Below are 72,089 nucleotides of genomic sequence, written 5' to 3' on the forward strand. Positions count from 1 at the left end.
GCCTACGTCTTTCTGTAACAGAAATGAACTGCTGATAGATTTCTTTAAGGTCAATGTTGTCCAGTGTCTCCTGATGGACATGGCACACTGCAAGATTGTTCAATCTGACTTGAGTCATGGTGGTTCTCAGCCATGTTTTAAGCCTCCTGAGAGCACTGAAACTTCTTTCAGCCTCAGCTGATGCAACTGGTATGACTAAAAGCAGCCTGATAAGGGACTCAACCTGATCAAACAGACCTCTCACTTCAACTGTCAATCCTCTCATTATTTCTGCCACTTCAACACTAGATTTGACAGTGTATTTGGACCTAAACATGGCTAGTTGGACCTTTAGTATGTCCCTGTTCAGCTCTGGGTACTGATCTACAATGTCATTCACTTCTCCAGTAAGGAGAGTTTCCTCCAGCTTTTGCAAGACATTTAGATCTGGTTGGTTGAACCTCTCCTCAAACTGAATGTGCACACTATCAAGCATTTTATAGAACTCTGTTCTATAATGCTCCTCTGCTGACTTGGGGATGTGCTGGCTTGCTTCACTCGTGAATCGTTTTGGTGGCTTTCTTTGGTGAGGAATCTGAATGGGCTCAATCCCAAGGGAGTCAACCATAGCCACTGCTTTCTCAAAAACCTCATGAAAGCTCTCCTTATTTCTTTTGGCATGTACAGTAGATTTCACACACTGTATGGCACTTCTCATACCTGCAACAGTTTCAGTCCTTTTTTGAAGGGATGTGTTCAGACACTCCAGCTCCTCTATCACTTCTAATGCCAGACAAAGACCAAGTACCGTTTTCCCTTTCTCAAACCTCTCACGCACACCATTTGCTCTCATGCCTGTGTTTGACCCACTTGATGCCATCTCCTCCAAGCTAGACAAAACACGTTCATACTGAGACAGCACCGCTCTGATAGCTTTGCCCCGCACTGTCCACCTGGTTGGACAAAGTGGTCTGAGTGATTTTAATGGTACCTCTGAACTTATGGCTTTGGAAAATATGTTCTTGAATTTTCTTGATTGCTTGTTTAATGTGCCAAGCTCATGCACCCACTGTAAGGATTAATATTATTATAACAATTATTATGTTTTATTCCCCCAAAATATATATGTATAAAATCACATGAGCATCTGCAATGTGCTTGTTGTTACTGTAAATGAGAGGGAAACCTTGAAGGAAAATAAAGGTTATTCAATTTAATTAATGTTTATTTATCCCAAAATTTTTTTTTAAACCATTGCTCCCTTTCCACACAAATAAAACATGAAAATAATGGTAGGCCTATACCTTAAAATGCGGATCTCTTTGGCATTATAGCCTATGCTGACTAATAATCAATATCAGTATTGTTATGGCTCTAAAATATATAACCTTTTAATTAACTTACACCTTGACTTCTAAAGAAGTCTCTTATGTCCAGTTTTCGTTTCTTCGACATCCTACACACACACACACACGCACACATGCACGCACAGCGCGCGCACGCACAAGCATAAAACACACACAAATTTAAGTGTTACTGCAAATGACATCACTGATATTAAAATCCGTATCGCTGACGTGACCGAAGGCAGAACTTACACTCGCAGATGCAGATATTAGCTATGCACTGAGGCGTCCTGTTGCTCCTCCTGTCTGGGACTAGCAAGTTGCCGGTAGCTTTTTTTTTTTTTAACAAGCAGATGAAGTGACAGCGGGGACGGCCAATCAGGTTGAATATAGGTTTGCGGGAAACCGCTACAGCCAATCAAAGCGCGATAGTTGTTTAGAGGCGGGACTTCTATCAGAGACTGATTTTTAACCCTTTGTGTACTATAATTATTGCCTAAACAATACGGACAGCGGGTGTATTATTGGTAGGGACTACACAGTAGAGGCTGGATTTTGGTAGGGTCGGGACCCTACCGTCCCTATATAATCCTACGCCCTTGACTGCACCCATGCGAAGATATTGTTAGCTTGCTTGTTAGCGAGCTAGTTAGCCTCCGGCGCTAGCGAAAAACAAGCCGACACACAGTCTCCTGTCTCAGATTCATCCTTATAAACGAACGCTTATCTCTGCTCGGTGGACCTGGGTTCATGGCGGTTGTTTCGGTAACAGCTGGCATTCGCATCGAACCCGTTGATATACACTGAGCTGGTATGTAGCTCCCGGATTAGCGTCCCTTAGCTATCACGGCTGATTCAAAGGCACCCTGCGAATCACATCGAAATAAAATACTTAACGTGACTTACCACAGAAACGGAGGCGCAGACATCGTTACCGTGACCGTCAGGAGAAGGAGCAGAACATCAAAGTGTGTAATTTACCGGGTATGTGGGTGTAAGCCATTTCATGAGGCGTTCACTTGTAGCTGGTTAAAGCCGAACTCACAACACACAGCACAGCTTACACTGTGACGTCACGTGAATTTCAAACATCTATATCGCTTAAACGAGGGAGTTAAAATAAAATACACCCCCCTCAGAGTTGTCATGAAGGAAGAACTTAGCGATTGAGACTAAAACCAAAGTTTGAGCAATGCTGTAAAAGGTTTAATTCTCCTCTAAAGTTGGCCACCCTGTAAACACAGTCTGTTAATGCATAGATAACACAATCCATGGTCTGACACTGCCATCTAGTGACTAAATATTGCAGCACATCTGCCAGATTTAGATGTTTTCATTCCTCAAACTGGAAGCCACACCACGGTCACACAGTTTTATGAAAAGTTGCAATTTCGTTAACTTTAGATCTTCATCTTGTTTTGAACACATGCATCAAATTTTTACGATGATTTAATGAAGGCCCTACGAGTAGTGAATCAAACTGTAACACATAGAAAAACAAGACATTTGCTGTTGCCACCAGGGGACGCTGTGATTTTAAGTCACGTTTTCTGTACCGATGTCTTCAGGTCGCGACTCTTGTCTTATGTGTATAGTTTGGACTCGATTGGACAAAATATGTCCAAGATACAGGAGCCCGTGTTTTGATGGCGTTTAATCAAACTTTGAGGTCACACCACGGTCAGACGGTTTTGCTAAAACTTAATCCTTCAATAACTTTAGATCTCCATTTTGTTGTGATGACGATCGTCTAAATTGTAAGTTGATTTGATGAAAGCTGTAGGAGGAGTATTTAAAACAAAAAATATCGAATATGTCCAAAATGGCCACTAAAGTCAAACTGGCAGGCTTCCTGTTGCGTTATTCATAATGCACTGATGGACTTTTTTGTGCATCTAGTCATGATACACAATAGTCTTTGTTTTTTTTGAGGATCGGTGAATGCTAAATGAGGGGCTTTTCCGTAGGTGGCGCTCTTGAGCCATTTTGCCACGCCCTTTTCAAAATACTCCAGAATACGTAAATTTTCGCCGCCTTCGAATTTACTGCAAACTCCTACAACTTTTTGAGCACATTAAAGCCCTCAAAAAGCCTATTCATTTAAGCTAAGAAAAATAATAATAATAATAATAATAATAATCATTTCAATTTCAATAGGGCCTCCCACCGATTTCGGTGCTCGGGCCCTAATAATAATAAAAATCCTTACAGATTCAATAGGGCCTCTCACCATTCGGTGCTCGGGCCCTAACTAGGGCTACGTTGTAGCACTTGCGGGCCCGAGCACCCGCACGTTGAAGCCTGTTGCGGTCGGTGGAGAGAGCGATCGATGATCAAGCGCACATCATCGATCGAGCATGCACTTCTCCACGTTGCATGCGTTTTGCGCTCTGCGGCAGTAGGTTTGCCAGTAGGTGGCGCCATCACTATTATTACGCACAGACATATATATCTGTTCATGTAGGCGCTCTGATGTAGCGTGAGCAATTTTGTGTCAATTGGACAATGTTAACACAACTTAATTTTCACACTGATCAGTAGGTGGCGCTATGACCCTGAACTAATATTTATATGTGGAGCTGTTCAGATCAGTATTGTGATCATAGGTCAGTAGTTTGGAGCCGGTTGGATAATGCAGAGTGGATTAACAAAGTACTTCCTGTTTCCTGGTGAATCAGTAGGTGGCGCTATGACACTGAGGAAATATTGACACATAGAGCTGTTCAGGCTTGTACTCTTATCATGTGACAGAAGTTTGGTAGTGATAGGACAATGCACAGTGGAATTATGAAAACATCGTGTCCTTTGGCGAAGGATGATCCTTCGCCAAACATCAATGTTTACATGGTTTGAGGAAATGTCACAATTCTGACCTTGATTCAATGACTTGACTGAGCTCATTTGAGCTGTATATCTTAAAGCAGCCAGGAGCAGTTCATCAAAGTATAAAACATGTCACTTCATGTTGCCACCAGGGGGCGCTGTGATTTCAAGTCATAATTTCTGTGTAGATGTCATCAAGCCGGAACTCTTGTCTTGCATGTCTACTTTAGACTTGATTGGACCATATATGTTCGAGATACAGATGCTCGTGTTTTGATGGCGTGTAACCAAACTTTAACGCCACGCCACGGTCACACGGTGTGAAGGGGAAAAAATCCCTTAATCAGTTTTTATCTCAATCTTGTTGGGATGACACTCATCTGAATTTGAAGTTGATCTGATGAAAGCTCTACGACAAGTAAATCAAAGTATAAATGTTGAATAGGGCCAAAATGGCCACTAAATCCAAAGTGGCGGGCTTCCTGTTTAGTCTAGCATATCTATCCAAGAGACTTATTTGTTTGTTATGAAAAGACACATGCCCAAATCGATTTTTGTACATGTCGGCCAAGCGTAGTGCCGGGCTGCCCGTTAGGGGGCGCTAGTCAGTTATTTTGCCACGCCCATTCCTTAAAACCATATGAAAATCTTCAGGGGGGGGATGTTGTTGCACACATGTAGTTTGAGTGAGATAGAACCATGAACACTGAAGTTAAAGCAATTTCGTGTTTCACGGCGAGGTGATGAACTTTGATGCCACGCTATTAATATGGCGTTTGACGAAAAGTCACAGTTATCTTATGCCTTCATTATCAATGTCTTGAGACCCATTTGGTACAGTTTGACATGGTTGAGGTCAGTGGATGAGGAGGAATACATCCAAGTGTAAGACAAGCAAAAAACAAGACATTTCCTGGTGCCACCAGGGGGCGCTGTGATTTTGAGTCATTATTTCTGTGTAGATGTCCTCAGGCCGGGACTCTTGTCCTACATGTCTAGTTTGGACTTGATTGGACCATGTATGTTCGAGATACAGATGCACGTGTTTTGATGGCGTGGAACCAAATTTTGACTTCACGCCACGGTCACACGAAGTGACGGAAAAAAATTCCGTTGATCATTTTTTTTCTCAATCTTGTTGTGATGACACCCGTCTAATTTTTAAGTTGATCTGATGAAAGCTCTACGACAAGTACATTAAAGTAAAAATGTGGAATTTGGCCAAAATGGCCACTAAATCCAAAATGGCGGGCTTCCTGTTGCATTTTTCATAATGCTCCAATAGACTTTTTTCTATGATTAGTCACGTTACACCAGTGTCTAGATTTTGGGGAAAATCGCTTATGTGGAAACCTAGGGGCTGGTTCCAGGGGGCGCTGTTGAGCCATTTTGCCACGCCCAATTCAAATTACTCCAGAATACTAAATTGTCCGCAGACCTTGAATTTCCTGCAAAGTTTCACAACTTTTTGAGCATGTCTAGACCCTGAAAAAGCCCCCCGAAGGGAAATAATAATAACTAGGGCTACGTTGTAGCACTTGCGGGCCCGAGCACCCGCACGTTGAAGCCTGTTGCGGTCGGTGGAGAGAGCGATCGATGACCAAGCGCACATCATCGATCGAGCATGCACTTCTCCACGTTGCATGCGTTTTGCGCTCTGCGGCAGTAGGTTTGCCAGTAGGTGGCGCCATCACTATTATTACGCACAGACATATATATCTGTTCATGTAGGCGCTCTGATGTAGCGTGAGCAATTTTGTGTCAATTGGACAATGTTAACACAACTTAATTTTCACACTGATCAGTAGGTGGCGCTATGACCCTGATCTAATATTTATATGTGGAGTTGTTCAGATCAGTATTGTGATCATAGGTCAGTAGTTTGGAGCCGGTTGGATAATGCAGAGTGGATTAACAAAGTACTTCCTGTTTCCTGGCGAATCAGTAGGTGGCGCTATGACACTGAGGAAATATTGACACATAGAGCTGTTCAGGCTTGTACTCTTATCATGTGACAGAAGTTTGGTAGTGATAAGACAATGCACAGTGGACTTATGAAAACATTGTGTCCTTTGGCGAAGGATGATCCTTCGCCAAACATCAATGTTTACATGGTTTGAGGAAATGTCACAATTCTGACCTTGATTCAATGACTTGACTGAGCTCATTTGAGCTGTATATCTTAAAGCAGCCAGGAGCAGTTCATCAAAGTATAAAACATGTCACTTCCTGTAGCCACCAGGGGGCGCTGTAATTTCAAGTCATAATTTCTGTGTAGATGTCATCAGGATGGCACCCTTGTCTTACATGTCTAGTTTGGACTCGATTGGACAATGTATGTCCGAGATACAGAACCTCGTGTTTTGATGGCGTTTAATCAAACTCAAGACGCCACGCCACGGTCACACGGTGTGACGAAAGGTCCATCTCTTAATCACTTTTTATCTCCATCTTGTTGTGATGGCACTAATCTTAATTTGAAGTTAATCTGATGAAAGCCCTGGGACAAGTGCATCAAGTAAAAATGTGGAATATGGAAAAAAAATGGCCACTAAATCCAAAATGGCGGCCTCCCTGTTTGGTCAAGCATACCTATCCAAGATATTTTTTTGTTTGTTATGAAACGACACATGTCCCGATAGATTTGTATAAATGTCGGCCATCGTAGTGCCGGGGTTGCCCTATAGGGGGCGCTGGTCAGTTTTTTTGCCACGCCCATTTCTTAAAACCATATGAATATCTTCAGGGGGGGGGCTGTTGTTACACACATGTAGTTTGAGAGAGATAGAATCATGAACACTGAAGTTACAGCAATTTCGTGTTTCACGGCGAGTTGATGAACTTTAATGCCACGCCATTCATATGGCGTTTGACGAAAAGTCACGGTAATCTTATGTCTTCATTGTCAATGTCTTGGGACCCATTTGATACAGTTTGACATGGTTGAGGTCAGTGGATGAGGAGAAATTCATCCAAGTGTAAGACAAGCAAAAAACAAGACATTTCCTGTTGCCACCAGGGGGCGCTGCGGTTTTAAGTCATCATTTATGCATAGATGTCATCAGGCGGGGACTATTGTCTTACATGTCTAGTTTGGACTTGATTGGAACATGTATGTCCGAGATACAGATGCCCGTGTTTTGATGGCGTGTAACCAATTTTTAGCGCCATGCCACGGTCACACGGTGTGATAAAAAAAAAATCCCTCAATCATTTTTTATCTCCATCTTGTTGTGATGACACTCATCTGAATTTGAAGTTGATCTGATGAAAGCCCTGGGACAAGTACGTAAAAGTAAAAATGTGGGATATTGCCAAAATGGCCACTAAAAGCAAAATGGCGGACTTCCTGTTGCGTTTTTCATAATGCTCCATGAGACTTTTTTTCATGACTGGTCACGATACACCTATATCCAGATTTTGATGAAAATCCGTTATGTGGAAACCTAGGGGCTGGTTCCAGGGGGCGCTGTAGAGCCATTTTGCCACGCCCAATTCCAATTACTCCAGAATACTAAAATATCCGCAGACCTTGAATTTCCTGCAAAGTTTCATAACTTTTTGAGCATGTCTAGACCCTGAAAAAGCCCCCCAAAGGGAAATAATAATAATAATAATAATAATAATAATAATAAAAATCCTTACAGATTCAATAGGGCCTCTCACCATTCGGTGCTCGGGCCCTAACTAGGGCTACGTTGTAGCACTAACGGGCCCGAGCACAGGCAATTTTAGTCTGTTGCGGTCGATGAAGAGAGAACGTTCGATGACCAAGCGCTAGTCTCCGCATTGCATGCATTTGCGCTCTGCGGCAAGGATGATTGCTCCACTTCCTGTAGCCAGCCGCTGGTGCTGAACTAGAGGTAAGTAACCTTCAAACTATACAACATAACCTATTGCTTTATCTATCATCATATGCTTACATGCCTCAAGTTTTGTGTAATATGTAATTGTTATAAAAGTTACCGTTTATTTATCACGTCTAATGAACAGATTGAAGCAAGTTAACTCCACAGTCTTGTTTTGGTTGTGACTTTATTTATTTTTTTAATAAGTTACTATCAATACGCTACACGTGTACTTTGCATGTGATAATAACTGTTTCACCATTATTCTGATACAGGCTGATATATCCACCATTACTATTTTCACATTGTTAATTTAGTCTGTCATGGAGTTGTAGAGTCAATTAGACAGTATAGATAAGATTATAATGTCCACACATCAGTGTTGTAAACACTTCTCCAGTTAATTATATAATTATGTTTTCACACTGAGGGAAGTGGAGAGACTTGATGTGGACTGTTATCAACAGCTCTGTGGGAGATCATCACCTTGAATATTACAGATGAGGTAGAAAGACATTTTATCTATGTGTATAATGTTGTATTTCTTTCTCACGTTTTATCAAAAGCGATTTAAAGTATGTGCATTTAACCATTAGGATACAAACCCAGACCCCAGTACATTGGTTCTATCTGAAATATGTGGTGCTTCATACACAACACAAAACATTCATAACAGTGCGCTTCTGCTCCTCATTAATGCAGCTCCTGATGTCCTCAGCAGCAACATGGTGGAGATCTGCAGCGTCATGCTGGTCAACTGGAAGACAACTGATCAAGATTAAAAGATTAAGATTAAGATCCATTTATTCGTCCCAAACAAATGCACAGACATGCAAAGGCACACTCATGCAGGTAGGGAAATTTAATCTCTGCTTTTTACCATCTGGTGCAGGACACACAGAGCAGTCAGCGACCATGTACGGCGCTCGGGGAGCAGATGTTTGGGGAGTGAGGTGCCTTGCTCAGGGGCACTAGAGAGGGTAGGGAGACTTTTGGATTTTTGGACAGATCAATCCAGGTTCGTCTTTTAAGTACAGATGGCCTGCGAATGTCATGGAGTTTTACAGTGAATTAGACAGTTTAGATATGATTTTAATCTCCAAACATCAGTGTTGTAAACAGTTCTCAAATTAATGATATAATTATGTTTTCACACTGAGAGAAGTCGAGAGACTTGATGTGGACTTCTATCAATAGCTCTGTGGGAGATTATCACCTTGAATATTACTGATGAGGTAGAAAGACATTTTATCTATTTATACAATGTTGTATTTCTTTCAGTACTTTTATCAGAAGGGACGTAAAATATGTACATTTAACCATGAGGATACAAACCAAGACCACAGTACAACGGTTCTATCTGAAATCTGTTGTGCTTCATACACAACACAAAACATTCTTTAACAGTGAGTTTTTTCATCTTCATAGATGAAGAACTGCAGCACCTGATGTCCTCAGCAGCAACATGGTGGAGATCTGATTTGATACACTTTAGATAAGAACCCAGTGTTTTATATTTCTGCTTTGTCATAAGAGACAGAACATGGTCATCACAGCTGTGTCCTTCAGGCTCGTCTGTCCCTAATAAAATGATAGGAAACATGAAAGTATGTCATAATTATAGAGAAAGAGTTACATATGAACAAAGTGTGTATTCTTATTTTCGGTGGATATTCAACTATGTATTTGAATATGCTTTTGGATTAAAACGTGCACTACCATGACAATGAATGTTTAGTATGGAGCTATTTCACATTAAAAGTATTGCATTATAATTTAACACATTATGTATTATGTGCAATACTTTGTAAGTAATGAAAACAGGTCTGTACCTGGAGTCAGTGTTCAGTCTGGTTGGATTCAAGTTGTGTCTCACGCTGGACATCCTAGAGGAACATTGAACACAAATACACAGATATGTTAAGTCATACATGTGCCATGTTATCTGCTTAACAGACTTTTACATGGTAATAATAAAATATTAATTCAAAGTTAATCAGATCATAATCATTTCAGCTTAGGAAATAGGTAGTGCATATTAGCCTACAATTCTGTATGACACTGTCTGTTCTAGTAAAGTTACAAGGCTATGATTTACTCATATTTAACAAAAGAATTCAGTGAAGTCTGTCTGAGATTAACGATTTAAATACTGAAGGTGGGAGACACGGTTACTTTTCACTGTAACACGTTACAACACTACTCTGAAGAAAGAGCTTTAGAACACGTAATGCTCCTTTGAACAGCTGCTCTTGCAATGCAGATGTGACTTTAAACACTCAGGTTTCAGTTAGCATCGCTAGCCCGCTAGCGCAGCTAACTTACAAGCCGACACACAGTCTCCTGTCTCAGAGTCATCCGCATAAAGTAACGCTTATATCTGCTGGGTGGACCCGCTCATGTCGTTTCATGTCGGTGTTTGTCGGTAATAACCCCAATCGAATCGAAGGACTGTTACTGCACCCATGCGAAGATATTGTTAGCTTGCTTGTTAGCGAGCTAGTTAGCCTTCGGCGCTAGCGGAAAAACAAGCCGACACACAGTCTCCTGTCTCAGAGTCATCCGCATAAAGTAACGCTTATATCTGCTGGGTGGACCCGCTCATGTCGTTTCATGTCGGTGTTTGTCGGTAATAACCCCAATCGAATCGCAGGACAGATACTGCACCCATGCGAAGATATTGTTTAGCCTCGGGGCTAGCGCAACTATGCTAACAAGTTGCTTTAACACACGCTGCAAATCACTTCTAACAGATCGAAATAAAATAGTTAACTTCACTTACCACAGAAACGAGAGAGCAGTCGCCTTTTACGTGTCCGTCAGATGAACAAGCAGAACAGCAAACTGTGCTACTGATTCGATGTGTGAGTGGACCGTCACCACAGACTCAGCTCTTACTGAAGGAGATTGTCATGATGCGTTCACTTGCAGCTGTGTTAAATTGCGTTTCGTTTTTCATGTCGAGATGATGACCTCAGCTGCCAAGCAGTTAATCATCATGATGAAAAGTCACAGCAATCTTATGCCTACACTATCAATATCTTGAGACCCATTTCACACAGTTTGAAATGGTTTCGCAAAGTGGCTGAATAGAAATAACTCCAGGTGTGAGTTGACCAAAACAATGCGGTCTAATGATGCGTTCATGGTAACTCCGTTAAAATGAATTTCGTTTGTCATGGTGAGCTGATGAACTTTGATGCCCCGCCATTAACAATCCGCATGATGAAAAGTCACAGTAATATTATGCCTACATTATCAATATCTTGAGACCCATGTGACAAAGTTTGACATGGTTTAGCACAGTGGCTGGGGAGAAATAGATCAAAGAGTAACACCTACCAAAACAAGACATTTCCTAATGCCCCCAGGGGGCGCTGTCCTTTTAAGTCATGATTTCTAGGTAGATGTCTTCCGATCGCGACTCTTGTCTTATGTGTATAGTTTGGACTCGATTGGACAAAATATGTCCAAGATACAGAAGGCCGTGTTTTAATGTTATTCATCAAATTTTAAGGGCACGCCACGGTCAGACGGTGTGGTGAAAAGTGTTTTTTTTTGATAACTTTACATCTTCATGTTGTCTTGAGGAGACTCATGTAATTTTTAAGTTGACCTGATGAAGGCCCTACGACAAGTAAATCAAAGTGTAAGACGTATAAAAAAAAAACATTTCCTGTTGCCACCAGGGGACGCTGTGATTTTAAGTCACGATTTCTGTACCGATGTCTTCAGGTCGCGACTCTTGTCTTATGTGTATAGTTTGGACTCGATTGGACAAAATATGTCCAAGATACAGGAGCCCGTGTTTTGATGGCGTTTAATCAAACTTTGAGGCCACACCACGGTCAGACGGTTTTGCGAAAACTTAATCCTTCAATAACTTTAGATCTCCATTTTGTTGTGATGACGATCGTCTAAATTGTAAGTTGATTTGATGAAAGCTGTAGGAGGAGTACTTAAAAGAAAAAATATCGAATATGACCAAAATGGCCACTAAAGTCAAACTGGCGGGCTTCCTGTTGCGTTATTCATAATGCACTGATGGACTTTTTTGTGCATCTAGTCAAGATACACAATAGTCTTTGTTTTTTTTGAGGATCGGTGAATGCGAAATGAGGGGCTTTTCCGTAGGTGGCGCTATTGAGCGGTTTTGACACACCCGTTCCCAAATACTTCAGAATACGTAAACTTGCGCACATTTCTAATTTACTGTACACTTTAGAAACTTTTTGAGCATGTTAAAGCCCTCAAAAAGCCAATTCACTGAGCGAAGAAAAATAGTAATAATAATAATCTTTTCAATTTCAATAGGTCCTCTCACCGATTTCGGTGCTCGGGCCCTAATAATGAAAATCCTTACAATTTCAATAGGGCCTCTCACCATTCGGTGCTCGCGCCCTAATTAAATGCGTTTTGCGCTCTGCGGCAGTAGGTTTGCCAGTAGGTGGCGCCATCACTATTATTACGCACAGACATATATATCTGTTCAAGTAGCCGCTCTGATGTAGCGTGAGCAATTTTGTGTCAATTGGACAATTTTACCACAATGTAATTTTCACACTGATCAGTAGGTGGCGCTATGACCCTAAACTAATGTTTATATATGGAGCTGTTCAGATCAGGATTGTGATCATAGGTCAGAAGTTTGGAGCCGGTTGGATAAGGCAGTTTGGATTAACAAAGTACTTCCTGTTTCATGGATAATCAGTAGGTGGCGCTATGACACTGAGGAAATATTGACACATAGAGCTGTTCAGGCTTGTACTCTTATCATGTGACAGAAGTTTGGTAGTGATAGGACAATGCACAGTGGAATTATGAAAACATCGTGTCCTTTGGCGAAGGATGATCCTTCGCCGCACCTCAATGTTTAAATGGTTTGAGGAAATGTCACAATTCTGACCTTGATTCAATGACTTGACTGAGCTCATTTGAGCTGTATATCTTAAAGCAGCCAGGAGCAGTTCATCAAAGAATAAAACATGTCAATTCATGTTGCCACCAGGGGGCGCTGTGATTTCAAGTCATAATTTCTGTGTAGATGTCATCAGGCCGAAACTCTTGTCTTACATGTCTAGTTTGGACTTGATTGGACCATGTATGTTCGAGATACAGATGCTCGTGTTTTGATGGCGTGTAACCAAACTGTAATGCCACGCCACGGTCACACGGTGTGAAGGGAAAAAAATCCCTTAATCAGTCTTTATCTCAATCTTGTTGTGATGACACTCATCTGAATTTGAAGTTGATCTGATGAAAGCTCTACGACAAGTAAATCAAAGTAAAAATGTGGAATAGGGCTAAAATGGCCACTAAATCCAAAATGGTGGGCTTCCTGTTTAGTCTAGTATATCTATCCAAGAGACTAATTTGTTTGTTATGAAAAGACACATGCTCAAATCGATTTTTGTACATGTCGGCCAATCTTAGTGCCGGGGCTGCCCGTTAGGGGGCGCTAGTCAGTTATTTTGACACGCCCATTCCTTAAAACCATATGAAAATCTTCAGGGGGGGATGTTGTTGCACACATGTAGTTTGAGTGAGATAGAGCCATGAACACTGAAGTTAGAGCAATTTCGTGTTTCGCGGCAAGTTGATGAACTTTGATGCCACGCCATTAATATGGCGTTTGACGAAAAGGCACAGTTATCTTATGCCTTCATTATCAATGTCTTGAGACCCATTTGGTACAGTTTGACATGGTTGAGGTCAGTGGATGAGGAGGAATACATCCAAGTGTAAGACAAGCAAAAAACAAGACATTTCCTGGTGCCACCAGGGGGCGCTGTGATTTTAAGTCATTATTTCTGTGTAGATGTCATCAGGCCAAGACTCTTCTCTTACATGTCTAGTTTGGACTTGATTGGACCATGTATGTTCGAGATACAGATGCCCGTGTTTTGATGGCGTGGAACCAAACTTTGACGACACGCCACGGTCACACGAAGTGACGGAAAAAAATTCCGTTAATCATTTTTTTTCTCAATCTTGTTGTGATGACACGCGTCTAATTTTTAAGTTGATCTGATGAAAGCTCTACGACAAGTACATTAAACTAAAAATGTGGAATTTGGCCAAAATGGCGGGCTTCCTGTTGCGTTTTTCATAATGCTCCAAGAGACTTTTTTCTATGATTATTCACGTTACACCAGTGTCTAGATTTTGGTGAAAATCGCTTATGTGGAAACCTAAGGGCTGGTTCCAGGGGGCGCTGTTGAGCCGTTTTGCCACGCCCATTTCCAAATACTCCAGATTACGTAAATTTTCACCACTCTCTAATTTACTGGAAAGTTTAAAAACTTTTTGAGCACGTTGAAGCCCTCAAAAAGCCAATTCATTGTTCGGAGAATAATAAGAATAACTAGGGCTACGTTGTAGCACTAACGGGCCCGAGCACAGGCAATTTCAAGTCTGTTGCGGTCGGGGAAGAGAGAGCGATCGATGACCAAGCGCACGTCTCTGCCTTGCGTGCGTTTTAAGCTCTGCAGCAAGAATAAACGCTTCACTTCCTATAGCCAGCAGGTGGCGCTATGATTTTAAGTCATGGTGTCTTTGTAGATGTCATCAGGTCGCGACTCTTGTCTTACATGTCTAGTTTGGAGTCGATGGGACCAAATATGTCTAAGATATAGAAGCTTGTGTTTTCATGGCGTTCATCACACTTTGCCGCCACGCCACGGTCAGACGGTGTGTCAGAAAGTTGTTTCTTTGATAACTTTTTATCTCCATATTGTTGTGATGACACTCATCTACATTTTTTGTTGATCTGATGAAAGCTCTCCGAGAAGTACATAAAAATAGAACATGTACCAAAAACAAGACATTTCCTGCTGCCACCAGGGGGCGCTGTCATTTTAAGTCAAGATTTTTGTGTTGTTGTCTTCAGGTCGCGACTCTTGTCTTACATGTGTAGTTTGGAGTCCATGGGACCAAATATATCTGAGATATAGAAGCTCGTGTTTTGATGGCGTTTCGTGACACTTTGATGCCATGCCACAGTCAGACGGTGTGTCAAAAAGTTGTTTCTTTGATAACTTTAGATCTTCATTTTGTTGTGATGACAGTCGTCTAAATTTTAAGTTGATCTGATGAAAGCTCTGCTACAAGTGTATCATAGAAAAAAACATGGAATATTCCCAAAATGGCCACTAAATCCTAAATTGCTGGCTTCCTGTTGCGTTTTTCATAATGCACCGAGTGGCTTTTTTGTGCGTCTGGTCATGATACACAACTGTCTTCAAAATCATGAGGATCAGTGAATGCTAAATGAGGTGCTTCTCAGTAAATGAGGGGAAGCTCCGTTGGTGGCGCTGTTGAGCCATTTTGCCACGCCCATTTCCAAATACCCCAGAATACGTACATTTTCACGACTTTCTAACCAACTGCAAACTTTTACAACTTTTTGAGCATGTTAAAGGCCTCAAAAAGCCAATTCATTGCGCTCCGCGAAATAATAATAATAAGAATCATTTCAATTTCAATAGGTCCTCTCACCGATTTCGGTGCTCGGGCCCTAATAATAATCATTTCAATTTCAATAGGTCCTCTCACCGATTTCGGTGCTCGGGCCCTAATAATAATAAGAATTAAAGCTGAATTTGTGTGACAAGATGTATCATGTGATTTTTTTTAATCGTTCAATAAATGCAGTGTTTTAAGCAGTGATGTATTACAGCAGTGTTGTTGCGCTCATATTCATCATATGGCATCGTTCGTGATGGTGAGTCCTAATGTTGTCAATAGATGTAACATAGGCTACGGAGCCGCATGCAGCTCTTCAGCCCCTCTGCAGTGGCTCCCTGTACAGTGCATGTTGCGCATATTGTTCTCGAATGGTGAACTTAACGAATCAGTTCTTTCACATGATGAACGTGAGTGAATGTAGCATTCACGTTCATTTTTTAAATAATCATCGTATCAGGCCATCATGAAATACCAGGAGCGGTTGAATGTGTGTGTGTGGGTGCGCGCTCCCAGATAGTGGACACACACACAGATCCGGGGCTCCGCCCCCCGCCCTGAGCTCACTCGCTCAGAGAGACACAGTGAGATCGGAGCTCGTTCACGTGGAGCAGCCTCTCAGTGACTGACCGGCTGCTTCTCAACAGTGGAAACAGTGAAAACAACGAGTTTCTCTGGTCTCAGCTGATCAGAGATCATCGCCTAAGCTTCTTGATCAGAGCAGAAGCTGCAGGTGGTTTGTACCGATCTGCAGTTTCTGTGTCGGCCTCCAGTCTGACCTGCTCTCACGCTTTGTTTTAATATTTCAGCAACTAAAATATGCGTCACATCCTATTACGTCCCAGCGCTCTTCCCTGCAGGTCGCTAATCTATAGTTCCAACCCCCGGCCTCGGTAAACTAATCATGGATAAATCCCAGAAAAGAAAAGTCTTGGAGGAAAATAGAGTTTAATTCTGCGTGGACAGATTAATTTGCTTTCACTGCCACCGATGCTGTCTTACATGTATGCTTGATATGTGGCGAGGAATTAGCAAACAATAAGAAATGTAACGTTGAAAGATATTTCCAGAGCAAGCTCACAGCATCTGCTGAAAAGTACCAAGCTGGAGATGAGGAAAAAAAGCTGAGTTCTGTGTTTAGTTTAATCCAAACTAGGCCCACACATGTATTTTGTTCTCCAATTCATGAGAGTTTGGTGTTTTCCTATTTTGTAACAGGTAAAAATAGCAGTTAAATGTCAACAGTTTTTTATATTGTCGTTCTATTATTTAATAAATGCAACAAACTATAGTTTTTATATATATTGTATATCTATATATATATATATATGTATATATTTAACTTTATAACCTGTGTTATCAAATATGTTGTGCGGCTCCAGACAGATTTAAATTGGGGGAAGACGGGACAAAATGGGTCTGTCAGGAGTCACAATTTGAGCCTTGATCAAACTATGGTCTTAGGATGCCCTCTGGTGCCTTAATATTGGCGCTGCAGGTGAAATTCAATATTAAGTCACTAGAGAGCAGTGTAGGACCATGAACTACAGACATGGTGTTTTCATTTTGTTTATCAAATTTATAAGCCTCACCACGGTCACACAGATTGATGAAAAGTTTAAATTTTGATAACTTTAGATCTTCATCTTGTTTTGTACACATGCATCAAATTTTTACGTTGATTTGATGAAGGCCCTACGAGAAGTGAGTCAAATTGTAATACTAACAAAAACAAGACATTTCCTGCTGCCCCCAGGGGGCGCTGTCCTTTTAAGTCATGATTTCTAGGTAGATGTCTTCCGTTCGCGACTCTTGTCTTATATGTGTAGTTTGGAGTCGTTTGGACCAAATATGTCTGAGATATAGACGCTCGTGTTTTCATGGCGTTTCATCAAACTGGGAGGCCACGCCACGGTCAGACGGTTTTGCTAAAACTTAATCCTTCAATAACTTTAGATCTCCATTTTGTTGTGATGACGATCGTCTAAATTGTAAGTTGATTTGATGAAAGCTGTAGGAGGAGTACTTAAAAGAAAAAATATCGAATATGACCAAAATGGCCACTAAAGTCAAACTGGCGGGCTTCCTGTTGCGTTATTCATAATGCACTGATGGACTTTTTTGTGCATCTAGTCATGATACACAATAGTCTATGTTTTTTTTGATGATCGGTGAATGCTAAATGAGGGGCTTTTCCGTAGGTGGCGCTATTGAGCGGTTTTGACACACCCGTTCCCAAATACTTCAGAATACGTAAACTTGCGCACATTTCTAATTTACTGTACACTTTAGAAACTTTTTGAGCACGTTAAAGCCCTCAAAAAGCCAATTCACTGAGCGAAGAAAAATAATAATAATAATAATCTTTTCAATTTCAATAGGTCCTCTCACCGATTTCGGTGCTCGGGCCCTAATAATAAGAATAATGCCTACAATTCCAATAGGGCCTCTCACCATTCGGTGCTCGGGCCCTAACTAGGGCTACGTTGTAGCACTAACGGGCCCGAGCACAGGCAATTTCAAGTCTGTTGCGGTCGGGGAAGAGAGAGCGATCGATGACCAAGCGCACGTCTCTGCCTTGCATGCGTTTTAAGCTCTGCAGCAAGAATAAACGCTTCACTTCCTGTAGCCAGCAGGTGGCGCTAGGATTTTAAGTCATGGTGTCCTTGTAGATGTCATCAGATCGCGACTCTTGTCTTACATGTCTAGTTTGGAGTTGATTGGACCAAATATGTCCAAGATACAGACGCTCGTGTTTTGATGGCATGTGATCAGACTTTGACTCCACGCCATGGTCAGAGTATGGTGTTGTCCTATTTTGTAGCAGGTAAAAATACCAGTTAAATGTCAACAGTTGTCTTTATTGTCGTTCTGTTATTTAATAAATGCAACAAACTATAGTTTTTATATATATTGTATAACTATATATATATATATGTATATATATAACTTTATAACCTGTGTTATCAAATATGTTGTGCGGCTCCAGACAGATTTAAATTGGGGGAAGAGGGGACGAAATGGCTTTTTCAATAGTTACATTTTGTGTCTTGATCAAACCATGGTGTTACACTGACCTCTGGTGCCTTAATATTGGCACTACAGGTGTAATTCAATATTAAGTCACTAGAGAGCAGTGTTGGACCATTAACTACAGACATGGTGTTTTCATTTTGTTTATCAAATTTATAAGCCTCACCACGGTCACACAGATTGATGAAAAGTTTAAATTTTGATAACTTTAGATCTTCATCTTGTTTTGTACACATGCATCAAATTTTTACGTTGATTTGATGAAGGCCCTACGAGAAGTGAGTCAAACTGTAAGACATAGAAAAACAAGACATTTGCTGTTGCCACCAGCGGACGCTGTGATTTTAAGTCATGATTTCTGTACCGATGTCTTCAGGTCGCGACTCTTGTCTTATGTGTATAGTTTGGACTCGATTGGACAAAATATGTCCAAGATACAGGAGCCTGTGTTTTGATGGCGTTTAATCAAACTTTGAGGCCACACCACGGTCAGACGGTTTTGCTAAAACTTAATCCTTCAATAACTTTAGATCTCCATTTTGTTGTGATGACGATCGTCTAAATTGTAAGTTGATTTGATGAAAGCTGTAGGAGGAGTACTTAAAAGAAAAAATATCGAATATTACCAAAATGGCCACTAAAGTCAAACTGGCGGGCTTCCTGTTGCGTTATTCATAATGCACTGATGGACTTTTTTGTGCATGTAGTCATGATACACAATAGTCTTTGTTTTTTTTGATGATCGGTGAATGCTAAATGAGGGGCTTTTCCGTAGGTGGCGCTATTGAGCGGTTTTGACACACCCGTTCACAAATACTTCAGAATACGTAAACTTGCGCACATTTCTAATTTACTGTACACTTTAGAAACTTTTTGAGCACGTTAAAGCCCTCAAAAAGCCAATTCACTGAGCGAAGAAAAATAATAATAATAATAATCTTTTCAATTTCAATAGGTCCTCTCACCGATTTCGGTGCTCGGGCCCTAATAATCATTTCAATTTCAATAGGGCCTCCCACCGATTTCGGTGCTCGGGCCCTAATAATCTTTTCAATTTCAATAGGTCCTCTCACCGATTTCGGTGCTCGGGCCCTAATAAAGTAAATATAACCGTCAAACAGCCATGCTGAGAAAAAGTCACACGTCAGATCGGAAAATGTTGCCCGTCAGCGAGTTCAAACTTTTATCCATAAGACACTTTGCTTCAAATATGAATCTATAATACCCTGTAAACGCTGATGTGATGACTTTGATGGTGTAACAACAAAACTGTAAAAGAAAACAGATCAATTAGCGACCTTTCAATAAGGTAATACAAAATGTTGAGCATTGAACAGTTTTGCATGTACAATCAGAGGGGATTTAAATTTTTTTCTGAAAAACATGTGATCGTATTTGTTGAAACCCTTTTACCATCCTGAGAGCCATCAATAAATTACGTCCTTTGAAAAAAAAAAAAAAAGCCAGTGTCTGTAGGACAATCATTCCTTACAGACTGAACGAGAGGGAGTGGGATGCACCGCTGCGTTTTTTGCAGCCTGCTCTTGTCGGCTTTTCCATGATTATCTACCCTAGCTTTAACATGTAGACATTTGACATATGTTTAAAAAACAAGTCAAACTAGGGCTACGTTGTAGCACTAACGGGCCCGAGCACAGGCAATTTCAAGTCTGTTGCGGTCGGGGAAGAGAGAGCGATCGATGACCAAGCGCACGTCTCTGCCTTGCGTGCGTTTTAAGCTCTGCAGCAAGAATAAACGCTTCACTTCCTGTAGCCAGCAGGTGGCGCTAGGATTTTAAGTCATGGTGTCTTTGTAGATGTCATCAGGTCGCGACTCTTGTCTTACATGTCTAGTTTGGAGTTGATTGGACCAAATATGTCCAAGATACAGACGCTCGTGGTTTGATGGCGTGTGATCAGACTTTGACTCCACGCCATGGTAAGAGTTTAGTGTTTTCCTATTTTGTAACAGGTAAAAATAGCAGTTAAATGTCAACAGTTGTCTTTATTGTCGTTCTATTATTTAATAAATGCAACAAACTATAGTTTTTATATATATTGTATGACTATATATATATATATAACTTTATAACCTGTGTTATCAAATATGTTGTGCGGCACCAGACAGCTTTAAATTGGGGGAAGAGTGGTCGAGCACAGGCAATTTCAAGTCTGTTGCGGTCGGGGAAGAGAGAACGATCGATGACCAAGCGCATGTCTCTGCCTTGCGTGCGTTTTAAGCTCTGCAGCAACAATAAACGCTTCACTTCCTGTAGCCAGCAGGTGGCGCTAGGATTTTAAGTCATGATGTCTTTGTAGATGTCATCAGGTCGCGACCCTTGTCTTACATGTCTAGTTTGGAGTTGATTGGACCAAATATGTCCAAGATACAGACACTCGTGTTTTGATGGCGTGTGATCAGACTTTGACTCCACGCCATGGTCAGAGTTTGGTGTTTTCCTATTTTGTAACAGGTAAAAATAGCAGTTAAATGTCAACAGTTGTCTTTATTGTCATTCTATTATTTAATAAATGCAACAAACTATAGTTTTTATATATATTGCATGACTATATATATATATATATATATATATATATAAATAACTTTATAACCTGTGTTATCAAATATGTTGTGCGGCAACAGACAGCTTTAAATTGGGGGAAGAGTGGAGGAAATAGTAAAGGTTGCCTACCCCTGCCTTAGGTGACAAAATTTGTGCCTTGGTCAAACCATGATCCTACACTGCCCTCTAGTGACTTAATATTGCGGTACAAGTAGGTTGTGCCGGCAATATAAAGCCACTAGAGGTCAGTATAACACCATGAAACACATACATGGTTGAAATGAAAACATGTCTTTTCATTTTGCACATCAAGATTTTAAGCCTCACCACGGTCACACGGATTGATGAAAAGTTTAAATTTTGATAACTTTAGATCTTCATCTTGTTTTGTACACATGCATCAAATTTTTACGTTGATTTGATGAAGGCCCTACGAGAAGTGAGTCAAACTGTAAGACATAGAGAAACAAGACATTTGCTGTTGCCACCAGGGGACGCTGTGATTTTAAGTCACGATTTCTGTACCGATGTCTTCAGGTCGCGACTCTTGTCTTATGTGTATAGTTTGGACTCGATTGGACAAAATATGTCCAAGATACAGGAGCCTGTGTTTTGATGGCGTTTAATCAAACTTTGAGGCCACACCACGGTCAGACGGTTTTGCTAAAACTTAATCCTTCAATAACTTTAGATCTCCATTTTGTTGTGATGACGATCGTCTAAATTGTAAGTTGATTTGATGAAAGCTGTAGGAGGAGTACTTAAAACAAAAAATATCGAATATGACCAAAATGGCCACTAAAGTCAAACTGGCGGGCTTCCTGTTGCGTTATTCATAATGCACTGATGGACTTTTTTGTGCATGTAGTCATGATACACAATAGTCTTTGTTTTTTTTGATGATCGGTGAATGCTAAATGAGGGGCTTTTCCGTAGGTGGCGCTATTGAGCGGTTTTGACACACCCGTTCCCAAATACTTCAGAATACGTAAACTTGCGCACATTTCTAATTTACTGTACACTTTAGAAACTTTTTGAGCACGTTAAAGCCCTCAAAAAGCCAATTCACTGAGCGAAGAAAAATAATAATAATCTTTTCAATTTCAATAGGTCCTCTCACCGATTTCGGTGCTCGGGCCCTAATAAAAAAAATCCTTACAGATTCAATAGGGCCTCTCACCATTCGGTGCTCGGGCCCTAATAACTAGGGCTACGTTGTAGCACTAACGGGCCCGAGCACAGGCAATTTCAAGTCTGTTGCGGTCGGGGAAGAGAGAGCGATCGATGACCAAGCGCACGTCTCTGCCTTGCGTGCGTTTTAAGCTCTGCAGCAAGAATAAACGCTTCACTTCCTGTAGCCAGCAGGTGGCGCTAGGATTTTAAGTCATGGTGTCTTTGTAGATGTCATCAGGTCGCGACTCTTGTCTTACATAGCTAGTTTGGAGTCGATGGGACCAAATATGTCTAAGATATAGAAGCTTGTGTTTTCATGGCGTTCATCACACTTTGCCGCCACGCCACGGTCAGACGGTGTGTCAGAAAGTTGTTTCTTTGATAACTTTTTATCTCCATATTGTTGTGATGAATCTCATCTAAATTTTTTGTTGATCTGATGAAAGCTCTCCGAGAAGTACATAAAAATAGAACATGTACCAAAAACAAGACATTTCCTGCTGCCAACAGGAGGCGCTGTCCTTTTAAGTCAAGATTTTTGTGTTGTTGTCTTCAGGTCGCGACTCTTGTCTTACATGTGTAGTTTGGAGTCCATGGGACAAAATATGTCTGAGATATAGAAGCTCGTGTTTTGATGGCGTTTCGTCACACTTTGACGCCCCGCCACAGTCAGACGGTGTGGCGAAAAGTTTTTTCTTTGATAACTTTAGATCTTCATTTTGTTGTGATGACAGTCGTCTAAATTTTAAGTTGATCTGATGAAAGCTCTACGAGAAGTGCATTAAAGTAAAAAATTATGGAATATGACCAAAATAGTCACTAAATCAAAAATGGCGGGCTTCCTGTTGCGTTTTTCATAATGCTCCAAGAGGCTTTTTTGTACATCTGGTGATGATACACAACTGTCTTCAATTTCGTGAGGATCAGTGAATGCTAAATGAGGTGCATCTCCGTAAATGAGGGGCTCTCCGTTGGTGGCGCTGTTGAGCCATTTTGCCACGCCCATTTCCAAATACCCCAGAATACGTAAATTTTCACGACTTTCTAACTTACTGCAAACTTTTACAACTTTTTGAGCATGGTAAAGCCCTCAAAAAGCCAATTCATTAACGACACAGCAAAATAATAATAACTAGGGCTACGTTGTAGCACTAACGGGCCCGAGCACAGGCAATTTCAAGTCTGTTGCGGTCGGTGAAGAGAGAACGTTCGATGACCAAGCGCTCGTCTCAGCGTTGCATGCATTTGCGCACTGCTGCAAGATAAACGCTTCACTTCCTGTAGCCAGCAGGTGGCGCTATGATTTTAAGTCATGGTGTCTTTGTTGATGTCATCAGGTCGCGCTTCTTGTCTTACATGTGTAGTTTGAACTCGATTGGACCAAATATGTCCAAGATACAGAAGCTTGTGTTTTGATGGCGTTTAGTCACATTTTGACGCCTCGCCACGGTCACACGGTGTGGGGAAAAATTGATCTTTCAATAACTTTAGATCTCCATCTTGTTGTGATCACACTCGTCTAAATTTTCAGTTGATCTGATGAAAGCTCTCCAAGAAGTACTTGAAAATAAAAAACATGGAATATGGTCCAAATCGAAAATGGCGGGGTTCCTGTTGCGTTTTTCAAATTGCTCCGAGCGCGTTTTTTGTGCATCTGGTGATGATACACAACTGTCTTCAATTTCGTGAGGATCAGTGAATTCTAAATGAGGTGTTTCTCCATAAATGAGGGGAAGCTCTGTTGGTGGCGCTGTTGAGCCATTTTGCCATGCCCATTCTTTAAAACCATCTGAATATCTTCAAGGGAGGGGGGCTGATGATACACACATGTAGTTTGAAGGAGATGGACCCATGAACACGGAAGTTAAAGCGTTTTCGTGTGTCATGGCGAGCTGATGTGACGCCCCGCCACAGTCAGACAGTGTGACGAAAAGTTGTTTCTTTGATAACTTTAGATCTCCATCTTGTTGTGATGACACTCGTCTAAATTTTCAGTTGATGTGATGAAAGCTGTACGAGAAGTATATCAAAGTAAAAGATTATGGAATATGACCAAAATGGCCACGAAATCGAAAATGGCGTGCTTCCTGTTGCGTTTTTCATATTGCTCCGAGCGCGTTTTTTGTGCATCTGGTGATGATACACAACTGTCTTCAATTTCGTGGGGATCAGTGAATGCTAAATGAGGTGTTTCTCCGTAAATGAGGGAAAGCACCATTGGTGGCGCTGTTGAGCCATTTTGCCACACCCATTTCCAAATACCCCAGAATACGTAAATTTTCACGAGGCCCATAATCTGCTCTATAGATGTTGAATGCATTCTGTAGTGAGAACACATTCAAGCACATGTCCTACACCTCCATGAGAGGGGGGAGGGGTGAGAAGGGGGAGGGATGAGAGGGGTGAAAGGGGGTGGGGTAAGATGGGGGCGGGGTGAGAGGGGGGCGGGGCCTTCAAAACAGGTTGATCTGAGGAGGTCTGTTTTAGACAGAGTATAAAGGTGCTGTTTTAAATTATCCTTGGGGTATTTTTACCAAAATATTTTACAGACATTTCATTAAGAACCCAAGGAACCATATCAACTGTGGTGAAATGGAAATAATATGTCCCCTTTAAAGCGAATATGTCCCCTTTAAAGCGTTTTCGTGTGTCATGGCGAGCTGATTTGACGCCCCGCCACAGTCAGACGGTGTGTCGAAAAGTTGTTTCTTTGATAACTTTAGATCTCCATCTTGTTGTGATGCCACCCGTCTAAATTTTAAATTGATGTGATGAAAGCTCTCCGACAAATAAATCAAAGCGCACGATGTACAAAAACAAGACATTTCCTGATGCCACCAGGGGGCGCTTTCCTTTTAAGTCATGATTTCTAGGTAGATGTCTTCCGGTCGCGACTCTTGTCTTATATGTGTAGTTTGGAGTCGATTGGACAAAATATGTCTAAGTTACAGAAGCTCGCTTATATTGGCGTTTAGTCGAACTTTGAGACCTCACCACGGTCACACGGTATGATGAAAAGTTTAAATATTGATAACTTTAGATCTTCATCTTGTTTTGTAGAGTCTCATCTAATTTTTAAGTTGATCTGATGAAAGCTCTCCGAGTAGTACATAAAAACATAACACGTCTTAAAAACAAGACATTTCCTGTTGCCACCAGGGGGCGCTGTGATTGTAAGTCACAATTTCTGCAGTGATGTCTTCTGGTCGCGACTCTTGTCGTATGTGTCTAGTTTGGACTCAATTGGACAAACTATGTCTGAAATATGGAAGCTTGTGTTTTGATGGCGTTTCATCAAACTTTAACGCCACACCACGGTCAGACGGTTTTGCTAAAACGTAATCCTTCAATAACTTTAGATCTCCAATTTGTTGTGATGACGATCGTCTAAATTTGAAGTTGATCTGATGAAAGCTGTACGACAAGTACATCAAAGAAAAAATATGGAATATGACCAAAATGGCCACTAAAGTCAAACTGGCGGGCTTCCTGTTGCGTTATTCATAATGCACTGATGGACTTTTTTGTGCATCTAGTCATGATACACAATAGTCTTTGTTTTTTTTGAGGATCGGTGAATGCTAAATGAGGGGCTTTTCCGTAGGTGGCGCTCTTGAGCCATTTTGCCACGCCCTTTTCAAAATACTCCAGAATACGTAAATTTAAGCCGCCTTCGAATTTACTGCAAACTCCTACAACTTTTTGAGCACATTAAAGCCCTCAAAAAGCCAATAAGTTTAATCGGAAAAAAATAATAATAATAACTAGGGCTACGTTGTAGCACTAACGGGCCCGAGCACAGACAATTTCAAGTCTGTTGCGGTCGGGGAAGAGAGAGCGATCGATGACCAAGCGCACGTCTCTGCCTTGCGTGCGTTTTAAGCTCTGCAGCAAGAATAAACGCTTCACTTCCTGTAGCCAGCAGGTGGCGCTAGGATTTTAAGTCATGGTGTCCTTGTAGATGTCATCAGATCGCGACTCTTGTCTTACATGTCTAGTTTGGAGTTGATTGGACCAAATATGTCCAAGATACAGACGCTCGTGTTTTGATGGCATGTGATCAGACTTTGACTCCACGCCATGGTCAGAGTATGGTGTTTTCCTATTTTGTAGCAGGTAAAAATACCAGTTAAATGTCAACAGTTGTCTTTATTGTCGTTCTGTTATTTAATAAATGCAACAAACTATAGTTTTTATATATATTGTATAACTATATATATATATATGTATATATATAACTTTATAACCTGTGTTATCAAATATGTTGTGCGGCTCCAGACAGATTTAAATTGGGGGAAGAGGGGACGAAATGGCTTTTTCAATAGTTACATTTTGTGTCTTGATCAAACCATGGTGTTACACTGACCTCTGGTGCCTTAATATTGGCACTACAGGTGTAATTCAATATTAAGTCACTAGAGAGCAGTGTTGGACCATTAACTACAGACATGGTGTTTTCATTTTGTTTATCAAATTTATAAGCCTCACCACGGTCACACAGATTGATGAAAAGTTTAAATTTTGATAACTTTAGATCTTCATCTTGTTTTGTACACATGCATCAAATTTTTACGTTGATTTGATGAAGGCCCTACGAGAAGTGAGTCAAACTGTAAGACATAGAAAAACAAGACATTTGCTGTTGCCACCAGGGGACGCTTTTATTTTAAGTCACGATTTCTGTACCGATGTCTTCAGGTCGCGACTCTTGTCTTATGTGTATAGTTTGGACTCGATTGGACAAAATATGTCCAAGATACAGGAGCCTGTGTTTTGATGGCGTTTAATCAAACTTTGAGGCCACACCACGGTCAGACGGTTTTGCTAAAACTTAATCCTTCAATAACTTTAGATCTCGATTTTGTTGTGATGACGATCGTCTAAATTGTAAGTTGATTTGATGAAAGCTGTAGGAGGAGTACTTAAAACAAAAAATATCGAATATGACCAAAATGGCCACTAAAGTCAAACTGGCGGGCTTCCTGTTGCGTTATTCATAATGCACTGATGGACTTTTTTGTGCATCTAGTCATGATACACAATAGTCTTTGTTTTTTTTGATGATCGGTGAATGCTAAATGAGGGGCTTTTCCGTAGGTGGCGCTATTGAGCGGTTTTGACACACCCGTTCCCAAATACTTCAGAATACGTAAACTTGCGCACATTTCTAATTTACTGTACACTTTAGAAACTTTTTGAGCACGTTAAAGCCCTCAAAAAGCCAATTCCCTGAGCGAAGAAAAATAATAATAACTAGGGCTACGTTGTAGCACTAACGGGCCCGAGCACAGGCAATTTCTATTCTGTTGCGGTCGGTGAAGAGAGAACGTTCAATGACCAAGCGCTCGTCTCTGCGTTGCATGCGTTTGTGCACTGCGGCAAGGATTATTGCTTCACTTCCTGTAGCCAGCAGGAGGCTCTATGAACTAGAGGTAAGTAACCTTGAAACCATACAACCAAACCTATTGCTTTAACTATCACCATATACTTACATGCCTCAAGGCTTTTTTAATATAAAATTGTTATAAAAGTTAGTTTATTTAACACGTCTAATGAACACATTGAAGCAAGTTAACTGCAGAGTCGTATGTTTGGCTGTGACTTTGTTTTATTTTAATAAGTTAATATCAATACGCTACATGTGTAAGTTGCATGTGATAATAACTATGTTTCACCATTATTCTGATACAGGCTGATATATCCACCATTACTATTTTCACATCGTTAATTTAGTCTGTCATGGAGTTGTAGAGTCAATTAGACAGTATAGATAAGATTATAATGTCCACACATCAGTGTTGTAAACACTTCTCCAGTTAATTATATAATTATGTTTTCACACTGAGGGAAGTGGAGAGACTTGATGTGGACTGTTATCAACAGCTCTGTGGGAGATCATCACCTTGAATATTACAGATGAGGTAGAAAGACATTTTATCTGTGTACAATGTTGTATTTCTTTCTCACGTTTTATCAAAAGCGATTTAAAGTATGTGCATTTAACCATTAGTATACAAACCCAGACCCCAGTACATCGGTTCTATCTGAAATATGTGGTGCTTCATACACAACACAAAACATTCATAACAGTGTGCTTCTGCTCCTCATTAATGCAGCTCCTGATGTCCTCAGCAGCAACATGGTGGAGATTTGCAGCTTCATGCTGGACAACTGGAAGACAACTGATTAAGATTAAAAGATTAAGATTAAGATCCATTTATTCGTCCCAAACACATGCACAGACATGCAAAGGCACACTCATGCAGGTAGGGAAATTTAATCTCTGCTTTTTACCCATCTGGTGCAGGACACACAGAGCAGTGAGCGACCATGTACGGCGCTCACGGAGCAGATGTTGGGGGAGTGAGGTGCCTTGCTCAGGGGCACTAGAGAGGGTAGGGAGACTCTTGGATTTTTGGACAGATCAATCCAGGTTTGTCTTTTGTTGTCTCTCCGTGGAGTCGAACCGGAGACGAACCAGAGACCTTCTCTGCCCATAGTCCAAGTTTCTGCCCTCTACACATCACTCCATACGTTGCTCCCTTAACTACAGATGGGCTGCGAATGTCATGGAGTTTTACAGTGAATTAGACAGTTTAGATATGATTTTAATCTCCACACATCAGTGTTGTAAACAGTTCTCAAATTAATTATATAATTATGTTTTCACACTGAGGGAAGTGGAGAGACTTGATGTGGACTGTTATCAATAGCTCTGTGGAAGATTATCACCTTGAATATTACAGATGAGGTAGAAAGACATTTTATCTATTTTTACAATGTTGTATTTCTTTCAGTACTTTTATCAAAAGCGACTTAAAATATGTGCATTTAACCATTAGGATACAAACCCAGACCACAGTACAACGGTTCTATCTGAAATCTGTTGTGCTTCATACACAACTCAAAACATTCTTTAACAGTGCGTTTCTTCTCTTCATAGATGAGGAACTGCAGCACCTGACGTCGTCAGCAGCAACATGGTGGTCAACACGTGGACGACTGCATCATCATCAGAAGCTACACAACACTTCTAAATTCCTCCCTTAAATAAAGATGGCCTGCAACTGTTTGGTGGTGGCAGTCATTGCTAAGTGGCATGGATAAGAATTCATTTCTATCTTCATTATGGTTGGTTAAAATAATAAAAACTTATAACAACAATGTGTATCTTTTGCTTTCTGATTTGATACACTTTAGATAAGAACCCAGTGTTTAATATTTCTGCTTTGCCATAAGAGACAAAACATGGTCAATTGGTCATCACAGCTGTGTCCTTCAGGCTCGTCCGTCCCTAATAAAATGAGAGGAAACATAAAAATAATCAGATCATAATCATTTCATCTTAGGAAATAGGTAGTGTACATCATTTTCAAATTCTCTATGAACACTGTCTGTTCTAGTAAAGTTACAAGGCTATAATGTATTTATATTTAACAAAATAATTCAGGGAAGTCTGCCTGAGATTAACGATGTAAACACTAGTAGACACGGTTATTTTTCACTGTAACACGTGACAGGACATCAACACTGTGACTCTGAATAAAGAGCCTTAGGATACGTAGTGCTCCTTTGCACAGCTGCTCTTACAATGTGTAGCAAGTACTAAATCTCCATTAGTATAATAGTAATGAAAATCACCCTTCACATAATTGAACATATATTTTCCATGTGAACCGCTTTAACACAGTTCAATTCCGGAGCAAAATGTAACTTATACAGTATTTATTAGAGTTACATATGAACGAAGTGTGTATTCTTATTTTCGGTGGATATTCAACTATGTATTTGAATATGCTTTTGGATTAAAACGTGCACTACCATGACAATGAATGTTTAGTATGGAGCTATTTCACATTAAAAGTATTGCATTATAATTTAACACATTATGCATTATGTGCAATACTTTGTAAGTAATGAAAACAGGTCTGTACCTGGAGTCAGTGTTCAGTCTGGTTGGATTCAAGTTGTGTCTCACGCTGGACATCCTAGAGGAACATTGAACACAAATACACAGATATGTTAAGTCATACATGTGCCATGTTATCTGCTTAACAGACTTTTACATGGTAATAATAAAATATTAATTCAAAGTTAATCAGATCATAATCATTTCAGCTTAGGAAATAGGTAGTGCATATTAGCCTACAATTCTGTATGACACTGTCTGTTCTAGTAAAGTTACAAGGCTATGATTTACTCATATTTAACAAAAGAATTCAGTGAAGTCTGTCTGAGATTAACGATTTAAATACTGAAGGTGGGAGACACGGTTACTTTTCACTGTAACACGTTACAACACTACTCTGAAGAAAGAGCTTTAGGACACGTAATGCTCCTTTGAACAGCTGCTCTTGCAATGCAGATGTGACTTTAAACACTCAGGTTTCTCAGGTTTCAGTTAGCATCGCTAGCCCGCTAGCGAAACTAACTTACAAGCCGACACACAGTCTCCTGTCTCAGAGTCATCCGCATAAAGTAACGTTTATATCTGCTGGGTGGACCCGCTCATGTCGTTTCATGTCGGTGTTTGTCGGTAATAACCCCAATCGAATCGAAGAACAGTTACTGCACCCATTCGAAGATATTGTTAGCTTGCTTGTTAGCGAGCTAGTTAGCCTCCGGCGCTAGCGAAAATGAAGCCGACACACAGTCTCCTGTCTCAGAGTCATCCTTATAAACGAACGCTTATCTCTGCTTGGTGGACCTGGGTTCATGGCGGTTGTTTCGGTAACAGCTGGCATTCGCATCGAACCCGTTGATATACACTGAGATGGTATGTAGCTCCCGGATTAGCGTCCCGTAGCTATCACGGCTGATTCAAAGGCACCCTGCGAATCACATCGAAATAAAATACTTAACGTGACTTACCACAGAAACCGAGGCGCAGACATCGTTACCGTGACCGTCAGGAGAAGGAGCAGAACATCAAAGTGTGTAATTTACCGGGTATGTGGGTGTAAGCCATTTCATGAGGCGTTCACGTGTAACTGGTGAAAGCCGAACTCACAACACACAGCACAGTTTACACTGTGACGTCACGTGAATTTCAAACATCTATATCGCTTAAACGAGGGAGTTAAAATAAAATACACCCCCCTCTGAGTTGTCATGAAGGAAGAACTTAGCGATTGAGACTAAAACCAAAGTTTGAGCAATGCTGTAAAAGGTTTAATTGTCCTCTAAAGTTGGCCACCCTGTAAACACAGTCTGTTAATGCATAGATAACACAAAGCATGGTCTGACACTGCCATCTAGTGACTAAATATTGCAGCACATCTGCCAGATATAGATGTTTTCATTCCTCAAACTGGAAGCCACACCACGGTCACACAGTATCATGAAAAGTTGCAATTTCGTTAACTTTAGATCTTCATCTTGTTTTGAACACATGCATCAAATTTTTACGTTGATTTAATGAAGGCCCTACGAGTAGTGAATCAAACTATAACACATAGAAAAACAAGACATTTGCTGTTGCCACCAGGGGACGCTGTGATTTTAAGTCACGATTTCTGTACCGATGTCTTCAGGTCGCGACTCTTGTCTTATGTGTATAGTTTGGACTCGATTGGACAAAATATGTCCAAGATACAGGAGCCCGTGTTTTGATGGCGTTTAATCAAACTTTGAGGCCACACCACGGTCAGACGGTTTTGCTAAAACTTAATCCTTCAATAACTTTAGATCTCCATTTTGTTGTGATGACGATCGTCTAAATTGTAAGTTGATTTGATGAAAGCTGTAGGAGGAGTACTTAAAACAAAAAATATCGAATATGACCAAAATGGCCACTAAAGTCAAACTGGCGGGCTTCCTGTTGCGTTATTCATAATGCACTGATGGACTTTTTTGTGCATCTAGTCATGATACACAATAGTCTTTGTTTTTTTTGAAGATCGGTGAATGCTAAATGAGGGGCTTTTCCGTAGGTGGCGCTCTTGAGCCATTTTGCCACGCCCTTTTCAAAATACTCCAGAATACGTAAATTTAAGCCGCCTTCGAATTTACTGCAAACTCCTACAACTTTTTGAGCACATTAAAGCCCTCAAAAAGCCAATAAGTTTAATCGGAAAAAAATAATAATAATAATAATAATAATAATAATAATAATCATTTCAATTTCAATAGGGCCTCCCACCGATTTCGGTGCTCGGGCCCTAATAATAATCTTTTCAATTTCAATAGGTCCTCTCACCGATTTCGGTGCTCGGGCCCTAATAATAAGAATAATAATAATCATTTCAATTTCAATAGGTCCTCTCACCGATTTCGGTGCTCGGGCCCTAATAATCTTTTCAATTTCAATAGGTCCTCTCACCGATTTCGGTGCTCGGGCCCTAATAACTAGGGCTACGTTGTAGCACTAACGGGCCCGAGCACAGGCAATTTCAAGTCTGTTGCGGTCGGGGAAGAGAGAGCGATCGATGACCAAGCGCACGTCTCTGCCTTGCGTGCGTTTTAAGCTCTGCAGCAAGAATAAACGCTTCACTTCCTGTAGCCAGCAGGTGGCGCTATGATTTTAAGTCATGGTGTCTTTGTAGATGTCATCAGGTCGCGACTCTTGTCTTACATGTCTAGTTTGGAGTCAATGGGACCAAATATGTCTAAGATATAGAAGCTTGTGTTTTCATGGCGTTCATCACACTTTGCCGCCACGCCACGGTCAGACGGTGTGTCAGAAAGTTGTTTCTTTGATAACTTTTTATCTCAATATTGTTGTGATGACACTCATCTAAATTTTTTGTTGATCTGATGAAAGCTCTCCGAGAAGTACATAAAAATAGAACATGTACCAAAAACAAGACATTTCCTGCTGCCACCAGGGGGCGCTGTCATTTTAAGTCAAGATTTTTGTGTTGTTGTCTTCAGGTCGCGACTCTTGTCTTACATGTGTAGTTTGGAGTCCATGGGACCAAATATGTCTGAGATATAGAAGCTCGTGTTTTGATGGCGTTTCGTCACACTTTGACGCCCCGCCACAGTCAGACGGTGTGGCGAAAAGTTTTTTCTTTGATAACTTTAGATCTTCATTTTGTTGTGATGACAGTCGTCTAAATTTTAAGTTGATCTGATGAAAGCTCTACGAGAAGTGCATTAAAGTAAAAAATTATGGAATATGACCAAAATAGTCACTAAATCAAAAATGGCGGGCTTCCTGTTGCGTTTTTCATAATGCTCCAAGAGGCTTTTTTGTACATCTGGTGATGATACACAACTGTCTTCAATTTCGTGAGGATCAGTGAATGCTAAATGAGGTGCATCTCCGTAAATGAGGGGCTCTCGGTTGGTGGCGCTGTTGAGCCATTTTGCCACGCCCATTTCCAAATACCCCAGAATACGTAAATTTTCACGACTTTCTAACTTACTGCAAACTTTTACAACTTTTTGAGCATGGTAAAGCTCTCAAAAAGCCAATTCATTAACGACACAGCAAAATAATAATAACTAGGGCTACGTTGTAGCACTAACGGGCCCGAGCACAGGCGATTTCAAGTCTGTTGCGGTCGGGGAAGAGAGCGTGATCGATGACCAAGCGCAAGTCTCTGCCTTGCGTGCGTTTTAAGTTCTGCAGCAAGGATAAACGCTTCACTTCCTGTAGCCAGCAGGTGGCGCTATGATTTGAAGTCATGGTGTCTTTGTAGATGTCTTCAGGTCGCGCCTCTTGTCTTATGTGCATAGTTTGGACTCGATTGGACAAAATATGTCCAAGATACAGGAGCCTGTGTTTTGATGGCGTTTAATCAAACTTTGAGGCCACGCCAAGGTCACACCGTCTGAGTAGAAATGTATCTTTTAATAACTTTTTATCTCCATCTTGTTGTGATGACACTCATCTCAAATTTAAGTTGATGTGATGAAAGCTCTACCACAAGTGCATCAAAGTAAAAGTGGGCAAAATGGCCTCCAAATTCAAAATGGCAGGCTTCCTGTGTGGTGTAGCATATCTGTTCAAGAGACTTATTTCTTTGTCATGAAAAGACACATGTCCCTATGTATTTTTGTAGATGTAGACCAATCGTAGTGCCAGGGCTGCCCTTTAGGGGGCGCTAATCAGTTATTTTGCCACGCCCATTCCTTAAATCTATCTGAATATCTTGGGGGGGGGGGGGGGCTGTTGATACACATATGTAGTTTGGGGGAGATGGACCCATAAACACGGAAGTTAAAGCGTTTTCGTGTATCATGGCGAGCTGATTGGACGCCCCGCCACAGTCAGACGGTGTGGCAAAAAGTTTTTTCTTTGATAACTTTAGATCTTCATTTTGTTGTGATGACAGTCGTCTACATTTTAAGTTGATCTGATGAAAGCTCTACGAGAAGTGCATTAAAGTAAAAAATTATGGAATATGACCAAAATAGTCACTAAATCAAAAATGGCGGGCTTCCTGTTGCGTTTTTCATAATGCTCCAAGAGGCTTTTTTGTACATCTGGTGATGATACACAACTGTCTTCAATTTCGTGAGGATCAGTGAATGCTAAATTAGGTGCATCTCCGTAAATGAGGGGCTCTCCGTTGGTGGCGCTGTTGAGCCATTTTGCCACGCCCATTTCCAAATACCCCAGAATACGTAAATTTTCACGACTTTCTAACTTACTGCAAACTTTTACAACTTTTTGAGCATGGTAAAACCCTCAAAAAGCCAATTCATTAACGACACAGCAAAATAATAACTAGGGCTACGTTGTAGCACTAACGGGCCCGAGCACAGGCAATTTCTAGTCTGTTGCGGTCGATGAAGAGAGAACGTTCGATGACCAAGCGCTAGTCTCCGCATTGCATGCGTTTGCGCTCTGCGGCAAGGATGATTGCTCCACTTCCTGTAGCCAGCCGCTGGTGCTGAACTAGAGGTAAGTAACCTTCAAACTATACAACATAACCTATTGCTTTATCTATCATCATATGCTTACATGCCTCAAGTTTTGTGTAATATGTAATTGTTATAAAAGTTACCGTTTATTTATCACGTCTAATGAACAGATTGAAGCAAGTTAACTCCACAGTCTTGTTTTGGTTGTGACTTTATTTATTTTTTTAATAAGTTACTATCAATACGCTACACGTGTACGTTGCATGTGATAATAACTGTTTCACCATTATTCTGATACAGGCTGATATATCCACCATTACTATTTTCACATTGTTAATTTAGTCTGTCATGGAGTTGTAGAGTCAATTAGACAGTATAGATAAGATTATAATGTCCACACATCAGTGTTGTAAACACTTCTCCAGTTAATTATATAATTATGTTTTCACACTGAGGGAAGTGGAGAGACTTGATGTGGACTGTTATCAACAGCTCTGTGGGAGATCATCACCTTGAATATTACAGATGAGGTAGAAAGACATTTTATCTATGTGTATAATGTTGTATTTCTTTCTCACGTTTTATCAAAAGCGATTTAAAGTATGTGCATTTAACCATTAGGATACAAACCCAGACCCCAGTACATTGGTTCTATCTGAAATATGTGGTGCTTCATACACAACACAAAACATTCATAACAGTGCGCTTCTGCTCCTCATTAATGCAGCTCCTGATGTCCTCAGCAGCAACATGGTGGAGATCTGCAGCGTCATGCTGGTCAACTGGAAGACAACTGATCAAGATTAAAAGATTAAGATTAAGATCCATTTATTCGTCCCAAACAAATGCACAGACATGCAAAGGCACACTCATGCAGGTAGGGAAATTTAATCTCTGCTTTTTACCATCTGGTGCAGGACACACAGAGCAGTCAGCGACCATGTACGGCGCTCGGGGAGCAGATGTTTGGGGAGTGAGGTGCCTTGCTCAGGGGCACTAGAGAGGGTAGGGAGACTTTTGGATTTTTGGACAGATCAATCCAGGTTCGTCTTTTAAGTACAGATGGCCTGCGAATGTCATGGAGTTTTACAGTGAATTAGACAGTTTAGATATGATTTTTAATCTCCAAACATCAGTGTTGTAAACAGTTCTCAAATTAATGATATAATTATGTTTTCACACTGAGAGAAGTCGAGAGACTTGATGTGGACTTCTATCAATAGCTCTGTGGGAGATTATCACCTTGAATATTACTGATGAGGTAGAAAGACATTTTATCTATTTATACAATGTTGTATTTCTTTCAGTACTTTTATCAGAAGGGACGTAAAATATGTACATTTAACCATGAGGATACAAACCAAGACCACAGTACAACGGTTCTATCTGAAATCTGTTGTGCTTCATACACAACACAAAACATTCTTTAACAGTGAGTTTTTTCATCTTCATAGATGAAGAACTGCAGCACCTGATGTCCTCAGCAGCAACATGGTGGAGATCTGATTTGATACACTTTAGATAAGAACCCAGTGTTTTATATTTCTGCTTTGTCATAAGAGACAGAACATGGTCATCACAGCTGTGTCCTTCAGGCTCGTCTGTCCCTAATAAAATGATAGGAAACATGAAAGTATGTCATAATTATAGAGAAAGAGTTACATATGAACAAAGTGTGTATTCTTATTTTCGGTGGATATTCAACTATGTATTTGAATATGCTTTTGGATTAAAACGTGCACTACCATGACAATGAATGTTTAGTATGGAGCTATTTCACATTAAAAGTATTGCATTATAATTTAACACATTATGTATTATGTGCAATACTTTGTAAGTAATGAAAACAGGTCTGTACCTGGAGTCAGTGTTCAGTCTGGTTGGATTCAAGTTGTGTCTCACGCTGGACATCCTAGAGGAACATTGAACACAAATACACAGATATGTTAAGTCATACATGTGCCATGTTATCTGCTTAACAGACTTTTACATGGTAATAATAAAATATTAATTCAAAGTTAATCAGATCATAATCATTTCAGCTTAGGAAATAGGTAGTGCATATTAGCCTACAATTCTGTATGACACTGTCTGTTCTAGTAAAGTTACAAGGCTATGATTTACTCATATTTAACAAAAGAATTCAGTGAAGTCTGTCTGAGATTAACGATTTAAATACTGAAGGTGGGAGACACGGTTACTTTTCACTGTAACACGTTACAACACTACTCTGAAGAAAGAGCTTTAGGACACGTAATGCTCCTTTGAACAGCTGCTCTTGCAATGCAGATGTGACTTTAAACACTCAGGTTTCTCAGGTTTCAGTTAGCATCGCTAGCCCGCTAGCGCAGCTAACTTACAAGCCGACACACAGTCTCCTGTCTCAGAGTCATCCGCATAAAGTAACGCTTATATCTGCTGGGTGGACCCGCTCATGTCGTTTCATGTCGGTGTTTGTCGGTAATAACCCCAATCGAATGGCAGGACAGTTACTGCACCCATGCGAAGATATTGTTTAGCCTCGGGGCTAGCGCAACTATGCTAACAAGTTGCTTTAACACACGCTGCAAATCACTTCTAACAGATCGAAATAAAATAGTTAACTTCACTTACCACAGAAACGAGAGAGCGGTCGCCTTTTACGTGTCCGTCAGATGAACAAGCAGAACAGCAAACTGTGCTACTGATTCGATGTGTGAGTGGACCGTCACCACAGACTCAGCTCTTACTGAAGGAGATTGTCATGATGCGTTCACTTGCAGCTGTGTTAAATTGCGTTTCGTTTTTCATGTCGAGATGATGACCTCAGCTGCCAAGCAGTTAATCATCATGATGAAAAGTCACAGCAATCTTATGCCTACACTATCAATATCTTGAGACCCATTTCACACAGTTTGAAATGGTTTCGCAAAGTGGCTGAATAGAAATAACTCCAGGTGTGAGTTGACCAAAACAATGCGGTCTAATGATGCGTTCATGGTAACTCCGTTAAAATGAATTTCGTTTGTCATGGTGAGCTGATGAACTTTGATGCCCCGCCATTAACAATCCGCATGATGAAAAGTCACAGTAATATTATGCCTACATTATCAATATCTTGAGACCCATGTGACAAAGTTTGACATGGTTTAGCACAGTGGCTGGGGAGAAATAGATCAAAGAGTAACACCTACCAAAACAAGACATTTCCTAATGCCCCCAGGGGGCGCTGTCCTTTTAAGTCATGATTTCTAGGTAGATGTCTTCCGATCGCGACTCTTGTCTTATGTGTATAGTTTGGACTCGATTGGACAAAATATGTCCAAGATACAGAAGGCCGTGTTTTAATGTTATTCATCAAATTTTAAGGGCACGCCACGGTCAGACGGTGTGGTGAAAAGTGTTTTTTTTGATAACTTTACATCTTCATGTTGTCTTGAGGAGACTCATGTAATTTTTAAGTTGACCTGATGAAGGCCCTACGACAAGTAAATCAAAGTGTAAGACGTATAAAAAAAAAACATTTCCTGTTGCCACCAGGGGACGCTGTGATTTTAAGTCACGATTTCTGTACCGATGTCTTCAGGTCGCGACTCTTGTCTTATGTGTATAGTTTGGACTCGATTGGACAAAATATGTCCAAGATACAGGAGCCCGTGTTTTGATGGCGTTTAATCAAACTTTGAGGCCACACCACGGTCAGACGGTTTTGCGAAAACTTAATCCTTCAATAACTTTAGATCTCCATTTTGTTGTGATGACGATCGTCTAAATTGTAAGTTGATTTGATGAAAGCTGTAGGAGGAGTACTTAAAAGAAAAAATATCGAATATGACCAAAATGGCCACTAAAGTCAAACTGGCGGGCTTCCTGTTGCGTTATTCATAATGCACTGATGGACTTTTTTGTGCATCTAGTCAAGATACACAATAGTCTTTGTTTTTTTTGAGGATCGGTGAATGCGAAATGAGGGGCTTTTCCGTAGGTGGCGCTATTGAGCGGTTTTGACACACCCGTTCCCAAATACTTCAGAATACGTAAACTTGCGCACATTTCTAATTTACTGTACACTTTAGAAACTTTTTGAGCATGTTAAAGCCCTCAAAAAGCCAATTCACTGAGCGAAGAAAAATAATAATAATAATAATCTTTTCAATTTCAATAGGTCCTCTCACCGATTTCGGTGCTCGGGCCCTAATAATAGGAATAATAATAATCATTTCAATTTCAATAGGTCCTCTCACCGATTTCGGTGCTCGGGCCCTAATAAGAACTAGGGCTACGTTGTAGCACTAACGGGCCCGAGCACAGGCAATTTCAAGTCTGTTGCGGTCGGGGAAGAGAGAGCGATCGATGACCAAGCGCACGTCTCTGCCTTGCGTGCGTTTTAAGCTTTGCAGCAAGAATAAACGCTTCACTTCCTGTAGCCAGCAGGTGGCGCTATGATTTTAAGTCATGGTGTCTTTGTAGATGTCATCAGGTCGCGACTCTTGTCTTACATAGCTAGTTTGGAGTCGATGGGACCAAATATGTCTAAGAAATAGAAGCTTGTGTTTTCATGGCGTTCATCACACTTTGCCGCCACGCCACGGTCAGACGGTGTGTCAGAAAGTTGTTTCTTTGTTAACTTTTTATCTCCATATTGTTGTGATGAATCTCATCTAAATTTTTTGTTGATCTGATGAAAGCTCTCCGAGAAGTACATAAAAATAGAACATGTACCAAAAACAAGACATTTCCTGTTGCCACCAGGAGGCGCTGTCCTTTTAAGTCAAGATTTTTGTGTTGTTGTCTTCAGGTCGCGACTCTTGTCTTACATGTGTAGTTTGGAGTCCATGGGACAAAATATGTCTGAGATATAGAAGCTCGTGTTTTGATGGCGTTTCGTCACACTTTGACGCCCCGCCACAGTCAGACGGTGTGGCGAAAAGTTTTTTCTTTGATAACTTTAGATCTTCATTTTGTTGTGATGACAGTCGTCTAAATTTTAAGTTGATCTGATGAAAGCTCTACGAGAAGTGCATTAAAGTAAAAAATTATGGAATATGACCAAAATAGTCACTAAATCAAAAATGGCGGGCTTCCTGTTGCGTTTTTCATAATGCTCCAAGAGGCTTTTTTGTACATCTGGTGATGATACACAACTGTCTTCAATTTCGTGAGGATCAGTGAATGCTAAATGAGGTGCATCTCCGTAAATGAGGGGCTCTCCGTTGGTGGCGCTGTTGAGCCATTTTGCCACGCCCATTTCCAAATACCCCAGAATACGTAAATTTTCACGACTTTCTAACTTACTGCAAACTTTTACAACTTTTTGAGCATGGTAAAGCCCTCAAAAAGCCAATTCATTAACGACACAGCAAAATAATAATAACTAGGGCTACGTTGTAGCACTAACGGGCCCGAGCACAGGCAATTTCAAGTCTGTTGCGGTCGGGGGAGAGAGAGCGATCGATGACCAAGTGCAAGTCTCTGCCTTGCGTGCGTTTTAAGCTCTGCAGCAAGAATAAACGCTTCACTTCCTGTAGCCAGCAGGTGGCGCTATGATTTTAAGTCATGGTGTCTTTGTAGATGTCATCAGGTCGCGACTCTTGTCTTACATGTCTAGTTTGGAGTCGATGGGACCAAATATGTCTAAGATATAGAAGCTTGTGTTTTCATGGCGTTCATCACACTTTGCCGCCACGCCACGGTCAGACGGTGTGTCAGAAAGTTGTTTCTTTGATAACTTTTTATCTCCATATTGTTGTGATGACACTCATCTAAATTTTTTTTTGATCTGATGAAAGCTCTCCGAGAAGTACATAAAAATAGAACATGTACCAAAAACAAGACATTTCCTGCTGCCACCAGGGGGCGCTGTCATTTTAAGTCAAGATTTTTGTGTTGTTGTCTTCAGGATGCGACTCTTGTCTTACATGTGTAGTTTGGAGTCCATGGGACCAAATATGTCTGAGATATAGAAGCTCGTGTTTTGATGGCGTTTCGTCACACTTTGACGCCCCGCCACAGTCAGACGGTGTGGCGAAAAGTTTTTTCTTTGATAACTTTAGATCTTCATTTTGTTGTGATGACAGTCGTCTAAATTTTAAGTTGATCTGATGAAAGCTCTACGAGAAGTACATTAAAGTAAAAAATTATGGAATATGACCAAAATAGTCACTAAATCAAAAATGGCGGGCTTCCTGTTGTGTTTTTCATAATGCTCCAAGAGGCTTTTTTGTACATCTGGTGATGATACACAACTGTCTTCAATTTTGTGAGGATCAGTGAATGCTAAATGAGGTGCATCTCCGTAAATGAGGGGCTCTCCGTTGGTGGCGCTGTTGAGCCATTTTGCCACGCCCATTTCCAAATACCCCAGAATACGTAAATTTTCACGACTTTCTAACTTACTGCAAACTTTTACAACTTTTTGAGCATGGTAAAACCCTCAAAAAGCCAATTCATTAACGACACAGCAAAATAATAATAATAGGAATAATAATAATCATTTCAATTTCAATAGGTCCTCTCACCGATTTCGGTGCTCGGGCCCTAACTAGGGCTACGTTGTAGCACTAACGGGCCCGAGCACAGGCAATTTCAAGTCTGTTGCGGTCGGGGAAGAGAGAGCGATCGATGACCAAGCACACGTCTCTGCCTTGCGTGCGTTTTAAGCTCTGCAGCAAGGATAAAGGCTTCACTTCCTGTAGCCAGCAGGTGGCGCTATGATTTTAAGTCATGGTGTCCTTGTAGATGTCATCAGATCGCGACTCTTGTCTTACATGTCTAGTTTGGAGTTGATTGGACCAAATATGTCCAAGATACAGACGCTCGTGTTTTGATGGCATGTGATCAGACTTTGACTCCACGCCATGGTCAGAGTATGGTGTTTTCCTATTTTGTAGCAGGTAAAAATACCAGTTAAATGTCAACAGTTGTCTTTATTGTCGTTCTGTTATTTAATAAATGCAACAAACTATAGTTTTTATATATATTGTATAACTATATATATATATATGTATATATATAACTTTATAACCTGTGTTATCAAATATGTTGTGCGGCTCCAGACAGATTTAAATTGGGGGAAGAGGGGACGAAATGGCTTTTTCAATAGTTACATTTTGTGTCTTGATCAAACCATGGTGTTACACTGACCTCTGGTGCCTTAATATTGGCACTACAGGTGTAATTCAATATTAAGTCACTAGAGAGCAGTGTTGGACCATTAACTACAGACATGCTGTTTTAATTTTGTTTATCAAATTTATAAGCCTCACCACGGTCACACAGATTGATGAAAAGTTTAAATTTTGATAACTTTAGATCTTCATCTTGTTTTGTACACATGCATCAAATTTTTTCGTTGATTTGATGAAGGCCCTACGAGAAGTGAGTCAAACTGTAAGACATAGAAAAACAAGACATTTGCTGTTGCCACCAGGGGACGCTGTGATTTTAAGTCACGATTTCTGTACCGATGTCTTCAGGTCGCGACTCTTGTCTTATGTGTATAGTTTGGACTCGATTGGACAAAATATGTCCAAGATACAGGAGCCTGTGTTTTGATGGCGTTTAATCAAACTTTGAGGCCACACCACGGTCAGACGGTTTTGCTAAAACTTAATCCTTCAATAACTTTAGATCTCCATTTTGTTTTGATGACGATCGTCTAAATTGTAAGTTGATTTGATGAAAGCTGTAGGAGGAGTACTTAAAAGAAAAAATATCGAATATGACCAAAATGGCCACTAAAGTCAAACTGGCGGGCTTCCTGTTGCGTTATTCATAATGCACTGATGGACTTTTTTGTGCATCTAGTCATGATACACAATAGTCTTTTTTTTTTTTGATGATCGGTGAATGCTAAATGAGGGGCTTTTCCGTAGGTGGCGCTATTGAGCGGTTTTGACACACCCGTTCCCAAATACTTCAGAATACGTAAACTTGCGCACATTTCTAGTTTACTGTACACTTTAGAAACTTTTTGAGCACGTTAAAGCCCTCAAAAAGCCAATTCACTGAGCGAAGAAAAATAATAATAACTAGGGCTACGTTGTAGCACTAACGGGCCCGAGCACAGGCAATTTCAAGTCTGTTGCGGTCGGTGAAGAGAGAACGTTCAATGAGAAGCGCTCGTCTCTGCGTTGCATGCGTTTGGGCACTGCGGCAAGGACTATCGCTTCACTTACTGTAGCCAGCAGGAGGCTCTATGAACTAGAGGTAAGTAACCTTGAAACTATACTACAACAAAACCTATTGCTTTATCTATCATCATATGCTTACATGCCGCAAGGCTTTTTTAATATAAAACTGTTATAAAAGTTACCGTTTATTTAACACGTCTAATGAACAGATTGAAGCAAGTTAGCTGCAGGGTCGTATGTTTGGTTGAGACTTTATGTTTTATTATAATAAGTTAATATCAATATGCTACACGTGTAAGTTGCATGTGATAGTAACTATGTTTCACCATTATTCTGTTGAAGGCTGGTATATCCACCATTACTATTCCCACCGCGTTTATTTAGCCTGTCATGGAGTTTTAAAGTGAATATGACAGTTTAGATATGATTATAATCTCCACACATCAGTGTTGTAAACAGTTCTCAAATTAATTATATAATTATGTTTTCAAACCGAGGGAAGTGGAGAGACTTGATGTGGATTGTTATCAATAGCTCTGTGGGAGATTATCACCTTGAATATTACAGATGAGGTAGAAAGACATTTTATCTATTTTTACAATGTTGTATTTCTTTCAGTACTTTTATCAAAAGCGACTTAAAATATGTGCATTTAACCATTAGGATACAAACCCAGACCACAGTACAACGGTTCTATCTGAAATCTGTTGTGCTTCATACACAACTCAAAACATTCTTTAACAGTGCGTTTCTTCTCTTTATAGATGAGGAACTGCAGCACCTGACGTCGTCAGCAGCAACATGGTGGTCAACACGTGGACGACTGCATCATCATCAGAAGCTACACAACACTTCTAAATTCCTCCCTTAAATAAAGATGGCCTGCAACTGTTTAGTGGTAACAGTCATTGCTCATTGTCATGGATAACAATTCATTTCTATCTTTATTATGGTTGGTTAAAATAATAGAAACTTATTACAACAATGTGTATCTTTTGCTTTCTGATTTGATACACTTTAGATAAGAACCCAGTGTTTAATATTTCTGCTTTGCCATAAGAGACAAAACATGGTCAATTGGTCATCACAGCTGTGTCCTTCAGGCTCGTCCGTCCCTAATAAAATGAGAGGAAACATAAAAATAATCAGATCATAATCATTTCATCTTAGGAAATAGGTAGTGTACATCATTTTCAAATTCTCTATGAACACTGTCTGTTCTAGTAAAGTTACAATATATTATATCCACCATTACTATTCCCACCGCGTTTATTTAGCCTGTCATGGAGTTTTACAGTGAATATGACAGTTTAGATATGAGTATAATCTCCACACATAAGTGTTGTAAACAGTTCTCAAATTAATTATATAATTATGTTTTCACACCGAGGGAAGTGGAGAGACTTGATGTGGACTGTTATCAATAGCTCTGTGGGAGATTATCACCTTGAATATTACAGATGAGGTAGAAAGACATTTTATCTATTTTTACAATGTTGTATTTCTTTCAGTACTTTTATCAAAAGCGACTTAAAATATGTGCATTTAACCATTAGGATACAAACCCAGACCACAGTACAACGGTTCTATCTGAAATCTGCTGTGCTTCATACACAACACAAAACATTCTTTAACAGTGAGTTTTTTCATCTTCATAGATGAAGAACTGCAGCACCTGATGTCCTCAGCAGCAACATGGTGGAGATCTGATTTGATACACTTTAGATAAGAACCCAGTGTTTTATATTTCTGCTTTGTCATAAGAGACAGAACATGGTCATCACAGCTGTGTCCTTCAGGCTCGTCCGTCCCTAATGAAATGATAGGAAACATGAAAGTATGTCATAATTATAGAGAAAGAGTTACATATGAACAAAGTGTGTATTCTTATTTTCGGTGGATATTCAACTATGTATTTGAATATGCTTTTGGATTAAAACGTGCACTACCATGACAATGAATGTTTAGTATGGAGCTATTTCACATTAAAAGTATTGCATTATAATTTAACACATTATGTATTATGTGCAATACTTTCTAAGTAATGAAAACAGGTCTGTACCTGGAGTCAGTGTTCAGTCTGGTTGGATTCAAGTTGTGTCTCACGCTGGACATCCTAGAGGAACATTGAACACAAATACACAGATATGTTAAGTCATACATGTGCCATGTTATCTGCTTAACAGACTTTTACATGGTAATAATAAAATATGAATTCAAAGTTAATCAGATCATAATCATTTCAGCTTAGGAAATAGGTAGTGCATATTAGCCTACAATTCTGTATGACACTGTCTGTTCTAGTAAAGTTACAAGGCTATGATTTACTCATATTTAACAAAAGAATTCAGTGAAGTCTGTCTGAGATTAACGATTTAAATACTGAAGGTGGGAGACACGGTTACTTTTCACTGTAACACGTTACAACACTACTCTGAAGAAAGAGCTTTAGGACACGTACTGCTCCTTTGAACAGCTGCTCTTGCAATGCAGATGTGACTTTAAACACTCAGGTTTCTCAGGTTTCAGTTAGCATCGCTAGCCCGCTAGCGAAACTAACTTACAAGCCGACACAGTCTCCTGTCTCAGAGTCATCCGCATAAAGTAACGCTTATATCTGCTGGGTGGACCCGCTCATGTCGTTTCATGTCGGTGTTTGTCGGTAATAACCCCAATCGAGTCGAAGAACAGTTACTGCACCCATGCGAAGATATTGTTAGCTTGCTTGTTAGCGAGCTAATTAGCCTCCGGCGCTAGCGAAAAAGAAGCCGACACACAGTCTCCTGTCTCAGATTCATCCTTATAAACGAACGCTTATCTCTGCTTGGTGGACCTGGGTTCATGGCGGTTGTTTCGGTAACAGCTGGCATTCGCATCGAACCCGTTGATATACACTGAGCTGGTATGTAGCTCTCGGATTAGCGTCCCTTAGCTATCACGGCTGATTCAAAGGCACCCTGCGAATCACATCGAAATAAAATACTTAACGTGACTTACCACAGAAACGGAGGCGCAGACATCGTTACCGTGACCGTCAGGAGAAGGAGCAGAACATCAAAGTGTGTAATTTACTGGGTATGTGGGTGTAAGCCATTTCATGAGGCGTTCACTTGTACCTGGTTAAAGCCGAACTCACAACACACAGCACAGCTTACACTGTGGCGTCACGTGAATTTCAAACATCTATATCGCTTAAACAAGGAAGTTAAAAACAAATTTACCCCCCTCAGAGTTGTCATGAAGGAAGAACTTAGCGATTGAGACTAAAACCAAAGTTTGAGCAATGCTGTAAAAGGTTTAATTCTCCTCTAAAGTTGGCCACCCTGTAAACACAGTCTGTTAATGCATAGATAACACAAACTATGGTCTGACACTGCCATCTAGTGACTAAATATTGCAGCACATCTGCCAGATATAGATGTTTTCATACCTCAAACTGGAAGCCACACCACGGTCACACAGTATTATGAAAAGTTGCAATTTCGTTAACTTTAGATCTTCATCTTGTTTTGAACACATGCATCAAATTTTTACGTTGATTTAATGAAGGCCCTACGAGTAGTGAATCAAACTGTAACACATAGAAAAACAAGACATTTGCTGTTGCCACCAGGGGACGCTGTGATTTTAAGTCACGATTTCTGTACCGATGTCTTCAGGTCGCGACTCTTGTCTTATGTGTATAGTTTGGACTCGATTGGACAAAATATGTCCAAGATACAGGAGCCCGTGTTTTGATGGCGTTTAATCAAACTTTGAGGCCACACCACGGTCAGACGGTTTTGCTAAAACTTAATCCTTCAATAACTTTAGATCTCCATTTTGTTGTGATGACGATCGTCTAAATTGTAAGTTGATTTGATGAAAGCTGTAGGAGGAGTACTTAAAACAAAAAATATCGAATATGACCAAAATGGCCACTAAAGTCAAACTGGCGGGCTTCCTGTTGCGTTATTCATAATGCACTGATGGACTTTTTTGTGCATCTAGTCATGATACACAATAGTCTTTGTTTTTTTTGAGGATCGGTGCTCGGGCCCTAATAACAATCCTTTCAATTTCAATAGGGCCTCTCACCATTCGGTGCTCGGGCCCTAATAATCATTTCAATTTCAATAGGTCCTCTCACCGATATCGGTGCTCGGGCCCTAATAATCATTTCAATTTCAATAGGGCCTCCCACCGATTTCGGTGCTCGGGCCCTTATAAGAATCATTTAAATTTCAATAGGTCCTCTCACCGATTTCGGTGCTCGGGCCCTAATAACAATCCTTTCAATTTCAATAGGGCCTCTCACCATTCGGTGCTCGGGCCCTAATAATAATAATCATTTCAATTTCAATAGGGCCTCTCACCATTCGGTGCTCGGGCCCTAATAATAATAATAAAAATCCTTACAGATTCAATAGGGCCTTTCACCATTCGGTGCTCGGGCCCTAATAATCCTTACAATTTCAATAGGGCCTTTCACCGTTCGGTGCTCTGGCCCTAAATATAATCGGAACTGTCTGTGAATATGGTTTGTCCCTGATAATATGGTATTATGCCCCACGGTTATGCGGTTCTATGGGGCAAGACAACATGTAATATCACTGATCACCACTGACTTGAATCAACAACAGAAACCCTTTAAAACAGGCCAAACCTTTGGATTTATTAACATCACACGATAGCACACAATGTTAAAAGCCCGGGCTGAGGCCCAGCGGAACCAGCAGTCCCCAAACTGAAAGCCTCTCTTCTCATCCTGACACAGGAGTTCTTAAAGGACCTCAAGTCACTGGCCAGGTGCACCTCATCGGTTTATTCAGGGTGGAGCTAGAGGGGAGACAAGTGTGACAACAGTGTTCACATTGTTTAATAAAAAAATGTATCGTATGATTACTATAAATGGTCATACCCTGCATGGTAGCATGAAACCACGATGCTGCTGCAACCCCAGTGTCTCATGCATATCATCTATATCTGATTTATGATCCGAAAATTCATCAGAGCAATTTTATCAAACATAATTATAAATTGTGTATGCACTACAATGCACTGTGTAACAGTAAGTAACTATGGCTGTATGTGGGCTCAGAGGGGTACCAGTATTCCTTGTTTTGTGGTAAATTATGCAGGGTTTCCTGAGTGCTGGCTGAACAGACACTCCATATATTGCAGCAGAACAGCAGAAATATGATGTAGGTGCAGGCCTGGCTGACGGTTATTAATGGAAGGCACTGCAGCAAGGCGAACAGAGCGCTGTGCTGAAACTGTGGGACAAAACAGACTATTTCAATACAGAGTTTTTCAAAGGAGGACCAATCAGTGCAGAGCATTTTATTTTTTACAACAAATGGACATACAACGATAAGTGGTTTTAATGTTTTTTTATTTACAGCAGCGCTAGTCTATTCTGGCACCTCAGCAGTCCCTACTTGCATGTGCTTCTTTTACATTATCTCTTTCACTGAACTTGTGTGTACATTTGTATAATTTACTTATGTCAGTGGTTGTTAAAGCAAAACAGCATCATTCTAAAGATACAACAAATGTGTGAGACCTTCTCACAATAATTTATTTCATGATTTATTTAAGCCAAGTCTTTTAAATCCTATTGGCTTTAAAAAATACTCCCAAATGTATATAGATTTATTCAAACAAATAATGGTCTCAATGACTTAGTTACTCTCACAGGAGGAAATGGTGCATTTGATATGGACAACAAACTTTTGTTCTCTATGCATACAAATACAACCTCATTTATTGAAGAAAAAAAAAAGGGGGGGGGGGGGGGGGTGACCATTAGAAAACTGGTCTCTGCATCAGCGCAATCCAAAGATAAATAGCAGTAGCACATTTATCAGGTAACCATTCATTTATCTACAGACTTTCAGTTCGGGAGGCAGACACCATCTTTTTGTTTAAGAGTAGGCTCTAAAGCTTATAGTTAGAGCTAATTAGTGCGCCAGAACGTTACTTGTTCTATTTTATTACACATGACACACGGCTTTACAGCTTCTCCTTCCTCTTCTCCATCCCTATCCCCCTTCCCCGGAATCCCTTTGCTTTATCACCCGCAGATCCAGGGCCTCTGTGGCCACACCATGGATTGCGGTTTGTGGATCGCGGTGTTGGATCCAGTGTGGCGGATTCTGAGTCATGTGGGCTGATCGTGGTGCTGGTGGCGGACCCTGTGTCGTGTTGGCATTGGGCACGGGTGGTGGACCAGGACCGCGGTGGTGGCTCGTGATGGGTCCTGGTGGGCGGCGGTGGACGGTGACTGAGGACTGGAGTGGCGTCTGGTCTGGATGGTGGATCGTGGTCTGGATGGTTGATGACCATGGACTGTGATTGCAGCGGGACTGCTTGGCATATCATGTTGGGGTTGTCCTTCGGGGTCTACCCTCATCAAATGCTGCTAGAGACTTTGATTATTGATGATGTTCTCCTACACGTGGCATCTATTGCACTTCTGTCCGTCCTGGGAGAGGGATCCCTCACATGTGGCTCTCTCCGAGGTTTCTACGTATTTTTACCCTGTTAAAAGGGTTTTTAGTAGTTTTTCCTTACTCTTGCTGAGGGTTAAGGACAGAGGATGTCACACCCTGTTAAAGCCCTATGAGATGAATTGTAATTTGTGAATATGGGCTATACAAATATAATTTGATTGATTGATTGACAGTCAACATATAATGTTTCAAAATAAAAAAATGTCCACAATATTAACTACATAATTCATATGACTCAGCTCATAATAAACAGCTAATTGGGGGTGCTGATTGATCATCTTCATATATGTTTAGCTTAGTTGGCCATATGCACTGCAGCGAATGGTAGTTGGTGATGAATGATCCCACTGTCAGGTATGAGTACAGTATAATATAGTGGGAATTAAAGATATCCCCAGATTTTTACTGTTAAGAATGTATCAACCTTAGTCTCGTTGCTGAATTGTACATCCCTCCTTTGTATGAGTCAACAAAGAAACAGCACACTGATGGGATGAGTCTAGCAATATGAACCTAACTTCAGCCTGTTTCTTGCGAAAATAATCCGCCACAGGCATACAGTCTCTTTCATTTGCTTATCCACTTCTTTGTCCAAGCAGCTGTCTTGATTATTGACCAAATGGGCTGTTTGTCTCACACAAGTAACCATCACTATTTACCAAATCGTATTTCCCTGCTCGCTGGGCTCTAACGGGACTCATTTAACAACATCAGGCCTGTTATTGGCTCTATCATCAAGCTTGAAGCGTTTCCACGCTGCGCTTCACTCAATAGAGCCTGTGAAAAGACAAGCTTCTCTGCCTAACAGCTTGCACCAGGCAATCTGTACTTTCACTTACACACCAGGGCAATCTGTGCTATCTATTAGCTGAGAGCTGAGGGTAGTCCATTCCCCATGCCCTGAACAGTACTCTCCTCCTCAGACATCTCCTCAGATTCAATCAATAGGGGCTAGTTCACCACAGAGAAAGTGTGTGTGTGTGTGTGTGTGTGTGTGTGTGTGTGTGTGTGTGTGTGTGTGTGTGTGTGTGTGTGTGTGTGTGTGTGTGTGTGTGTGTGTGTGTGTGTGTGTGTGTGTGTGTGTATTTGTGAGAAAGAGAGAGTGTCTGTGAATACATGTGTGTGTTTGTGTGTGTCCCTGTGTTTGTCCATGTCTGTGTTCACAGGAGGGACACACACAGGGAATACAGGTAGAGACTGGGGAGGCTCGATTGAGATGGAGTGATGGTTGGGGCAAAGGCTGAGGAATGCTGATGCTGCTGTCTTATCATGGTGGAACCAGAATACCGCTGACTGCAGCGCACTCTCTTTCTTTCTGACCTTCTCTCTTCCATGTCATCCTCCTGCACTGATATGTGGACTGCTTTTCTGTTTACTGCACAGTTAAATCAGGACAAATCAGTACTCTTTTTTCTTTATTAAAAAATTAAACACTGCAGTCACTAACACACTGACCTCTAGTTTCATGGTGGTGTGGTGCAGTGGTCTGGAGGGGCAGAATGGCCTATTACAATACGGTATCGATGGGACTACTAAGAAATAATGAGCTACATTTCTATACAAAATAGCAAAGTAATGCTTATATTTGTTCTCTCATGCATGCTCAGGATCTACAATATCTTACTTTGCATGGATGGATCGAAAATGAAAGCATTATTATGAGTGGTATGTATAGGTACAAGGATCATATCATTTTACAGTGCAAGTAACTCAAAATGTATTTGTATATAGGGCTGCCAAGGTTTTCGCAATCATAATGTCACATATGCCTGTATGCATACAAATACTTAATTTTCTCTAGCACAGATTCATAAAGATACAATGTCTTTAGGTGTTCAGTCAGGACAACCTTAATAATTATTATTAATATAATCTCAGTAACAGCAGTAACTTATATTTGGTGGTATCCTTCTGTTCTGGGACCTACCTGCCCATCCACATCCAAATCCTGTGGTAGGGAAGGCACACTTACCACTAGGGCGGCTGTGGCTGAGGGGTAGAGTGGTTGTCCTCCAACCTGAAGGTCGATAGTTCGATCCCCAGTCTGACCCATCTGCATGCCGAAGTGTCCTTGGGCAAGATGCTGAACCCCGAATGGCCCCCCCTAGAATAACAAAGTGCTGCGAATAGATGCGCTGTATGAATGTGTGTCTGAATGGGTGAATGTAAAACTGTACTGTAAAGCGCTTTGAGTGGACATCAAGACAAGAAAAGCGCTATATAAATACAAAACCATTTACCATTTACTTACCTAACCCTGACCAGATCCAGTGTGTGACCTTTGTTGTGAGTGGGACCGTCAACATGCTGTGACATATTAAAGCAGTTCAGTAGTGATAAGAATATAGTAGCCAGCGTGCAGCTGCAGTAGCTCATGTGAATGTTGCAGTCACCAAGCAAAGGTGTAGTAGGAGGTGTGGAGCAGACAGGGGTGAGAAGCTAAGACAGATTAGATATAAAGGTACGGAAGACTTTTTATGTGGGTGATGTATGAGGACAACCTGGTTGAGAACTAGAAGTTCCTTAACCAAGATCTCATCTCGGCTCAGTACTTGACAGCATTTCCACAGCTCTGGCACATGGAGTGCATTATCCGTGTGTTTGCATAGCCTGGGGGTAAAGGCTAAAGTATGCTTCTCCGAGTCTGTTACGCACGGACGGACTCTTTCATTTATGGTTCTACGAGCGGTTTGTGCTTAAAAAAATTCACTGCCATAACAGTAGTTGGCGCAACAGATGACAAGCTTAGAGAAGCCTACCTCATGAGGTATGTAGAAGAAGTCCACGCTTGTTTATTTACATCCTCCCGGCTCCTCACACACAGTGAACGATGGCAACTAACAGCAAAGGCTGTTCATGACGCAATAGTTTTTTCTGAAATAAAGTGACACCAAGCTGGTCAAAATGCTTATTTTATCGTTTCTTAGTGCAGCGGTTCCCCAGTCTTGTTTCCAAACTGCGTTGCTAATTCAACAGGTTGAAGCTACACGGAGGCAGCTAGCTTCCCCCCAAGCTTCCACACACAGTCAGCAGGGACACCCGATACTAACTACTACCAAATTTTTGCTTTTAAATTGACGGTATTTGAGAAACAGGGTCATGACAGCCGTGGAATGAAAGTCATGACAGCGGGTTTTTGCTCTGTTACCAACGGAGTTAGCATGGTGGCTAGCCCGCTAGCGCCGTTATGACAGGGCGTTATAACCGTATGTGACCGTACACACATGCCGTTAGTGCTCTAACCAGCCACCGTCAGCCGGACAACTCCGCTGGCTTAACACACTTGTCACATTAATCCTAGCATCGTAGTTGTGTTTTGGGTAAAGAAATAGGGAAAGAAACAGGAAGTTTGAGGTCCGGAAATGTCGTTAGCGGACGTTAGCAGACCAATCACAGCCAAGGGCTATCCGTAGGCTCTCCGCTATGCCGACATGTAGTTAGAAAAATCAGAGCTGCACGAAAAGCTCTCTATGGAGCCCGGAGAAGGCGCTCCTATCTGTCAGTGTCAGTCAAAACGGAGAAGCATACATTGTCCTTAAGACTTGATCGAGTTTCTTATACTCCAATTGGTTTAGCCATGTGTTAAAAGTGCAGAGAAGGCCAAGTTTCCATCTCAAAATATGTTCTGAATGTGTTGTACAGTATCTGAGAGGGTACTGTATTTTTAAATGCTCTTGAACGATTAAATTACACAAATCGCCATAACTGTCCACGTTTAGTGAATTACACCAACGATTGAAATGAATGTTTAGCTCTCTGGCGAACTCCATGTGAGTCTGTTTACCTAATTTCTCCAATGATCTGAATCTCTGCTTCAGGGACCAGCTCGTATACTTTTAACACCACAGATTTAACCATCTCGTAGATCTTACAGGGTTCCCACGCTTGCCTTGAAAAAAAATTCCATGCTACCTCCTGATTTTCCAGGTACCATATTAAGTAATGATCTATAAGCCCCTGAAGCTTTCCGCGCCCCCCTCCCCTCACAAACACAACCCCCTAGGACACCTGACTACTAACTTGATTTAAAAGATGTGCCAGTCAAGTCTACATTGTAAATGCTTAGAGATTATGTCTTATTGATATATCAATGCATGAAATAATGCAACAATCTGTAGATGAACAACAATTTATTGAACGGGAACTTTGAGACACATGAGCACTGGGATTGATATTTGTTCTCTCTTCCACTCCTCTCCTATCTTATCCTGTCCTCTTCTCTCCACACCTCCCCTCTCGTATCCGCTCCTGTCTTCTCTTCCTACTCTTCTCAACTCCTCTCCACTCTTCTCCCTTTTCCTCTGTCATCCTCTACTCTTGTATCCTCCTCTTTCATCTTCTCCCCTCTTCTCTTCCTCATCCTGAATCTACAGCGTGTCATTGTCACTCACTCCTGTAATGCATCACACATTTGAGATTATGAGTCTTACGTAGAAGAGGTAATATGCCTACCCTTACTCTGTAAAAGCTTTTGTAAATCAAACTAATGAACCTAAAAGGAAAAACATAAGGCTGGTTCCCCTGTGGTTCCTCAGTACAGCAACCTCAAAAATGTCTCACCCCAAATGTTCCTATTTAGTAGTATCATTTTTTTAAAGAAAAAAACGAAAAATCACAAAATAGCTAAAAGTAGATATAAGAATGAATGTTACAAAATTTATCAAGACTAGACTGGTCATGTCAACTAGTATAGAAGTAATCTCACAGCCTAATGTGAAAATGTATTGGTAGTTAGCTAGCAACGCAAGCTAGCCAACACTAGCTAGTTAGTTAGCAAGCTGAATGTTGGCTAGCAAGATTGCACTGCATGTGCTTGCTAACCATCATTAATGAATCCAAATTCAAAACAAACTCCCCTAAATGTGGTGAATAACATGGTTTTAGGAAAAGTCAATGAGTGAAATACATATGGGGATCGAACATAGTTCTAGTATTTTAAAAGCAAGGTAAAAATTACGTCAACAATTCTAGAGTAAGCTGAAGCTAGCAAATTGCACAAGTTGCACAAGTTACTAACTAACGTTGATAAACCCAGGTTTATCACACAGTTGAAACACAGCTTCTTACATTTGAGGATAAACTTGCATAAGAAGTTTCACTGTAGATGTCAAGGCTCCCCTGTTGGCTGGGAAATGCATGTATTTGACCCTTCTATTGAGATCGTGAGTAATGTTTCTCGGTTATTATTCCCGAAGTCCACCAATCCGAAACTATACTTTTAAAGTCCATATCACCAGGTTGCCTCATCAAATTCCAACATCCAATACACCAGATAGGATGCCAAGAGCATGTTCTACAACATGGGATCATCCATTTCTATCTACAGTAAGAGCTGTTCACATGTAAAGGGTTTTTATAAACTTATCTTAATTCTGTGCTCAATAGTTTCATTTTATTACTATTTTACACATCATCCAATACAATTTTCCAGGATAACTGTTTCAATTTCCATGTAAGTGTTCACTTTTGCTCAGTTTCCATGACTTTTCCAAACCTGGAAAATGAAAAAATAAATTCCATGTTTTCCATGGTTTCCAGGTACCGTGGGAACCCTGTCTTACTATCAGCAATACTTAGCGCGGAGTACGCCTCATGAGCCTTACCTGATAACACGCACTGCAACAATAATGTTAGCTCGGAATCCGTCCAGTATCTACTTTCGGCGACGCGCTCAAAGAGAGAGAAGAACGTGTCTACATCCCTTTCACCAAAATGAGGAATCAAACGCAGACAACTGATCACATCAAAAGAGCGTGACAGCACAGGAGAAACGGGGACCTGGCCCTCAACCTGAGAAACTCAGTCGGCGAACTTCCAGCTCCATTCGTTTAATTTCCCCATGAGTCACATCCCGCTGTAACAATAGCCTCGGAGACAGACTGAGCAGTAGCAACAGACTCTGGAGAAACAGTGTCCTGGAATTTTGTGTCAATTACTCCAATTTCCACCAGATTATCACGGAGGATACTCCTGATTTTTTCCGTTAAATGTTTATCCCCGACATCCATCTGGAAATGATCAGCCATTTTAATTAACTGATCCCGCGAACAGCGGTCTAATAACTCCTCTGACGGAGCACTCAGAAACTCATCCACAGTAGCCATGACTGAAAAACACAGCTAACCTGCCTGAATATTAACAATTTAATTATGTGCACCGGCGGTCACACTCGTAAAGCCGTCCACAGCAACACACGACTGCAGCGCTGTCCCGCTGACTGCCTAACCAGAAACTGACTAAAGCTCCCCCCTAGTCTTCAGGTGCCAGTTGTGGAGGGTATTTACGCACTGAATCCCACAAACCCGGCGAAGCAACCAAACTCGCGACTCCACCTGCAGCCTCGGACGTGCTCCCGAGACAATTGCTCTAACCACTTTCACACCACACTACCAAACCCCAACGAACTCCAAAGGGAGTCCGCCCTTTAACCTAACCGGGACAGAACAGCAGCAACTTACCCGAATATCTCCCACAAAAACAAACTACGCCGGTCATTCACAAAAACACGAGGCGCACAGCTAACTTGGTGTGTGACGTCACACTACGCCCACACGTTTCCTGATCACAGGTCTCATTCACAAATGTCGCCTTCTCCGCCTATCCAGTCTTTCACAAATGCGGAGGAAAAGCATGCACCGGACGAGCCCCCATTTGTCACAGCCCGGCTCAAGACTGTGGCAAGGAGGGAGACGACACGGGTGAACTGTGGCTCTTTTAGAATATTTATTCAACGGTACACACCACAAACAATAGCCAAATCTTCAAAAACAAAACAGAGCAAAGGTGCTGGCGTACGGGAGAGCCAACCTCGTCCCGTAGGGAGGGAGAGGGAGAGAGTGAGAGAGTGAGACAGACAGACAGACAGACCGCCCGCCCGCCCAGCCCAGCCCAGCCTAGCCCAGCCTTTTAAGGGGCAGAGCACACCTGGCTGAGATGTGCTCTGATTGTCAGTGACGCCCACTCCACCTGTAACTCTGAGGAAGGAAGAACAGGGACACCTAGTGTCCAGGTGAGGATGGAAGGGGCCATCACAATAAGGAAATACATAAATAAATAGGACATACATGGTTAAATGTATGGCCCAGTTAGATATGCACTCCAGTGAGCTGATCAGAGTCATCCGTTCCAAAGGAGGAGCAACAAGCCAGAAGATTCCTGGCATCATGCAGACTTTGGACCAGGTAGATCTGTATCATTAGAGGAGATCCTGATTTTTCTTAATAGCTAAGGGTTGTGTCACAGGTTATCTGTATCATTTATAGATACATAAACATGGGCAGACAAATGTTGACCAAGTCTTTGATTTACAGGTCATGTTTTCAGCTGTAGGAAAGCTACACCATTGCACTCACATTGTTCTTTTTTTTATGAAAATCTAGAATCACGTATGCCTCTTTTAAGCAGATGAAAGAGATTAGCTGTAAGAGTTAAGACATCTGTTTTTAGAGATTTGGAAAATTAGTCAAGATAATTTTTTCCTAGACTGAGGATATTCATCTTCAGAGAGAGTGTCTACTGAAAGCCCTCATAATATTCCTGGGAGAAGATGCAGATGACCTGATCAAGGAGTATCTTGTAAGTTTTAACACAAATATGCATGTCAGTCCAGGGGACATACATAAATATCCTACACATGGTGCATTTTTGTCCTACCTAATGCATAGTAACTGCAAAACAGTGCAAAGTGCTGCCAATGATGTTTGTTTTTTTGTGTCATGTACCCATCTGTAGGACTCAAGAGCTGAAAGTGCTGAGAAGAACCTGGAGTAGCTCACTGGCAGTATTTGTTATTCGCAAAGAGGGGCAAGGATGCCAGGAGCCACCTGAAGACATTGGCATCATCATTGAGGGCGTGGAGGTGCTAAGTGGACTGACCTCAGTTGCCTCAGCTTGTGCCCTTCTTCTAGGATACATATATGCCATCAACCTAGCTTACCCCTAAACCTCTGCATTTCACATTTGAAGTGCTCCAGAAAATCACCATGCAACTTGAAAAGCACAAGATATTCCCAATGGTCCAAAATCTCTATGGCAAACTCCTAAGATCACAGTAATACGCACTACCACGTATTGCTCCTCTGGACCAAAACGAACCACAATATGTAAATATTTTTGCCCTGACTAAATGGTTACACAGCAGTGTTAGTGTTTGTAGAAGCTGTATAAGTAGCTGGAGCTCACAAGAACCGCCTGTAGTTTTTTTAACTTGTTTTTTCTTCTTCTTTTGCTCTTCGGTCTTAACAGTGATTTATATTTTATCTATTGCTGACGACTTGTTAGATAGATAGATAGATAGATTACTTTATTCATCCCCGAAGGGAAATGAAGTCGTCATAGCAGCCGGTACATTTGAATACAATAAAATACAATACAATAGAATAAAATAAAAAATATTGAGAATATTAAACCCATAGTTTGTGAAACATTTGTGTTCCTGATAACTTATGCATTTTATTGCAAATTTGTCTGAGAGAAAAATACCTAAATTGTACATTCTTTTATGCATATGTATTGGTTTAAAAGCAAAATATCGCTGTGACATTTACTTACTTAAATAAAGTTTAAAAAGTCACATTTGAGAATGTCTTTTATTCCAGACAACTGAACATTTATATTGATAGAAAGTATTTTAATTGTATTGCACAAACTAAATTTACACACAAAGGTAACCTTAAAAACCACTTTCTATCAAAGCATAAAATCTGGTATTTATGGTTCAATATATGACTTTTAGGTAAAGCAAATATTTGAGTTGGAAAATTAGGAAATTTTAAGTTGAATGGCCTTAAGTCTAAATTGCATATATGCACATTATTGAATTATCTGAGATTATTAAGTTCGATTCAATTTAATTGAATTAGGTGTTACCAATTAAAGTAATTCAATTAAGTTGGTCCAACTGATTTCTTTTTTCAGTGTAGGAAGTTATTATACTTATGCATAATTCTCTTGAATGTCTGTTGAATGTTAACACAGTCATTTAAATGGTTATACGTAGTTTAAGGCATCTGAGCCCACCATGCGAAAGTAAAAAATTGTAGTCTAAGCTCTAAACTCTGAGTCCTAGAAGCGTGGCTCCTTCTTTAACACATGAACACATTCACCTAATGCTGCCACGGTGCAAATCTGTTTGTTGACTATTGCTTGTTAGCTTCACTTGAACAAGATCCATAGTTATGTGAACTCCTCACTTTGGGAAGTGACACACTTTCACAGAATCCTTTTCTAGTGCCATGGCCTCTTACTTGGACATGCTGTTGGGGTTGCTTGCCAAATGTAATTTATGTTTGCATTTTTCAGTCTGATATCACAGTGAAATCACTAATTATGAGTATTTCACTGCCTTTGGCAAGATTCACAGGAAATTCAGTCTAATTAGCTGAAGGTTTGATGACTGTCTCTCCGCTATGGTGTAGAATGTGCGTACTATTACAAATATGTTGCTGGAAACGAGGTTTATCTTTATTATCTGTGCACTATTTCTCTGTGACCTATATCAAAGGAATTACGGCCAGTCCAAATCACGATACCCACAAAACACTCAAAATTCACTAGCCCATGTCTCCTTTAATTGTCATCAGAGAGATTTCTGTTCTATAGGATTCTCATGTGTACAAATCACCATGCAAGATTGTATTCATATCTCGCACACTGTGGCCCAGAATGTATGATTTGTTTTGTGTGAAAACATTTTTTTTTTAGGAATAAGGAACCAAAATATTTTTATAATCTTACTTTTAAATAAATCAGTAAATGTTAACAATCAGGTAGAGTATATGCAAGAATTGATATTATTGTACATAAGGAACAGTGGCACTAGAATGTATCAGAGGCCAAATTTGCTTTTTTCGGGCGTTTATTTCCCCCCCAAGACCCCCCTTGCTGACTACTTCCTACTGGCTGGCTACCTCATAACTCTTGCAAAGAATCATAACATGTGGCAATGTGAGTTAACAATGCTAATACTTTTTGCATGCTTGTTTTATCGTGCTTAATACGATTTAATTGACAATAATTTTTTATAATTTCTATTTAAAAAAAAGACAGACATGTTTCAGTGCACATTAAAAACATTTATACACATGAACATGTTTAGGAGCAGAATATTGAGTCTAAAAAATAGTCAACCATCTTTAGGTTTTACACACTTGTGTTAACATATCAAATATGTGACATGTTAAATAGTTTTACTGATACAGCTTTTAGTGTAGCCTATTTATAAATGTTCTACTTACAGTATTAATGTTTGTGTGTATAGTATTTGAGCCCTCAGATTGAAAATAATGTGATGTTATGGCCTCTGACAGATACATGTAATAAACTAAACTTTAATAAAATTGCCTATCTCAGGAAATGGGGGATTATTTCTGATGGGGAAAAGGACTGTCCAAATGGTTTTGAGAAGCATCTCAGTCATCAATGCACTGATGCTTTCTAATGAGAGCTGATGCTCTTTAATGATTTAGGAGTCAAAATTTATAAATAAATATGTTAGTCTTTACACCAACATACTACAGCAGTAAAAAAAACTACGGAACTCCATATCTGAAGACAATTCAGAGCTGATTTGGTTAAGGATTTTAATTTCCAAAGGAGTACAAATTTGTAAGCAAGTTGTTGTGATGTTTAGAAAATTCCAACAAGCCTATGAATTTGTATTGTGGTGTTTGAGGGCCACGCTGAAGTTGAAACCCGATGGACATTGCTGGGCAGCAGCTGCCTCTACCTATGAACAAGTGTCAGACATTTCCCAGCTAAACATAAGCACCAAGCTTTTACATTATTTCATAGCTTTAGGTCCTAGCCTCTGCTTACTGACATTTCAGTTCCACAAGTAGTGATCAATTGCCTTGCTCTGCCATGCATTACAGGTAAGAGACCACACAGCAACAAATAGATGAACACTCTCAAAACACAACAAAAACAGATACGCTTATACATCGTCACTCTGAAACTGGAATGCAGAGGAAAGTCGGGGTCCACGGCAAAAACATAATAATAAAACCACTGTGTCAGCACTTCAGCAAACTAATAAGAACCTCAGAATTAAATGACATAGGGGAGAGCGGGGTAATGTGGGACATCGGTTGATGTGAGAATATTCACAGATGAGATGGAGGACGAGCTTGCCAAACACTTGAAACAAATAGCTGACCAGTTCCATGGCCTTGCTCCAGTTAAGTGCCGTGAACTGGCATTTGAATACGCAAAAAAAAAAAATATATCCCTGTCCCTGCCAATTGGACAGAGAAACAATGTGCACGTAAGCTAGGGTGTGCAAGAGATCACACCAATCATAATAATCATAAATGTGCTTAATTGTACAATCCCCATGATTGTTACCTCAGCAGTCTAAAAAGTCCATTGCGAAGTTTCCCTTCAGATATTTTGGGGTCTGACCTTTGACCTCACCATCCCCCAACTAAACGTCATTGAGAGTGGACCGAGGTGCTCTGATAGTGTGTACGGCTGAGTGTAGCCCTCTCTGCAGAGCACTGCAGGCACAGGCAGAGCAGTTCCCATACCAGAATCAGAATCAGAAATACTTTATTGATCCTAAGGTAGATCAATAAATATAGTAGAAATATAACCTATAAAGATTTAAAGCAGAAATATATAATTAACATAAATTAAATTTAGTATTTAGTGCAAGACTGGATGTGTGCGGATATTGTTGTCATTGTAATAAGTCAATCTGTTGACTCAGAGTGTCTGACCATCAGAGGGAGGAGTTGTATAGTTTGATGTCCACAGGCAGGAAAGACTTCCTGTGGCACTCTTTGGTGCATTTCGCTGGTCTCAGTCTTTCACTGAACTTGCTCCTGTGTTTGACCAGCACGTCATGGAGAGGGTGGGAGACATTGTCCGGGATGGCATGTGACTTAAACAGCATCCTCCTGTCTGACTCCGCTGTCCAAGAGTCCAGCCCTACCACCTCAGCTTCACTGGCCTTGCGGATCAGTTTGTTGAGTCTGTTGGCATCCGCAACTCTCAGTCTGTTTCCCCAGCCCACACCAGCAAACAGGAGAGCACTGGCCACCACAAACTCATATAACATCCTTAGCATAGTCTGGCAGATGTTTAAGGTCCTCAGTCTCCTCAGGAAATAGAGGCGGCTCTGGCCCTTCTTGTAGAGAGAATCAGTATTCTTAGCCCAGTCCAGCTTACGATCTATAAACACTACCAGGTATTTATCGGTGTCCTGACCCTCCTCAGATCCACCACCAGCTCCTTTGTCTTTGTTGCGTTGAGTTGCAGGTGGTTCTGCTCACACCATATGACAAAGTTACCCACCACAGTTCATTATTCAGCATCCTCATCCTTGCTGATACATCCAACTATTGCAGAGCCATTAGAAAACTTCTGGAAATGGCAGGACTCTGTCTGGTATCGGAATTCCCCCTGTGGGGCCCCGGTGTTACTGACCACTCTTTTACACACACAGTGCTGCAACGCACATACTTGGGTCTGCCAGTCAGGTAGTTCACAATCTAGGACACGACAGGGGTATCTACCTGCATCGCTGTGAGTTTCTCGCCCAGTACAGCTGGCCTGATGGTGTTGAAAACACAGTAGAAGTAAAAAAACATGACCCTCACAGTGCTGGTCGGCTTGTCCAGGTGGGCGGTAGACTTGATTCAGCAGGTAGATGATGGTGTCCTCAACTCCTACCCAGGGCTGTTGGTGCACAGGCAGAGTCCCACGCCTCTTGGCACTGAAACCAGGAAGTGATAAGGAGCCGCTCCAAGTCACGCTCCTCCTCTGATAGTTGCTGGACGAATCTCCACACCATGACTGTTTGATTTTGTGTTTCATAAACAAGCCTTGATTCGGCTGACCCCTTGTGGGTAAGTGTTGTTGTTCATTGGAGTAAAGATTATGGTTTTCCTGCTTTATCGGCTGTACGTTCTGATTGTGTATACATTCGCATCCTCCAAACCAAACAACGCCTTTCTGTCTTCCCCCTAGAAGCTGGGGTAGCTAATTTATAAGGTTTATAAGCACAGTGCATTCATGTATGTGTGATGTTCGAATAAGCTAAGGGAGATACACTTTAATATAAAAAGTTAGGTATGAGAACAAGCTAAAGTACAGTGTATTGAATGTCACAGATTCAAAGTTCCCAATACAGACATTATCAGACAGTTGCGAGATTGAACAGCGATGTGACACACACACATTATAACCAACTTCAAGATTAACACCAAGCAGAAAATTTACTAAAAGTCACTATGTGAAGGCCACATATTTCCCATATATTCAGCCTAAACTGCTCCTGCCCCCACCCTACTCCATTTGTTTAGAGTACAGTTCTGTTGCCATCTTCACAGACTCAAACACACAGACAAGCAAAAATTTTAAATCCTAACACATGGCTTCATACTGTATAGTACTTGTATTTATTTGAGTACAAGGGACTACTTACATAAAAGGAAAAGGTCGTATTTATGGCCATATTGAAGTCAAAGCCTATATGTAAAATCATTGTGCTAAAGTAGCAGATCCTTTGCAGCTTATATTGTGCACTGAACAGATGCTGTAAGTATGTATTGCTATTAATGCAAATATTGTGCATGAACAGATAAATTTGCACAACTGCCTTTTTTGTGTATATTTATGCTAGTACGTTCTGCCTTTAACAGAAATTGCAAAAACTAACAAATATGACCCTCCTATTAAGATGCATTTATTCATCCCAAACACATGCACAGGCACACTCATGCAGGTAGGGAAATTTAATGTCTGCTTTTGACCCATCTTGTGCAGTACACACAGAGCAGTGAGCAGCCGCGTACAGGCGCTCGGGGAGCAGATGTTGGGGGAGTAAGGTGCCTTGCTCAGGGGCACTAGACAGGGTAGGGAGACTCTTGGATTTTTGGACAGATCAATCCAGGTTCGTTTTTTGTTGTCTCTCCGTGGAGTCGAACCAGAGACAAACCAGAGACCTTCTCTGCCCATTGTCCAAGTTTCTGCCACTAGACCACGTGAGTTTCTTGGAAGATATCAGGGTTGTAGATATCTCAGCTTCTGTTTCGAATTAAAAAGGGATCTTGGGCTTGAAAAGGTTGGTGATCACTGCTTTAGATAATGCAGGCTAGGGTATGGAGGGTTGGAGTTGTCAGGAAGAAGATAGTCAGCTTGTGAGCCAGAGGAGGTATCAGGAAGAGGGAGAGGGGGATGGGGACCCTGTTAGGAATTCAATATTTTAGCTGTTGTATTTGCTATTTGTATTATTTGCAATAAAAGCAGGAGGGGGGGCCTTGAACAGTTTGGGCCAGATAAAGGGCCTTCACACAAATCATTAATAATAACCTTTACTCTTAGTGTTTAATATTTGGAATTAGCTAGAAATGTATGTGCGTCAAAACCGCTGGTCAGTCTCACACCTGTCTTGATAAAAGGTCCGAGTGACTTTGTTATGGAACAATCAGTGCAGCCGAGGGCGCAGAAAACATAATATTTTCTACTCAAGGCTAGTTTATGAAACAACATCGAACTATCAGGAGAGGGAGGGTTGCCTAGCAACCGGCAGCGTAGAGTAGGAGCGTGACGGAGGAGGGCTTCTTGTCACTTACTGGATTCCTTGACAAGAGGCGGTGGACTACAGCTTTGGACCAATAAGGGAGAACCAAATTGATTTGCAGTGACACCCCTCCAATCTTTTATAACCAATCACATTAAATCTACTGTTATAATTATATCAAACCCCTTCTGTTCGGGGCCATTATTGACTATATATAGCTAACTGATTTAGCCTAGGCTGTGATAATTGTCCATAGCTATGTGTTGTTCAACTTTCATTGCATCTCATTAAATACTTAAATTAGACCAGACCGGCTCATCTCTTATTTAGGATAAACCAACATGCCTGACGACCCTCACAGCAATTTGAGGGACAGTCAAGGGGAGGAGTGGTGTTTGGAGATAGACTGCAGAAGAGTAAAGGGGGGAAAGGGCCGCTGTATTAAATCTGTTAAAAGATAGATAAAATTCATTGGCCATGTCCAAGCTGGCCTCAGCTCCTCTGCCGCTAGCTCGTCTGAAGCCGGTGATGATCTTCATTCCACACAAGACCTCCCTCATGTTGTTCTGCTGGAGTTTCTCCTGTACCTGTGCTTTGCCTCCTTAATCTTGATTTTCAGGTCCCTCTGAATAGTAATCAGTAGAGATGAGCCGGATACTCGGCTGAAACGAGTATCCGGTACGGATAAAGCACTTTTGCCGAGCACGAGTATTATACGAGTAATACGAGTCAATATCTGTGCTCGGACTGAATGAAAATCCTCACACAGCGTCACAGCGCTCCTCCCCTTCACACACCGCTCTGCTCACTCACTCAAAGAACAGCTCTCTGTCTCTCAGTCACTCAGGTTCGCGGGTCTTTTCCGTTAACGTTTAGGGTTTCTTCAGCTTGAAGTTTGTTTTTATTTCAGTTTGTACTTACTTATTAACCAGTAGAGTTCTGTTAAACGTGGGTTCGTTCAGACGTGGTGCTGGTAGAAAGCGACTCGCGTTGCGTCTCTGCCTGTCGGAGATTTTTTTTTTTTTTTTTTTACTTTAACGGTTTAAACTTTTTTTAAACCGTCAGTTGGCTCTAACCAGTTTTATTTTACTTCACGCACTGAGTGTCTGACAAGTTCTAGGTAGTAGTGGTATAAAAAATATTACAAATTAAGCTACACACACACACACACACTCCCCCTCTCTCTCTCTGTCTCTCTCTTACTCACTTACACACACACACACACACACACACACATACACACACACACACCTGGTGTGGAAATAAATTAAAAAAAATTCAAAGTTAAAAAAGAAAGTTATGTTGAGTATGAAAACACTTGTTATTACATTTCACTTCATAATTGCAACAGCATGTGTTGTATTCATTGTTACAAAACTTGTTCTGTAAATAGTTCGTTTGCTATTGTGATCAAAATCATTGATCTGAAGCTCAATGCTGATGCTGTCCTGTAATAGTTTTCTAATCAGCAATAAATATAACAATTTCTGATCAACCCATATCAATTGCATGCTTAAAATAACATACTGGTTAAAGCCCCGCCCATTTCAAGACAACCCGGCCCACTTCCGGGTTAAATCACACCCACTTCCGGGTTAGGCCCCGCCCACTCCGAGTACGGATACGGATACAGATAATTGATATGGTTAACAGATACAGATACAGATACAGATAATGCTGTACTCGCTCATCCCTAGTAATCAGTTCCTCCCTGTTTGTCACCTTTGAAAGTCCTCTTCTTCTCATTAAGGATGGCTTTGACGTCTTTTGTCATTTGGGTAACAGCAGATAGTTTTTGTTGCGGCAGTGCAGTCCACACAGAAGTTTATATAATCCGTGATGCAAGGTGAGGAAAACTATATTGTTGAGCTCATATCAATGAGCAGCAGTCTCAGATAGTTCCCCCTCCCTCCATCCAAGTGGGTGAATGTGGTCTGCAGGAGGTTGGAGATGGGGTCGTCTCGGCTCCTGTCAAGCAGTCCATTACCACTGATGGTTAGAGCAGAACTTCAGGACACAGCCAGACATGTCATTGGGTCTGTCAGCCTTCCTGCTTTCAGCCCTCATAAGGACTTTCCACAGGTCGCTCTCTGAAACAGAGAATGCAGCTTTCCCATTGAGTCCATGATAGTTTATAGTCCGTTCCAGCCTTTTATAGATCACCAGCCTCTGCCTTGTAGTTTGGAATGTAGACAAAAATCAGCACTGCATTGTTAACGGTGCTGCATGCAGTAAGAGCCTATTGAAAAATTGTATAATGTAAAATAAAGGAAATAGCAGAAAACTCATCAACAGCACCAGCAACTTACTAGGGATGCACTTCCAGGGTGTGAAGACAAATTAACCACATTTTTTTAAGTGATGTTAGCCAATGTGATGAACAACCAGAAATACCAAGTTAAATTATTTGGGAATTAGTTTATACGTATAATTTTGCATATCATAGATGAGCCATTGTTAAAATAATCTGAAGTTATCTTCAAATAACTAGACAAAAGCAACATATTTGAAGAAAGAAGAGCTATTTCATCAAACTAGTTAGTTTTAGCAAAATATTTTATAAATAATGTTAGTTTGAAGGTTCAGTGTGTTAGATTTAGGTGAAAGGGATCTATTGGCAGAAACTTAATCCTAGTGATATTTTCACTAGTATGGAATCATCTAAAGTATACAAATAGTTATTTTCTTGACCCTAGAATGGGCCCTTTATATTTAAATACTTTATACTTACATCGGGAGTATTGAGTTTTTATGGCAACTGAAGGCTACCACAGGTTCTCTTTCATGTTTGGAAGGGGAGGGTGAGGTGAGGGGTATTTAGCAGCAACATGCTACTCCAACACTAGATCTCACTAAATCCCACACACTGAACCTTTGAAATAAAAAGTTGTTTAATGCCGCAGAAAAATCCTGATTTGTAATTTAATTGTAAATTTTCAGACCTTTGGCACTTGGTAACACCAAAGCCACATGGTTAATGACTAAAGCAATAATATTTGCAATTTAAATATATCTGTGGGAGTAGGTGTGACTAGTTTTCTCCACGATTCCTCTGCACTACCAACTTGTGTTTAGATTTTATTAAGACAAAAAACTAGATCTGTTTTTTTTTTTTTTTTTATAAAATAATCATGTATGCAGCCACTTAGATGCAAAATTATAGAATATAAAAGAATATATGGAAGGGGAAAATATCCAACATCACGTAAATGATATACGTATATTTGTTTAAAATATATTAGGCACAGGGGAGGCAATCTAATAAAAGGCATCAGGGTGTTGTTACATATTTTAAAATGTTTAATAAATTAATTATAAAGTTATATTGTTGGAGGAAGAAAATGCTGTATAGCTTCCTTTTTGTTGCCTGTCTCGAAAGAGCTCATCAGTGTTGCTGTGTAGACAACAGCTGATATGGACATAGGCCCATACATTTAGCTAATCAGTGTCCTGCCATCTAATGGGTTGTGATATGATATGGTAATGATTATTTTATCGCCTCGAGCTGAATCAGTCAGCAGTAGTGCAGTGACACTTCTTGTTGCTGACAACGCTGAATGCAGTCATCAAGGATGCAAAACTTAAGGGATAATTCATCTAAAAAATTAAAATTCACTCATTATCTACTCACCATTATGCAGATGGAGCAGTGGGGGTTTGAGTCTTCTAATGTAAAAAAAAGTGTTTTGTGGACTCACAAAACTTCACCCACCCCCATCAGCACAGTAGTGATAATGAATGAATTTTTTTTTTTTGGGGAACTATCCCTTTAAGCCTACTGTGAATTCAATAAAATCTCTGATGAAGGACCTTGCTTTGCCAAGATCATCCTCAGACAGCAGGCTATATGCAAGACATTTATTTGATACAGCAGAAGGCTTAACTCATTGCAGTCAGACAAATTACTTATTTTGCTTTGCATACTAACTTTTTGATATAACTGGAGCAGATACCATGTGGACTGTTACCAGAATTATTTACATAGAACTTTTTATGAGAAATGTACCAGTCTCAATTCCAGAAGATCACCAAATACTGCAGACTTTTCGCTGTAAATTAAATATGTAATTGAAGTCTTGAAGTTTTTTATTGGCTTGCCATGTCATGTGACTCTGGAGTCTTTGTGTTTCAATCTGTGAAGGCCTAAAAATGCCATACCTCTTTTTTTTTTTTTAATCGTACTCATTTGTTGTTACAACCTAGGAGTAAAGGGAAGCAATACAGCGCAGAGGTTATCCAGCAATGCAGCCTTTATTGTAATAGTGCTAAACGAGTTACATAAAAAACAATAGTGAGCATTCAACAAGGTAAGGGACAAAGCATTAGGGGTGGAGGGTTACACCAAACTATAAAATTAATAAAAGCAAACCCTCTTCCTAAACCCTGTCCCTACTCCCCTGACTGACGGTTTTACACAAAAGTACAAAAGAAAAATGTAGTTGACTAACTAAACTAAACTATCCTTCATATAATAAAAGATACATTCAGGCTGTCACCCATAAGACCTAGTGAACTAAAAAAAAACTGCGTGAAGTGCACAATGAAATAAGGAAAATAACAAACTAAGCAATAGTCCACCAAAAAGCCCTTAAGATCACAGAACGAGTCCCTCACAAGTTAACATTTACCAAATTCTAAAGAGGAAATCAATACCAATTAATAACACCATCAAGTTAACATATGAAGACAAGATGCACATTAAATTACAGCCACCCCTGGCAACATCACACAGGGTTTCTTATCCTGTCGATAACAACAATATAAAAACAACATAAAACAACAATATGGAACAAAATATATACAGTACTAGAATTATGGGCACGTGCGGTGCTAAGGTGCAGAGATTGGTGATAGTGCCAATATTATATCAAGTATAAATTATGTGCAAGGAGGGGGGGGCAGAGTCAGTGTGATGCAGGGGGCTTGTTTGTGAGCCCCACTGCCATGGGGAAAAAACTGTTCAGTTGGCGCAAGGTTTTAGTCCTGATGGCCCGGAACCTTTTTCCCAATGGAAGTCTCTGGAAAAGGTGGTGAGCGTGATGGGAAGGATCAGCAATGATCTTGCGTGCTCTCCTACTGATCCTGGAGTGGAACAGGTCCAGGAGAGCCGGCAGGTCACAGCCGATGACATTCTCAGCTGACTGAATGATCCGCTGCAGTCTGCCCTTGTCCTTGGCAGTGGATGCAGCGAACCAGACGGTGATTGATGAGGTGAGGATGGACTCAATGATGGCTGTATAAAACTCAACCATCACTTTCCGCGACATGTTGAATTTCTTAAGTTGCCGCAGGAAGAACATCCTCTGCTGGGCCTTCTTGATGGTGGAGGTGATGTTCTCCGTCCACCTCAGGTCCTGTGCGATGATTGTCCCCAGGAATCTGAATGACTCCACTGTTTTAACTGGGGAGTCGCACATGGTGAGGGGGGCGGTTTGGGCTGGGCTCCTCCTGAAGTCTGCCACCATCTCTACAGTTTTCAAAGCGTTCCGCTCCAGGTGGTTCTGGCTGCACCAGGAAAGCGAGGCTGTTAATTTCATCTCTGTAGGTGGCCTCATCCCCATTGGAGATTAATCCAATTAGGGAGGTGTCGTCAGCAAACTTCAGGAGTTTGACAGAGGGATGGCTGGAGGTGCAGTTGTTGGTATAGAGGGAGAAGAGTAGAGGGGAGAGCACGCAACGTTGTGGGGCTCTAGTGCTGATGATCCGTGTCTCAGAGACAAGCTTGCCAAGCCTCACGGGCTGCTTCCTGTCAGTCAAGAAGTTAGTGTTCCACCTGCAGGTGGGCTCAGGCACGCTCAGCTGTGTCAGCTTGTCCTGGAGAAGAGCTGGGGCGATGGTGTTGAATGCGGAGCTGAAGTCCACAAACTGGATCCTGGCGTAGGTGCCGGGGGAGTCGAGGTGCTGGAGAATGAAGTGGAGTCCCATGTTGACTGCGTCGTCTACGGACCTGTTGGCTCTGTAGGCAAACTGCAGTGGGTCAAGGAGGTGGTTGGTTATGGTCTTGAGGTGGGTCAGCACGAGGTGCTCGAAGGTCTTCATTACTACAGAGGTCAGGGCAGCTGGTCTGTAGTCATTAAGGCCTGTGATCCTCTGCTTCTTGGGAACGGGGATGATGGTGGATGTTTTGAGGCAGGCGGGTACAACACATTCAGCCAGTGAGGTGTTGAAGATGTCCGTGAACACTGGAGAAAGCTGATCCGCACAGTGCCTTAGTGTGGAGGGGGACACAGCGTCTGGTCCAGCTGCCTTGCGGGGGTTCAGTCTCTTCAGTAGCTTGTTGACATCTCTCTCCTGAATTGAGAGAGGTGTGATGGGGGGGATGGGGCAGTCTGGTGCCATTTTGTGGGGGGGGCTAGTGTCTTTGTCCAGGCGGGGAAGAAGAGGTGTGCAGCCGGTGTTCACCCGTAGGCCCTTCCAGACTGACAAGGAGTCGTTGGCTGCAAACTGTTGTTGCAGCTTCTTTGAATACTGTCGTTTGGCCTCCTTAATCTCCTTGCCAAACGAGTATTTAGCCAGTCTGAAACCATTCATGTCCCCACTCTTGAAGGCCACCTCCTTCTCCAAACGAAGCTGTTTGAGCTTTGCTGTGAACCAGGGCTTGTCGTTGTTATAACTCACCCTGGTGCTTGTCAGAATACATCTGTCTTCACAGAAGCTGATGTAGGACGTCACAGCATCTGTATATACAAGCGTTTAGAAGCATTTAAAAAAATGTCCCAGTCAGTGTTGGCAAGGCAGTCATGCAGCTCCTCCACAGCTTCTCTGCTGCTCCAGAACTTTGATCTCAGCACAGCAGGTTTAGAAAGTTTTAGTTTCTGTCTGTAAGCCGGGATCAGGTGAATGAGAGCGTGGTCGGATAGAACCAGGGCAGCGCGGGAAACTGCATAATACGCCTTGCTGATGGTACTGTAACAGTGGTCAAGAGTATTGTCCCCCCTGGTCGGGCATTTGATTAACTGTTTGTATTTTGGGAGTTCCTGAGATAAGTTCCCCTTATTAAAGTCCTCAAGGACAATAACAGGGGCATACGTGTTCTCTCTCCTTCTCTCCACTCCCAGTATCTGCTCCGCGAGTTGTCGTTGAGCCTCGCGCACATCAGCTTGCGGTGGGATGTAAACCCCAGCCAGGATAAAAGAGGTGAATTCACGGGGAGAGTAGAACGGTCTGCTGCTGATGAAAAAAGTTTCCAGGTCCGGAGAACAGGACTGTAAAATGACTTTCACGTCACTGCACCAGCCATGGTTTATATAAAAACAAATCCCTCCGCCTTTTGCCTTGCGTGAGAGGATCGGGTCGCAGGCCGCGCGTAACAGCTGAAAGCCGGTCAGCTGTGCGGCGGAGTCCGGTGTAGTTTCGGTCAGCCACGATTCCGTGAAACACAAGACAGAAGAAAGAGAAAAGTCTCTATTTGTCCGGATGAGAAGGCGCAGTTCGTCCATCTTATTGCACAGCGAATGAACATTGGAGAGGAGAATGCTCGGGAGAGGTGAGCGTAATCCTCGCTCCCTGAATAACCAGAGCTCCGGCGCGCTTACCTCGCCGTCTCCGCCTCAGTCTCGCTGCGTGACCGAGCACCTTTGATCAGTAAATCCACTAAATCCACGGAAGAGGCGAGAATGTTGGGACATAAATCGGATGGTTTTGTGTCCCTGATGGTAAGAAGTTCGTCCATCGTGAAAGTAATCCGGGTAAGGTCGGAGTAAACAGAATTAAATACTAAAAACAAACACAGAAGTGTGCACCAACACACCGTGGCAGCCGGTCGTGGCGCCATCTTGAGATCTGAAGTGTTGCTAGCGGGGTGCTGGGGATATAAATACTTGCACATCACTCCCATTATATATATTAAATCATATTTGGGGGATTGATGCAATTGGAGCTTATAGACCCCAAAAACCTTACTATGTTCTGCTGCAA

At 41.1% G+C, this 72,089-nt stretch overlaps 3 long non-coding RNA genes across 7 annotated transcripts; all 3 read right to left on the bottom strand.

Moving 5' to 3' along the window:
• Positions 1–8,033: 8,033 nt before the first annotated feature.
• LOC128459202 (uncharacterized) lies at positions 8,034–11,641 on the bottom strand. Of its 3 annotated transcripts, none has more exons than XR_008342112.1 (4): positions 10,779–11,641; positions 9,829–9,882; positions 8,877–9,577; positions 8,034–8,764 (listed from the first exon to the last, which is right to left on the bottom strand). It is a non-coding gene; the product is annotated as an uncharacterized LOC128459202 (long non-coding RNA). The 3 variants fall into 3 exon arrangements; XR_008342113.1 differs by lacking the exon at positions 8,034–8,764 and having other exon boundaries at positions 8,783–9,038; positions 9,442–9,577; positions 10,779–11,636; XR_008342111.1 differs by lacking the exon at positions 8,034–8,764 and having other exon boundaries at positions 8,783–9,577; positions 10,779–11,635.
• Positions 11,642–35,236: 23,595 nt separating this feature from the next.
• LOC128459085 (uncharacterized) lies at positions 35,237–39,176 on the bottom strand. 3 transcript variants are annotated; one of them, XR_008342099.1, is made up of 4 exons: positions 37,657–38,557; positions 36,902–36,955; positions 36,515–36,650; positions 35,237–36,110 (listed from the first exon to the last, which is right to left on the bottom strand). It is a non-coding gene; the product is annotated as an uncharacterized LOC128459085 (long non-coding RNA). The 3 variants fall into 3 exon arrangements; XR_008342101.1 differs by having other exon boundaries at positions 35,237–35,836; positions 35,949–36,650; positions 37,657–38,548; XR_008342100.1 differs by having other exon boundaries at positions 35,237–36,650; positions 37,657–39,176.
• Positions 39,177–43,687: 4,511 nt separating this feature from the next.
• On the bottom strand, positions 43,688–45,254 carry LOC128458811 (uncharacterized). The gene is made up of 3 exons (XR_008342058.1): positions 45,217–45,254; positions 44,830–44,965; positions 43,688–44,269 (listed from the first exon to the last, which is right to left on the bottom strand). It is a non-coding gene; the product is annotated as an uncharacterized LOC128458811 (long non-coding RNA).
• Between the last annotated feature and the right edge of the window lie 26,835 nt (positions 45,255–72,089).

Source organism: Pleuronectes platessa, chromosome 16 (genome assembly GCF_947347685.1).
Source record: "Pleuronectes platessa chromosome 16, fPlePla1.1, whole genome shotgun sequence".
Taxonomy (NCBI): domain Eukaryota; kingdom Metazoa; phylum Chordata; class Actinopteri; order Pleuronectiformes; family Pleuronectidae; genus Pleuronectes; species Pleuronectes platessa.